The sequence below is a fragment of the Rhinolophus sinicus genome, linkage group LG06 (assembly GCF_036562045.2).
Source record: "Rhinolophus sinicus isolate RSC01 linkage group LG06, ASM3656204v1, whole genome shotgun sequence".
Classification (NCBI taxonomy): domain Eukaryota; kingdom Metazoa; phylum Chordata; class Mammalia; order Chiroptera; family Rhinolophidae; genus Rhinolophus; species Rhinolophus sinicus.
The window spans coordinates 57,622,826-57,694,914 of record NC_133756.1 but is presented as its reverse complement, the minus strand read 5'-3'; the positions used below and the strand labels follow the sequence as shown (position 1 = coordinate 57,694,914).

Sequence of the window (72,089 nt, the reverse complement as noted above, 5' to 3'; positions counted from 1 at the left end):
TTCTCACATTTTGAAACTATATCTACATCTATATCTATATATTCTAATTGTAGAAATAATACACTTTGTTCTAGAAATAATGGTTAATATAAGGAAGGGTAATAATTTCCTGGAATCTCATCACTGAGTGTTAACAATTGTTCATTTATTTTCAATTTTCTTTGAGTCTATCTATCTATGTATCTATGTATCTATCTATGTATCTATCTATCTATCTATATACCTATCTATAAACTGCCCATACTACATCATAATAATAGCAAAAATAATAGTAGTAATAATGAAAGCTAACATTTATTGATCATTGAGCATTTTTTTTCTGTCTGGCCTTCTTATCCCCATTTTTGTAGAAGAGAAAACTGAAGCAAAGAGAAGTTTCAAGGTCACATAACTAGCATATGGTAAATTTAGGAAAGGTGCATGCACACACACACACACACACACACACACACACACACACACACACATTGAAACCCACAGACCCAACATACATGTACCTCCACCTTACACGGGCACAATACGCACATACACTTTTTTTTTTTTTTTTTATCCAGGTTGTTAACAGCTAACATTTTATGGTGAAAGATTTTAAAATAATATAAGCCTATTATAAAAACTATGAAAAATGCACACTAATAAAAAAGAGAAAAGAACAGTCATCTAATCCCACCATTTAAAGTAACCACTGTAAACATGTAAACTATTTTCTTCTACTCAACTTGTTCTATTTTAAATTTTTTCAATAACTCTCTCTATATATGGCTTTACATGCTTTTTTAAAAAAAGAAACAGTACGAAAGCAAATGCATTATTATTTCATAATAGTGAAAGCTATGGGGTAAGGTATCATAAATATTTCTAATCCCCGGATAATTTTGTTGAGCAAATACGGTTCAAATGGACATAAAACAGGTGTTAATACAGTACTAAATAAGAAAATATGACTACTATTTGGAATTTCAGATAATCAATTAAAAGATAATTTCTGGAATTCAGTAATGTCTGAGTTTAATAGGGATGTTTCCATAATGAAGACAGATTTGGAACTATCCTTTAACTTCAGGAGGAACATGGTTTATCATGAGCACCTCATCAAATTATTTAGCCTGGCATAAGCAAATGCACTGACATAAAAGGAAGCCTGTGTAGGGGACATATAGGGCATATATAAACTGGGTGCTCAATCCTCATGGAGAATAAACTTCAAGGTTCATATGGGAAGGAAGCAGAACATAAATTGGGATAGGACAGAGGCAGATTTGGAAACTCCTGAAATCCAAAAAGACTTGCTTCTATCTATAGAACAGAAATATAGCTGAATAATGTATATTGTTAAGTAAAGAACTGGTAGTTTTAGAGATAATTTAAATTGATTTATGTGTGCTTAGATGGTAAGAGATCTCACCATAAAATCCTTTGTTCTTTGAAGTGGGAGGAACAGACTATTATGTGAGTATATCCAAGAATGTTTGTATCTTAAAAATAGAAACTTGTATTTTTAGCCAATCAGCTAATCTGTGTCTTTTAATTGCAATGTCTAGCCCATTTTCATTTAATATAATTTACTAATATGATTTGGAGTAAATACATCCCTCATTAATATAGATACAAAAATCGTAAACAAAACATTAATAGATCAAATCCAGAGATATATAAAAAGGGTAATGCATCATAGCCTAGTAAAATTTATTCTAGGCAAATTAAGATGAAAAAAATCCATTGATATAATTGACCATATTAACAGAATTAAGTGAAAAATATGATCATCTCAATAGGCTTGTGTGTGGAATGAGCACTGGATCAAGCTCAATACTCATTCATAGTCAGAAGACTTCTGTAAGCCAGGAATTGAAGGGAACGTCATCAATTTGATAAAAGATCTATAAAACATCTTCAGTTAATATATTTAATGGTGAATATTGTAGCCTTTTCTCAAAGGTGGGAGAGTTGCCACCATTTTTTTAAATATTATATTTCTAGGCAGTGCAATAAGAAAGTCATATACAAACAAACCATTAGAACTAGTAAGTGTAGTATTATTCCATTGTGTATGAACACTAACTAAATCAATTTTCTAGAACGGGTTGGTAAACTTTTTCTATAAAGAGCCAGATATCTTAGGCTTTTTAGGGCATGTAGTATCTGTTGTAACTACTTAACCTCTGATGTTGTAGCATTAAAACAGTCAAAGGCAGTATGTAAACAGGGAAGCACCTCTATGTTGCAATAAAGCTTTATTTATGGACACTGAAATTTGAGTTTTATATAATTTTGTGTGTCATCAAAGTATTTTTCTTTTGATTTTTTTTTTAACTGTTAAATATATAAAAAACATTGGCAGGAAATGGTCCATATAAGAACAGCTGAAGGGTTGGTTTGGGCCCATTGGTTATAGTCAGCTTAACTCTGTTCTAGAAGAATACATAATAGAATACATTTATGATTTTGGAGTAGCAAAGACTTCTTAAAGATATATGCATTACTAATCAAATAAAAAAATTCTATAAATTGTACTTCAGAAAGTTAAAATCTTTGCATGTATAAATTTAAAATATTATGCATTCACAAGCAAGCTACTAGTTGAGAGAAGATATTGTAGCACATATCCTGAGAAAAGACTCATATACTGAATATATAAAGTATGCCTTCAAATCAATTAAAAGCAAAAAAGATAGAGATACCAATCTTTTAATAAAAGGCTCTTTACAAAATGGATTACCCAAATGGCTATTAAGAACATGAATATCATTAGTGAGCAGGGATACACCCAAACACAATGAGATATCACTACACCACCACAATAGCTAAATTTTAATAGCAGAGATTAAAATAAATGGCAACCTAGTGAGAACATGGAACAACTGCAACCCTCATTCATTGCTGATGTGAATGTAAAATTATACAACCACGTGGAGAGCTTTTCAGTAAATTCTACAAGTCTGAAAATAAGCATACCTCATGATCCAGTAATTTCATACCTAAGAAATATAACTAAATCCAGTTTTTATCATACTCACCTAATATTTTGGGATCCATTTGCCAGATTCCTAAGATTATCTCTAAATTGCCTTTGAATTCAGATTTTGGAAAGAAAGGTGAAATTTTTTTAGGCTCTCTTTTTTTAAAAATTAAATTTATTGGGGTGACGTTGGTTAGTAAAATTATATAGGTTTCAAGTGTACAATTCTATAATACATCATCTATATGTTGCATTGTGTGTACACCATCCAGATTCAGTTCTCCTTCCATCACCATATATTTGACCCCTTTACCCTCTTCTACCACCTCACCCCCCCATACTAAACTGTTGTCCATATCTATGAGTTTTTTATTGTTTGTCTTGTTCATTTGTTGTTTTCATTTTTATATCTCACATATGAGTGAAATCATATGGTTCTCACCTTTTTCTGTCTGACTTATTTTGCCTAGCACAATAATCTCAAGATCCATCCATGTTTCACAAATGGCAGTATTTCATCTTTTATTATGAATGAGTAATATTCCATTATGTATATAACTGCATCTTCTTTATCCAATCATCTATCAAAGGACACTTTGGTTGTTTCCATGTCTTGGCCATCATAAATGATGCTGCAATGAACATAGGAGCACATATATGTTTACAGATAAATGTTTTCAGATTATTTGGGTAGATACCCAGAAGAGGGATTGCTGGGTCTTATGGCACTTCTATTCTTAATTTTTTGAGGAACCTTCATACTGTTTTCCATAGTTGCTCTACCACTTTATATTCCAACCAGCAGTATATGAGGGTTTCTTTTTCTCCACCACCTCTCCAAAAATTGTTACTACTTGTCTTACTGACTTTAGCCATTCTAATGGGTGTAAAGTGGTAATCTCATTGTGGTTTTGATTTGCATTTCTCTAATACCTAGTGAAGTTGAGTATTTTTTCATGTATATGTTGGTCATTTGTATGTCTTCTTGGGAGAAGTGTATGTTCAGGTCCTCTGCCCATTTTTTAATAGGACTTTGTTGTTGTTGTTGAGTTGTATGTGTTTTTATATATTTTGGATATTAGCCATTTATAAGAGGGGTTGTTTGCAAATATCTTCTCCCATTCGATTGGTTGCCTCTTTGTTTTGTTGGTTTATTTTGTTTTGCATAACCTTTTTAGTTCTATATAATCCAATTCATTTATTTTTGCTTTTACTTTCCTTGCCTTTGAGGTCAAATTCATAAAATCCTCTCTAAACCCAGGGTCTATGAGTTTAGTATTTATGCTTTCTTCTGTACAATTTATTGTTTCAGATCTTATGTACTTTGATCCATTTTCAGTTAATTTTGATATATGGTGACAGATAGCAGTCTAATTTCATTCTTTTACACTTGGCTTTCCAATTTTCCAGCACCATTTATTAAATAGGTTTTCTTTTCTCCATTGTATATTTTTGGCTCCTTTGTAAAAAAATTATCTGCCCATACATATGTGGGTTATTTCTGAGTTCTCAGTTCTGTTTCATTGATCTGTGTGTCTGTTGTTCTATAAATACCATGCTATTTTGATTATTGTCACTTTGTAGGGTAAATTGAAGTCAGGGTGTATGATATCTCCAGCCTTGTTCTTTTTTCTCAGGATTGCCTTGGCTATTTGAGGTCTTTTGTGGTTCCACACAAATCTGTTTATTTTTGTTGTTGTTGTTGTTGTTATATTTCTTTTAAAAATGCCATTGACCCCTAGCTAGACTCACTAAGGACAAAAGCGAAAAGACACAAATAAACAAAATCAGAAGTGAAAGAGGAGAACATATAATAGATACCGGTACCACAGAAATACAAAGGATCATACAAGAATACTGTCAAGGATTATATGCCACCAAATTCAATAACCTAGAAGAAATGGACAAGTTCTTAGAATCACGAAGAACTGGAATATCTAAATAGACACTTCAGCACCAAGGAAGTTGAAACAATCATCTTAAACCTCCCCAAAAGCAAAAGTCTAGAATCAGATGACTTCACTAGTGAATTCTACCAAACATTCAAAGATGATTTAATACCTATTCTTCTCAAATTCTTCCAAAAAGTGGAAGAGGCAATACTTTCTAACTCTTTTTATGAGGCCAACATTACCCTGATATCAAAACCTGGTAAGGATAAGACAAAAAAAAAGAAAACTACAGACCAATATCTCTAATTAATGTAGATGCAAAAATCCTAAACAAAATACTAGCAAATCAAATATAACAACACATTAAAAAGATTATACGTGTATATCATGATCAAGTGGGGTTCATTCCAGAGGCACAAGGATAGTTCAACATATGCAAATTGATCAATGTGATACACCACATAAACAAAATAAAGGATACGAATCATATGATCATATCAATAGATGCAGAAAAAGCATTTGATGAGACAAAACACCCACTTTGATTAAAACATTAATAAAATGAGTAGAGAAGGAAAGAACATCAACATAATAAAGGCCATATATAACAAACCCTCATGGCTAATGTCGTACTTATAAATATGACAGGAACAAGACATAGATACCCCCTCTCACCACTATTATTCAACATAGTATTGGAAGTTCTAGCCAGAGCAATCAGGCAAGACAAAGAAATAAAAGGCATTCAAATTCAGAATGAAGAAATCAAATTGTCACTTTTTGCAGATGACACAATTCTTTATATAGAAAAACATAATCTACAAAACAACTATTAGAAACAATAAACAAATACAGTAAAGTTGCAGGATACAAAATCAATGTATGAAAATCCATTGCGTTCCTACATACTAACAATGAAATTTCAGAAAAAGAAAAAAAAAGTTATTTTTACAATTGCAACAAAAATAATAAAACACCTAGGAATAAAAAGGATGTGAAGGACATATACACTGAAAACTATAAGATATTGTTAAAATAAATTGAAGAAGACACAAAGAAATGGAAGATACTCTGTGTTCATAGATAAGAAGAATCAACACAATTACAATGATCATATTACCCAAAACAATATACAGATTTAATGCAATTCCCATCAAAATCCCAATAGAGTCTCATCAATGCCAACACAGAGATTAAAAAAAAAAAATCTCATCTTAAACATTCATGTTCTTCTCAAATCCTAACTAGCCAGGCTGCCATTTGAGTTGCTGTCATTTAGTCAAGTGGTTCTCAACTGGGACAAAATTGCCATCTCAGTGGACATTTGTCAAATTCTGGAGATATTTTTGGTTGCCAAGTGTGTGTGTGTGTGTGTGTGTGTGTGTGTGTGTGTGTGTGTGTTACTGGTATCTAATGTGTAGAGACCAGGGCACTGCTAAATACTTTACAATGCACAGGGAATCCCCAACCCCAACAAAATTATCCAATTCAAAACACTGAGTTCTGAGATTGAAAAACTCTGTTCTTGTCTCTTTTTCCATGTCATAACCAGATTCCTGGTTTCTTACTTTCCTGTTCTGGATTTCCCACAGGAACTATCCATTCTCCCCTTCCTATTATGCAGAACAGTCTAGCCCATGTTCTAACATCTTGGTGTGAGACAACTCCTATGCTCTAGAGAAGGAGGAGGGAAGTACTCCTAAGTTACACCGAGCATTTAAAAATACTAAAATATTTATTTCAAAAATTGAATATTATATTAAATTGAATATTCTGATTAAACCAAACATTAAATTAAATTTAAAGTATTTTCTCAAACAAAGGCAGTATTCTCCCTAAGAGGAATTGTGACGCATAGAAATCTTCCTATTTAATTATTCTTAATATGGAAAAAAAAATGTGCTTCTTCACTAAGATTAATTGTGATAATTTAATTACTCAACAAGTAGTAAGTGGTCAACAATTCATTACAGAACACAGTTCTAGATCAATTCCAGTTAAAACAAACATGGACAACATACCTGTAATACTTGCTTTAAATACCATACTTCATAATTCTACAAATATTACTTAAAAAGTTAACATGTTCTAAAATTACTGTAAAGAGAAATGCTCAAAAAGAAAAATGAAAACAATTTTAAAAGTGGCATTGATCATAGTAATCCTCTCTTCCCTTTGCAAATTGTCAGGACATTACTTTTGCAAAGCAAAAACTTTATGTTTTCAAGTAAGAATGAGTTAGTGGTGAGAGGGTGTCTTGGTAGTGGCTGTATTGACACGTGTAATGGCTACAAAAAATCTGCTGATGGCGTGAGAAATTTTTTACCTCAAAATAATTGAATTTTGACTGTGACCTAAAACACTGCAACATTTCTGATGAGCCAAATCGTCCTCAGGTCGCATTTGGGACACGATTCCTAAGAAAACCTCTGCACTTAAAGGTTTTTCCTCAGACCCTAGGAAGCAGATGAAACTTGGCATTACTAATCTGAATCCCTCAGCTACTGTCTGGGAATTCAAATGGCCTCAAAGGCACTCTCTGACCCCGATGGCAGGTGTCTGAGTCATAACCACCATGTGGATTTAAATAGCAAATTAACTTCATATGTTTGTTTTCTTGCATGTTTGTTTTTTAGTTCCCTTGGTGTAGCAGGTCTGTACTGTCACAGCTACATGATAAATATGTCTTTTGCCCAGCACAATAATCTTTATCAACCACAAAGACGGTAAGTTATTTCACACTTCATTACAGCTATCATTTAGTGAATTATTTCCAATGTTCGACTTAAAGCATCAGTAGATATTTATAAACATATGCAGGGTGTAGGAATACCATATATAGTTTTTCTCAGCGGACTATCTGACATTTCTTAGCTAATGAGAGATTAAATGAGAAATCTGATCATTGCATGGATCATCTCTGTCTGTAAAGTATTGTTGATAGTCTTGATTCCAACATGATTTAAAACAACACTAAAGTTCCAGGAGGGACATGGCATAAATTTAGAAACTTTCCATGTTGCATTTTGAATCTTACATACATAGGCTTAGTTACACAGTTTTCTAAAAATCTGTTTTGATTATGTTGTTCCTTCCCTCAGACGTCTGCAATGGTTCCCACTGTTTGAACTGAGACGATGATCATAACTTACTTTGAACAGAACTAAAACTTAGTTTCTGAATCAATCACGGGCCATTTGCTACATATTGAAACTATTATCTTTAATTGTAATTAATTTTATATATATCTTGTTTCTTCAATTACATTATAAACTCATTGAAGCCAGGCACTCTACTCTTTATATGCTTCTAGGAGTAATTGGGAAACTCTTTGTGATTATTGGCTACTATTAAAGAATATTTGGCAAGATATTACAGGGGAAAAAAGATCACAAGAAAAATTACCATTTTGTAAGCAGAAATAAAAGGGAATAAAGAAAGCCTAGAACTTTGAGACCTTGAAGAATTTAAAAATCGTCCTGCTCCCAGACACAAGCAATAAGGGAATAAAACACCTCAAGGAGACAAGAGCTCCTTGAGTTCCAGTCTTGTGGCCAATGCCAAACTGAAGTCGTGTGTTCTTATAAGTCTGCAGTTTCAAGGTGGTTACCACTAAGTAGAGTGAGATGTGTGCTAGGGTTGAAGGATGTAATAGACTAGAGCAGATATGAGAATCACTTCTAGGAGAAACTCTGTGTGTGAATATTGGTACATGGAACTAACTAGAAGAAAAGATCAGAGTTAAAGTTTTGCAGGAAATGTATAACCTAAAACACCAAAAGCTGATACTAAAAATTTATTGGTTCAAAGTTAAAATACACTAAAGTTCCCACCATCCTATAAGCAGGAGCGTGTTCCAAAAAAATGCCCACTTCAGATGTAGCCATGGAAGATAGTGAACAAAGACCCCTTACCCACTGAAGTCAGAACCCAGAGCTATAGCGATTGATGGAAAATGGAGTCTAACTAAGGAATTTCCCCACTGCCAGTTCAGGAAACTTTATAATTCCTAAGCCATAATAATATTGCAAACCGGCAACTATTGAAAGTCCTTCCTCTTCAATAGTTTTATGTGGCTACTGTCCCAACTCCACCATTGAATATGGGGTGTATATATGGTAAGAAGTGGCAAATAAACTTTTCCTCTCTAGTACATGTTTTACTCTATGGTACATATGTGTGATTTTCCACAGAACCCTCAAAATGTTGCTCTACTTTATAATTCTAATATGATTTAATTTAATAATATTCGATGATATTGATAATATTTTACCACTGATTCTTAGTTTTTAAAATTTCTCAAAGATTTCTTTTTTTAACAAGTCTTTCAAGATCCACAGGTACACATATGCATACGTTCACTTGGATGATGCCAAGGTCATCCCATATTAGAAATGAACTCCAGGACCAGGGACATAATAACAAACTCTACAGAACCCATCAAGTTCACTCAGTCCAAACCAACCACTCAAGTGAAAGGCAAGTTGTTGGAGGCCCTCATTTAGACACCATAATACTGTGTTCTCAGTGTCATGCAATTTCACATTTACTTATTAATTTATAATTTAAATGTTACCTATTAAGCACTTACTATGTGGCAGGTATTATGCTAAGCACTAAGGACACACTGATGAATAAAACAGATACCATCCTTTCTAGGAGTGTTTCTAACTGTTGTTGGAAACACAACGCTGGATAGTAAACACACATTTGGATAGTAAGTACTCTGCTGGCAGTTTGAAGATTTTAGTGGTAAACACATTAAAATGTTTTGTAGTCCTTTTGCAAATATAAAATGTAAATGATTTTTAAAAATTTAATTAAGTTTATTGAGGTGACACTGGTTAATAACATTATATAGATTTCAGGTGTACAGCATTACAATATCACATCTGTATACTCTATTGTGTGTTCACCACCCAAAGTCTAGTGTCCTTCGTAGGATTTCACTGATACGTGGCATATAAAACAAAAAGCAACAAATGAACAAACAAAACAAACAACCAAAAAAATTCATAGATACAGACAACAGAATGGTGGTTATCAGAGGGAAAGTGGGATGGCAAGGGAGGAAGGGAGTAATGGGAGTCAAATATATAACAGAAATAAATTAATTTTGATTTTCACAGATATACTCTGATGTTATATTTTTAAAGGTTTAGCATAAGTTGTAAGAACTGACCTGATCAGTTTATCTTGACTAATATACAGTTAGGGTAGAGTTTGTCTTAATTAATTGTTAAAAACTCAGTGCTACATTTTTTATTTGCCAAATTTGTTTTATTTTTACTATTGTATTAGATTGTATCATAATGTCATAAAAATAAACTCTCAAAAGTTATTCACAAAAATATAAAAGGAATCAATGAAAATACTTGAAAATAAGGTTTTACTGGAGACTCAATCTATTTTCCCAAAGTCCTCTGAGTATTGTTGATTACGAAGCTTTGTCAATTAATGGCATAAATTCATCAAAGATTTCTTGTAATTTTTAATGTACAGTAACTTTTTCCATATTACAAATAACATTTCCAGAATAGGGTAAAATAATGCTTTCGGTGTGTGAAGGCTTCATTCAAAGGTACAAAAAAAGATACAAGTCATAATATTGCTAAGAAGCTGTGAAACCTGCATGCTTCATGAAAACTATTTCAGAGAGCATAGAATGATCAATTGGCAGTATCCTTTAATCGGAAGGCATACTTGGATGTTGTATCCAAGTATAAATGACATAAAATATGGAGGTTTAATGTGTTAGCAGAATTTTTATACTACAGTTGGATAAAACAATTGGCTTTTCATTTAAATAATGATTATTTTAAGAAACACAATATAAACTGGAAATAGCATTTGGTTTATAATTGACATAGTTTCAGCTATCTGATCAACAAGGAGAGGCATTGTCACATGGACAAAAGAGGTTGCACAAAGAAAACAATCCACACTCCACATTAATTAAAGAAAACAGTTGGAAGTCAATAATATGTCTCCTAATCTTGATTCAGTGATGAAGAAAATAATTAAAATTGAGAATACAATCAAATTTTTTCTCTGAAGACTTTTTCATGATGGCATACAAACCCTTGCTATAATATGCTGACTATCTAAGACAGGTACTCACATATGTATCTGATAGGAGGAAAGGGAAGATTTATTTAAAAAATAATTTCTTCAGGACTAATAATGCTAAAGGGATATTCCAGATTCAGTGTAACATAACCTAATGCTTTAGAATCAAACTATCATGGTTTTAAGTGCACTACTGTAAGGATTTCTAAAAAGAACTGAACTGTCTACCAAATTACTTCATCGTCAAGAGATTGACTTTTTACTACACTCTTTGGAAGAAACATTCAATCATGTGTTACTGGACATATTTATGAATATCATTAAATTTCCTCAACTAGAACATAAATGTCTACCAGCACTCAGTGCACTGAAAGATTGATTAAAAAGCAGTTATTATTACCACCCAAGTTAAAACTCTCTAACCACTAGCTTCTGAATGTGATGTAGTCAACATTTGGTATCAGACAGAATGCTAAGTGGTCTTCAGTGGGAAAGAACGAGGACTTCTAGGTTCAATCCAAATAGCCAGAACTATCTGACAGATGTATCAAACACTTACTGCCTTTCTCAGAGGTTTTTGATTGCAAATTCATTTTCTAATTTAGGGGAAATAGAGAAGCAATAGAAACTATTCTGGTTCAAACCATCCATTATCGAATCGAATAAGGAACAAACACTTAACAATGACTAATTTTAAAATAAGATGCTTTATTCTATTATTTTAAATGATGAGAGACCTATTAAAATATCCAAAATTAATGGTTAATTTTTGTCAAGCTTTAGTTAAGGAGTCTTTAGGTAGACTTCCCCTGACTGCTTCCATCCCACACTCTAAAGACCTCTGCCATCCAGTTGCAACCCCATTACTAACCCAGGACTCTATTTCTAATTAGTTCCTTAATGCCAATGTATGGCATATATCTACTTTTGAATAAACTGTTCTCTGGCAAAGTTGACTTTCAAAAGGAAGGGTGAAAATGATTAATTTGCAGAAGGAGACTTCCAGCCCTCGGATTGATTGCCTATTAATTACAGTATTTGTTTTTCCTCAAGCTTATAAGTAGTGGTAGTTTACCAATCAGAGGATGCAAGTCTCATTAAAAATATACAATACACACTGGAACATTTTTACCTTTCAGATACTATAATTAAGAAGCTAAATCACTACTTATTTAATAGTGCTCACCAAATTCTCCACATAAATAGTCCTGACTCTCAAAGTATTATCAATCCCATTGTAAAGATGAGACAACTGAGAATCAGACAGCTTCTGTAACTAGCCCAAGGCTGCACAATTAGTGAAGGGCTCACTGTTTATAAATAACCATTCTGGGCTTTGCATGTTATTATCATACAGATTTTGGGGTGAATGATTACAGACTCTTTGGGGGACCCTTTCCAACAGAACTAGGCCAAAGGCTATCTGTGTGGATAATGGAAATACTCTACTATAAGAAGGAGGGTTTGTCTTCAGGAAAGGAATGCTCATTCACATGTTCAATATAATACTTAATGAGGTCTTCCTGGCTACCCTACTGTAAATTGTACAGCCACCCCCATCCAACTTTCCAGACAGTCTTCCTATTCGCACTTTTATTATTGTTTTGTCCCCTCACTAAATTGGAAGCTCTATGAAGGCACAGGTTTTTGTCTGAATTATTCACTGCCATGTCCCCAGTACTTACAATAGTGCCTGATGTATAGTAAATGATCAATAAATACTTGTAGAATAAATATATATCAATTTATTCTACCCAGATCCGTGTCCTTCAGAATCCCAGAAAGTTTTTCTCTAGCTGTTATATTTTAAGGCTAATTATGATTTTTTTGGTATTTATATTCATTAAGAAGCAAGCTGAAGTCTATGAAATCAACTTCACGACCAATAATAAAACTATCAGAGGTATTCATTTTGAAAAGCCCTCCACTTATGCATTCATGATAAAGTTTTTAAAATTATCATTATTATGGCTATTAAAAAGGTATTTTCCATTAGTTCCTTAGAGAATTTTATTTATGAAATCATTGGCCTATACCTATGTAATTTGAGATGAGGGGAGAAATACAAATGTGTGTATCTGAGTGTGTTTCTATCTCTGTATGTATATATCTGTGCTTGTGTATAGATAAATTAGATATAGACACAGACATATAAATACTATATATTTCATAGCTGGTATGCACAACATTCCAGTCTTGGAATGACACATACCCAAGGACCTAATCTCTGTACTCTGTAATCCTGCCTATGAATCCAAACATCTTCAGTACGTCCTTTCCTCTGTCTTTGGTGGAGCATCACCACACTCACCACTCCCATGTGGCCGGCCCCTGTAATCTGTCACATCCCACAACTGTGATGAATGTTGGACACTAGGGATTTTTTTTCTGAAATTCCTGTTGACTAGTCTTATTCTCATTGTGATATTGGAAATCACATTTTATTATCTTTTCTTTCCCCAAGACCTGTGTTTTTCTGGCATTTTCTTCATGGGACCACGCTCTATGTAGCTGTCCAAGTCCATTTACCATTGAGAAATATATTGGTTGGAGTATATTTTCACAAATGAGAATTTAAACAGTAGAGGTCTCTGATGACACTCTGTTGGTGGCACAATTGAGTAGAATTGTGGGTTTGTATTTACGTGAATACACAGATGCACAAAGCATGGGCTGTGTGCAGAAATACGTAACTAAGTAACTGTTTAATTTTACTTTTGAAGGTCCAAAAACTTATTTGAAGTTAACCACAAATGAGAAGATTTCTTTATAACTTATAAAAGCCTTTTTAAAATCCTAATTATGCACACTTTTTAAGAAATGCCAAAGGGTGATTATTTGGAGAGAGCTAGGAAGGAACCAAAACTCGTAAAAGGGCATGATCATCCTTAAGTCAAAACTGACTGCACATGCACATATTTAGTTTTAATTACAAAAATAATCTCTTTTTCTTATTCATGAAATATAAGGCATTCTGATTTTTTTCCCCTTTTTTTTTTGACCCTGAGAACAAAAAACTAACTTTGACTTAAGAAAGTCACAGATAGATAGCAGCCTTAACTCTGCTGCTAATTAATGCTATCAAAAGACCTAGCAGGATTATTCTGCAGCCCTTTTATCTTGGCGTGATGAGTAGCTTCAAATAGCCTCCCGTCTCCCACTACCAGTTGGATGTAATCTAAAAACTGAGTAATTGCAGCAACCATTCCCAGTAAAAATAATGCAGCCTCTTCCTCCAGAATATGAAGTAAAAGAAGATAAGCAGCCACATAATTATCTAGTGACCAATTTTTTCCTAAGGTGGTTGTAAGTTCAAGATTAGCTGGGAAAGGAGTGCCATAATATTTTTTTCTTCTTTGGCAGTAAGCAAAAACCTCTTTACTTGAAATTCTTTCATATAATTATTTCCATATTCTTTTTTCTATATATACATACACACACAATTCTTGCACACCATTTTAATTTTAGAAAGACATGTTCTCTACATTCATCAGCCATGCATATTAGCATTATCTGAAATGTTTCAAGGTGAATTGATTTTCAGATTGTATTGCAGCGTACTGGAGGAAAAAATAGTAAGGTTTTGGAATATAACCTCCAGAATCTTTATAGACTTTACATACTCTATATGACAGTTCATGCTGAATATTATCAGAGTACATATTTAACTTTGTGGAAATATAAAAATGACTCATCTTTTCCAAATGTACATATAAAATCATGTCTTCTGAATGTAATTCTCATGATTTCCAAAGCATATTTTATTTTTCTGTATTGCTATTAAAATCAATTTATGCTATAAATGCCATCATTTCTTGTTTTCATGGATTTATGGGAAAACCTTTTTATATTAAGAATTAAAGAATGAATTTCATGGTTTGGTTCCATTATTACAAAATATAAAGAAAACACTCTAAACAAAGTACATGCAGGAATATTTCCAAATGGCTTGTGAGCCAAAATATTTTCTAGAAATGAAAATAAAAACATGCAAAATTCCACATCTTCCATAATATTCCACAATAAGAACTAAAGTGAAAAATTTCTGACCAACTCTAGCAATTAAAGAATATTCATTCCACTGAAATTTGTAGTAGGATTAGGGGGAAAAATCATTGGTGTAGGATTTCATTTGTACCACAAATAAAAAATAAAAAAATCTCACCCATAGTTTGAAAGAACTATTTTTTTTAAAAAGCCATATTTTAATGTCTTATAATAGCTATTAAATAAATAATCAGTACTTAGGAAAATATTTTAACCAACCTTTTTTCCCTGTTCTCTCACAAGCTAAATTGTTTGCTATTTCTGAGAGTAATACCATTGTACTTGTTAGATAATTTACAGTAAACACACATCCTCTTAATCACATCACAGAAGCTTAAATAGATTTGTAAAACCATTTAAAAATCAATACTTAGCTTTTAGGTGATGAATTCATTAATGGAGTGTGAATGCTTGAAGTCTGCATTACCCAGCATGCACTATGGCTTTTCATAACATCACTGTCAATGGGAACAGTATACAAAGTAACATGATGTAACTATTTGGGGAAGTGCTGATAAAAATATATCAATCCTTGTTTCTCAATACCAACATTCTGGTAAAAACTGCTTTTTGGTAAGAAATACAATTCAGTATGTTTCTGCTACATACGGTGATGGAAGAAAGAAGTGTTGTTGATAAAATAATCAGAGAAAAAAATAATCAGGGAAGTTCCAACTTTTTTGAATTAATCAGGCAAAAGGTGATAGTACGTACAATGGCATGATATGAAATTGGGAAGGGCTCTAAGGGTTGAGGAATCTGATTTTATTGTTTCCTCCATAAAATTTAAAAAGAAAATATATTTTTCTGAAAATCTATTTTCATCTGGGTTTATTTCATCCTTCCTCCTTCCAGTGCTTCTTTCCACTTCTTTTAAAGTTTCTTCCTTAAATATACAAACTAGGATTTCTATAGGAAAGTATAATCAGACACTGGTCCCTGATTTCAAGAACAAACACTCTAGTTGGATAAGAGTATAATAAAGTAGACCACTATTAATAAAAAAGGAGTCATTGAAACTGGAAAGGTCTGTATTTTAAGGGGCAAACCTGTGATTTTGGTGATGATCTTTAAGAACATCAATTTAAGAATATAAAATTAAATATGAAGGCTTCTACTCTGGGTTATGATTTCAGTCAGACCCAGGCTATCACTGAGAACACCAGTACAGCTGGGAAAATTTTCTAAGAACTAATCTGTTTAAAGGAGCTGGGGAACTACTGTGGTAACCAATACTTTTGGAAAACAATCTCCGAAGGTGGTTGGAGAACCATGCAGAAAAGAAAAAGTCCACTTTTAATATCAGGACATTTGCTGATTCTGGATATGGGACAAAAAGCCTAGGATCCAAAATCTTGGACACAGGATCTCCACTAAGAGGAAGAATAATCAGTAGAGGTTTTAGCAATCTTGCCAGAACAGAGACCAAAATTACAGTCTTGAGGATCCCAGCCCCTAATTATGCTTAAAATCATTAACAAAAGATAACTAAAAACGACTCAAATTCTAGTAAATTGTTTTATACTTCTAAATCTGTGGGTCAAATAAGAAATCAAAGGGAAATGAAAATTATTATAGACTGTGATAATGAAAATAAGATAAAAAATATTTGAGATGCAGCTAAAGGTGAATTAAGTAAAAAAATGTGCAGTCTTGCCTTCATATGTTAGAAAATTTGAACAGCAGGAAATTGATGACATTACTAGCTAGTTCAAGAAATTAGAAAAAGAACAATACATTAATGTCAAAGAAACAAAAGGAATAAAAATATGTAATAGCAGAAATGAATGAAATAGAACAATCGACTAAGTCAAAATATGACTCTTTGAAAAGTGATAAAATTAATAGACCTAATGAAAGACTAACCAGAATCTGGGGGCTAGAATCAGGCAGATTTGTCCATTCAGCACCCTGCAGCTTGGCTCTGCAGATGGGCAGAGCAGCTCGCTGAGATTTCTACTCAAATGCCTCTGTGAGGAGGAAGTTGGTCTGCCAAGGTCTGGGAACTGGTTGTTGTAAGCCCTGCCCCTCTTCTCCATCCTAATCCAATCTCTATTGGTAAAGTCCCACAAATTCCCCTCACAGTATCTGTCAGGTGAGATCCAAGTCAGCCTCCCAGGACGCTTCACACAACTTTGGGGAAGCTGGATATCAGTCTACCTTGGTGTCTTGTTTTCACACTGGAGAGACCTGGGCCCAGGGTAACTCTCTTAGTGTGGTGCTGTGCTGGCCTGGGGGAAGGGTGATGCGATCAGTATCGCTGTTCCCCTGACCCTTCTAATATGGTTCTTCTCTATCTCTGTGGTCCAGTGGGGGTGATTCTGCCTCACCCCTGTGTTCTGAGATTTTCACAATGTTGTCTTATCTATGCATCGATTCTAGTCTTAACTTCTTGTGAGAGAGATTGAAGTCAGAAATGAATTCTGTCTCCATCTTGATGATGTCACTTCATCAGCATAACCTTCATACCAAAGCTGAACTGAATATCATTAGGAAAGGAAATTTTCAGGCCCATCTCTTTCATGTACATAGATGCAGAGATCTTAAGCAAAATGATACCCAAAGTGAGGAAAAAAGCATTTGATAAAATTGAACTCTTTTTATCATAAAAATTCTTAACAAACATAACACATGTAATTGAGGTTGTATCTAGAAATTAAAAAATGATCTATAACCATTAGAAATAATATGTAAGATTAAAAGGTTGTTTGATATGCTTTATTATAAATATAAAAAATTATTACTCAGCAGTAAGATATCATAGAGAATAAAATTTAAAGAGCAATTACATTTAAAATTATATCAAAAATATTAAATGCCTAGAAATTAATGTATTAAAAGTTGCAGTTTAGTCTATTATAAAAATTATAATTATTAAGAGAAATTAAGAATATCTTAAAAAATGGAGGGAACTAACATTTTTGTGAATTTGTGAATTGTAAGACTCAATATTTTAAAAATGTTACCTCTTCATTAACTGATATATAGATCTGAGCCTAGCTCGATCTAAAATTCATATAAATGGTATCAATAATCAAACATGTACTGTTTTGCCTGACTTCTTTCACTTAGTTAATGTATTTGTTACTCATCCATGTTGTTGTGTGTATTGGTAGAGTTCTTTTTGTTGTTGTTGTTATTGTTGCTGAGCAGTATACCATTGAATATACTACAGTTTATATATTCACCTATTGATAAACCCTTGGATTGTTGCCAGCTTGGCGCGATACAAATAAAGGTGCTATGAACATTCCTGTATTTCTTTTCTCTCACAGAAATATCTAGGGTGGGAATAGCTGGAATACATGAAAAGCATATATTTAAAGTCTAAATAAACCACCAAACACTTTTCCAAGTGGTAGTACTATTTCCTGTTGACATCAGCGGTGCAGGAGAATTCCAGTTACTCGATCGCTGTCAACACTTGGTATGGTCCGTGTTTCTAACTTTAGTCTTTATAATAGGTGTGCAGTGCTATCTCATTCCAGTTTTAATTTTCTTTTACCTAATGACTAATGATTTGAACATTTTTTACGAGGTTTTTTTCCCATCTGTGTATATTCTTCGTTAGGATGTCTGTTCAAATCTTTTGCCCACTCTTTCAATGGATTGTTGGTTTTTGTTTTCTTTTCAATTATGAGTTGTAGGCATCCTTTATATATTCTTGGCATGAGCCCTTTATCAGATGTATGATTCACAGTACTTTCTCTTAGTCTGGTTTGTCTTTTTACTCTTAACAGCATCTTTTACAGAACAGACATTGTTAATTTTGAGAAAATCCAATTCATATGTTTTTCTTTTATAGGTTGTACTTTTGGTGTCATAGCTATGAAATTTTCGCCTAAGTCAAGATTAAAAAGACTTTTCTCTTGTTTTCTTATGGAAATGTTATAGTTTTACATTGAACACTTAGGTCTATTGTCCACGTTGAGTCAAATTTTTGTATATGTTGCCTGGAATAAATAGAAAGAATTTCTCTTCCTTCCTTCCTCCGTCTTTGTCTTTATTTCTCTTTTTCCCTTTTCCTTTCTCTTTCTTTCTTTCATTTGCAAATAGATTATCTAGCTATGCTAGCGTAATTTGTTGAAATGAGTGTTTTTTTCTCCACTGATTTACCTTTCTACATTAGTCAAAAATCAATTGTCTCTACTATCTTTTATCACAATAAAAAATCTATTTTCTCTATATGTGTGGGCCTATTTCTGGACTCCCTGTTCTGTTGATTTACTTGTCTATGTGGACTTCGATAGCTAACAATACAATAGTACTGATATTGTAGTTAAATTATATCTTGCACACAGACAATAGTTTAGTGGTTACCAGAGGGTAAGGAGGGAGGGTGGTAGATGAGTGTAAAGGGGATCAAATATATGGTGATGGAAGGAAAACTGACTCTGGGTGGTGAACACACAATGAGATTTATAGATGATGTAACACAGAATTGTACACCTGAAATATATGTAACTTTACTAACAATTGTCACCCCAATAAACTTTAATTAAAAAAAATTATATCTTGTAATCAGGTAGTGTTAGTTATCCCTTTTTGTTTTTCAGAGTTGTTTCATTTATTCTAGGTCCTTTGCATTTCCATAAGAATTTTAGAATCACCTGATCATTTTCCATAAAGCCTTAGGAATTTTGATTGGGATTGTGTTAAATCTGTAAATCAGTATATGGAGAATTGACATCTTAATGGTATTGAGTTCCACACCACGGAGACAGTATATCTTTCTATGTAATTATGTCTTGTTTAATCTCTCTTGGAAATATTTTGTAGTTTTCAGTGAACAGGTCTTTTACATATTTTGTCAGACATATTTCTAAATATTTTCTGTTTGGGCATTTAAACTTTTAAAAATTTCAATTTATAATTGTTCTGTTCTAGTATACAGAAATGCAATTGGTTTTTGTTCATTGATATTTTATTCCATAACCTTAGAAGGCTCACATTACTTATAGTTACCTTTTAGTTGACTTCATTGGATTTTCTGCATAAAGAATCATATAGTATGTGAATAAAGTTTTTCTTTTCTATTCTGGATGCCTTTTATTCCTTTTTTCTTGCCTTATGGATTGACTAAAACCTCCAGTACAATGTTAAATAGAAATGATGAGAGCAAACATTCTTGTTTTGTTCTTGATGGTAGGGAGAAAGCATTTGGTGTTTCGCCATTAAGTATGATGTTAACTGTAAGTTTTTATATTTGCCTTTTATCATGAAGAGGATGATGTTGTCTGTGGCGCTGAAAAATTTGATGATGCTGTGCCTTACTTTACTGTTTTTGTTTCCTGTGCTAGGGTTTTGTTCAATTTAGTTCTGTGTGTTTATAGTTTTTTTGTAAAATGAGCATTTTTAAAACCATTATTTCTTCCTATTTGTTTTTTCCTATTCATCCTTCCCTCCTTTGGGGACTCCAATAACATATATATTAAGCTGCTTGAAATGGTCCAATTCACTGATTCTCTATTTTTAACTTTTCTGTGTTTAATTTTGGATAATTTCCATTGCTAATCTTTCCTTTTGCAATCTGCCATTATTTCCATCCTGCACGTTTTCATCTCAGACACTGCTGTTTTCATCTCTAGAAGTTCAATTACGATGTTTTTAAAAAAATATCTTCCATGTTTCTGCTTAACTTTTTGAACATACGCTTTAATGTCATTGTCTAAGTCTAACATCTATATTAGTTTTTTGTTGGTTTCAATTGGGAGATTTTTCTAAACATCACGGTCGTATTTTCCTATTTCTTTGCATGCCTGCTAAAAATTTTTTTTTTTTTTAATTGCATGCTGGGCACAATGCATTTGTATTGTTTTGGGTGCTAAGTGTTTTTTAAAATATTTATACATATTTTTGAGCTTCATTTTGGGATACAATTAAGTTATTTTAAATCATTTTGGTCTATTTGGATCTTGCTTTAAAAGGTGTTGAGCCAGGCCACAGCAGTGCTCAGTAAAGGGCAAATTGTCCCCCACTCCACCCTTATGAAGGCTCTACGAATGCCTATGAAACATGAGGCTTTCCAGTAATACTGGTTGAAACAGGCACTATTCCTAGCCTCATGTAAATGCCAATCATTGTTCCATCTATTTCTTTCAGGTGGTTATTTTCCTGTTTCCACACATTATGCATTAATTAGTAATCAAGGGGAATCTGCTGCAGTTTTCTGGAGTTTGCTTTCTAGGTAGCTCTCTTCTCTATTATTCTGTCCTGAGAATTCTGGCTGGCTTGGACTCCCAGACTCCCATCTCCTCAATTCAGGGAATCTGTCAGGTTTCACTTATGTCCCCCTCCCTGTGCCACATTCTGAAAACGTTCTCATGGTACTAACCTGTAGTTTCATAAGGCTCATCTGGTATTTTTTTGTCTCAGAGATCATTGTACTTCATTGCCTGAGTTGCAGTGTTTTGGAAACTTTTGTTTTATATATATATATATATATATATATATATATATATATATATATATATATATTTTTTTTTTTTTTGCGTGTGTGTGTGTGTGTGTGTGTGTGTTATTGTTATTTTGGGTAGGAGGGTTTATCTGGTGCTATTCTATCTTGAATAGGAGTGGAAGTTCTTCTCTCTCTCTGTGTGTGTGTGTGTGTGTGTGTGTGTGTGTGTGTGTGTGTGTTTAGTTATAGATTCTATTTCAACTGTTTTAATGGTTACTCTAGACGTGAAGCTTTTAGGCTAAAATTGATAAAAATATTTACCATCCTGATGAAGAATAATAAAGCTAAGATACTTTAACTCTAATTACCATCTTCTGATTTATATGCTGTATTATTGTAAGTACAGTTAACCCTTGAAAAACATGGGTTTGAACTGTATGGGTCCACTTATATGCAGAATGTTTTCAATAAATACTGTACATATATTTTCATTTCCCTATGGTTTTCTTGATATTTTATTTTCTCTAGCTTACTTGATTTTATAAATACAGTATATAATACATATAATGTACAAAATATGTGTTAATTAACTATTTATGTTATTGGTAAAGCCTCTGGTCAACAGTAGGCTATTAGTAGTTAAGTTTTTGGTGGGTCAAAAGTTATATGCAAATTTTCGACTGTGCAGGGTGGGTAGGTGTGTGTGTTGGTACCCCTAATTCCCATATTATTCAAGGGTCAACTGTACTCAATTCAATCTTGTTTTTATTACCCTCACAAAGTAGTTGTTATTATGGCTTTATACAATCAATGTTTGTTTATATTTACACACATGTTCAATATTTTCTTTCTTCACCTTTTTTTCTAGTACAATTTTTCCTCTTCTTAATTTGGCCTTTAGGAAGGAACATTTGTGAGAGATATTTTTTGGTATAAAATTCTCTGAATGTCTTTACTTTGCCATACTTTGAAAGTTAGTTTAACTAGGTATATAATTCTAGGTTGTTATTTCCTCCTGGCAGCTTTAATATATTATTTCATTGCCTTCTGGCTTTCCTTGTTGATATTTCAGTCATTTCTGATTTTTCTTTCTGGTGTTCATTTTTTCCCCCCCTACTATGTTAGGTTGGAAGTGTCAATTTCATTGTAACTATTCTCTCCGGGCTTTCTGAACTGGGGCTTCCCAGATCTTCCTTTTCTAAAAAATAGTTATTGCTGAGGAAGTTATCCTTCATAAGTGTAAATTTTATGTAAAGTTGGAGGGTGGATTGTGGTGGAAAGATGAGAGGGGGAGGCCTTTCTCTGATCAGACATCCACTTTGATTGGTACCAAGTTTGTCTCCTAATTATGCTTCTGTCTGACACTATAATTCAGGATCAGGCTGCTCTCAGGGAAAGCACTACTTCCAGAGTTCTTTTTTTACCAACAATCTTGATTCATATTTTTATTTTATTTATTTATTTTTTTGGTCTTGAAGATTTCCTTTGCTTTTCTGTGAGATAAACAAGGCATTTAAAGAGATGTTTACACAAAATAGTTTGGATCAATTTCAGTTATTTTGTTGTAGGTTTTTGTTTTGTTTTGTTTTGTTTTGTTAGGACAAAGTTTCTGGAAATCTAGTTCACCTGATTATCAGAAAAGGTAGTATGACAAAGATTTGTGTATTCTCTTTGTGTACAGGTTTGTATTACTCTAGTACTACTAGTCTAGTATTCCTTACTAGAATGTGGACTCCATCCAATTTGAAACTGTATTTTAGTTATTTTTGACCCCTAGACCCAGCATATTACCTGATATAAAATATACATCCATAAATACTTGAGTTTTTGAAGAAGTGTGGCAAGGGGGACCAGGTTGGTGTCATTTTTGAGTAAGAGTGAGTGGTCAACATTTCAAGTTCATAGGAAATGTAAATGCACAATCAGGAAGAAGACAGGACACTGGACACAAATTAGAAGGTAATTTTGAAGGAACAGTTTGTAAGATGGTATAGAGAAAGAGTACAGAGACATGAATAGAGGAGTGAGAGTTAAATTGTGCAGTGGCTTCTCAAAGTAGTGTGTACATGATGTGTAAAAGATGGAAAGGGTGATCTTGATGGGAAGGGAAGACTGAGAAAATAACATTTTTAATATGAAAAGTCTTTAATCAGAAATTAGAGTGGGAAGATCAAATGATGATTGAAAACTTTAAGTAGAGGAAGAGTGAGTAATTAGAACAAGTTCACTAAGAAGGTAGGAAAAGTATAGGATCAAGAATATAGTTAGAATGGTTACCTTCAAAACAGAATAGAGAAAGAAACAATGAGTGGAAATATAATTCAGTTAAAAATAACAGTCAAGAAAAGTTGATGGAGATTTTACCTGCTGGAAACTATTTTATCATTGAATTAGAAAGAATTTCCCACCTATTACATAAAAAGGAGAAGCAGTAGCTGGTTGGAATGTTGGTAAAAGGACAAGAAACTAAATCCCGAATAACTTAATTGGAAGAGCTGCAAGAAAATTTATAGTGATAGCTAACACTGAATTTCTTATGAAAAAAATAACAAAGAGTAAGATTTGGAGAATAAGCCAAGAGTATTCAAAAGAAAATATCACCTATCTTCTCATTCATTTTCATTTACCCCTCCCATTTGAGAGGTGAAGAACATGAATCTTTTACTATGTAGCAATTATCACAATTTTGTTGTAGGTTTGTTCAGAGCTTTAACTTGGGATGAAAGGGTCAAAGTTGTGAGTCTTTCCTGAGGCCAGAGAAGAAGCATTCCTGTACCCCCAGTTAGATGAAGACATGAGTCAGGACTGAGTCTGGACTGATTTCCCCTCTGTTTTCAGCTTTGAAGAGCTAAGGATTCAATATTGAGTTTTAGTCTATATGGAAACCTCAATATATGGTGCCATATCTGCTGTAAAAGTGCTAAATTGTGTCATGAAAAATGTAAGATGTATTTCCATATGAAGCAGACCCAGAGGACATCTTTATAATTTGCTACGGACTTCATTAGTATTCCAGGTATAATTACGTTAGAAAAATGTTTTCCCAATACTTAAAAAAATATATAATATTCAAGTAAATAATGTCCAAGCTGGTAGGCATTCTTTGACTCATTGACAAGAAAGTATATATTTTACTGAGGCCCTCGCCTACCCTTAGATTTTACAATTGATGCTTTAGATAGAAAAGAAATCCATAGCCCTGAATATCCACATTCTGAGTCACTGAAAGGCAATGGCCCAATCCAAATATTATAATGAAAGAAGAAACTAAGAAGGACCAAATAAGAAGCAAAGATCAAATGGAAAATGCTCTTTCCAAAATGAAACACTTAGTCTAGGAAAGCCTCAGGTGTCAAACCTTGAACCTGAGAAGAGCTTGGCTCTGAAATCTTGGCCTCCGGCATGAGTGTGTCTGTTACTCTTTGTGTGGCTCTATGTGACATATATGAGTACTTCTCAAGTGTGAAGGAAAAAAAAGAATCCCAGCCCAGAGTCTAGGGCTGTCTGAAAACAACATCTTATCCATCAGTCGCCCTCACATTGCTGCTATCCAACTTCCTCTTTCCAACCCCAGGTCCAGAGGTCATACTGCTCTCTGTGGGCCCACAAATGGGCTCTCTGCAGTGTCCCATATGAGATACATGTCCCTTTACCACACTATCAATCACAATGCAAGTCTTGTTCCGAGTTTGCTCAAACTACCAACTAGTAACTAATGACTCCTGTTAGTAAATGCCAGTGTAACTAACATAATTAACTTGTGTTAAATGCTACTATGGGAGTCTTTTAGATTAAAAACAAACAAACAAACAAACAAAAAACGCTTTCATAGAAAGAATGGCTGAAATGAAGGTAATGTCAGGAGCTGGGATTAACCACATTGTAGGAAAGAAAACACTGGTTGAAGCTGGTCTTGTATATATTCTTGTCCCAGACTTTTAGGTGAAAAGGAAGAATTTCTAACGTTTAAGAATACTGAGCAGGTACTTTGTGCCAGACATTGTATTTGTCGCTTTCACATGCATTCTCTCTTTTAAACCTTCCAAAGAAAAGTATAGAAACAAGCCAGAGGGATTTAGCAACTTTTCCCAGAAGATTGAAACCCATGTATAAATGAAACTTAAGTCAAATCATGTTTATTCCCTGTTAATGATACTCAGATAGTTTCTAATTATACTTAGAATAAAATCCAAAGTCTTTATCATGTTCTACAAGGTCTTACATTTCTGACCTCCGTTTATATCTCTGCCTTTATCTCCTGTAGTTACCTCCCACCCTATCTGTAGTAACATGGCCTCCTTGCTATTCTTCTAACATGGAAAGTTTACTAACACACAGGGTCTTTGCATATCCTCAACCCACTGCCTAGAAAGCTCTTCCCTCAGATATCTGGATGGTCTACTCCAGTCTCCTCTCCAATGTTTCCTCCTCAGAGAAGCTTTCTGTGCTACCCTATATAAAAGAACATATGCCATTCCAAATTATTCTGCATTCCTCTATCCTACTTTATTTTTCTTTGAGGCTTTTTTCACTATATATTACCAATATTGAATTATATTTTTATATCATATTTTTATTGTTTCCCTCTGAAGTGTAAGTAAACTCTGTGGGCAGGGCATTTTACAATTATATCAGTGCGTAGAACATCTGGCACTTAGGAGGTGCTCAATCAATGTCAAATATATGAATAAATTATTTGATTAGTTTTCTCTCCACAGTCTTACACACCATTTTGATGCAACACTAATGTTGGTGTCTTAGAGTTGTTGCTAATGTTTACTGGGTGCTCACTGCATTTGAAGCATTAGTTAAATGCCTTACAAATTTTATTATATTTAAGTTTTACAAACACTTAAAGGCATATGAGCAAGAACCCTTATTATTACCCCAATTTTATAGATGAAGACATGTTATGCTTAGAAAAATTAAGTAATGAGTCACAAAACTAATAGGCACAGCAGTTAGGATTTGAAGCCAGGTATGTCTGACTCTTGAATCCATGCTCGTAATCACTATTGACACACATGCCCACGCTGTCTAATCAGTGATATTTCTATGTTCATCCTCTACTACAATCAGTGATTTCAATCTTGCCCCTTCTTGTGTAGAAGAGTAAAGTTGAGGCCAAGAGTAATTTAGAGAATAAGAAATACCCCAAAATCCAGAACCCGTATGTTCTTACACTTTCCCGCACAAATGATAGCAGCCTGTGACTAATAAAGAATCTGTTGAAGAATCTTAGCTACCCATCAAGAAGGAAAAATGTTTAGGTACTTCCTGACAACACTAATCAAAATAATACATTGAGTGGCAAATTCAGAAGGAAAGTGTGAGAAATTTACATTTGGAAGGATGAACAATATTTGGATAAAATAAAAACCTTTTGAATGTAAACTTGAAATTAACCCACAGTATTTGTGAGACTTTATCACATTCATGTTTGACAAAGGCAGACTCTCAATTCAAAAGTAGACTTCTGACACAGCTTGTAACCATTTTTAAGATATTTAAATGATCATAACCTGGATAACTAAGAAATTCATTCCAGCACTAACTTCTTCATAAACATTGTACATATTTGACGATGATTGTTCTCAGATGTTGGAGCAAATTTCAGTGTATCTTACAGAGATTGACAATAGCATTGATATTCTATTATATTGAAGGAGAAAACTCATCAAAAACCATATTATACCTACTAAACTCATAAAAAAAATATAGAATATGGATGGATAGATAGACACCTAGACAAAGATCAGTACTCATACATGTCTATCTCAACTTTATTGTTTTAAAATATAAGAGTATTTCCATTTAGAAGGCTCCATGTAGCATTTTTACTCATTATTTTCCACCATCGCAGAAGTTAAATCTAACATTTATCTCTGTTATCTCCTGAAACGACATAAAAAGGATAAAGGATACACAACTTCCTAAGGAGAGAACTGGAGAGGAGACATCATCAAAAAAGAAAGTATTTTAGAAACTTGGAAAGAACAGATATGTAGCAGCTTATTTACAGAACAGAGAATCTAGCTGAGCCCATAGAAGGGAAGAAGGAGTGGTGGGGAAAGGAAACCAGAGGAATGATTTCACACTGTGGCACAATCCTGGACATGCCCAGGAATCAGAGGCAGCTCTTACTGCTAAAGGTGGGAATCACTTGGGGCTGTAACCAGAAGGAAAGATAAAAGGTTTAAATACAAGAGCATTTGAACCTCCAAATCATCTTCCCAGGCCAGTGACACTCTTCCTCTACTCCAGCAGAGGACTGGACATGTGCCAGGTGTACAAGTTGACCCAGGCAGACCCTGGGGTTGGGGACATCAGACCCAAGCAAAGGCAGGAGTAAGAATGTGTCATCTTTTTGAAAGAAGACTAAAGTGCTCGCTTTGGCAGCACATATACTAAAATTGAAAGAAGACTAAATAAATATCTACAAACTGACCTACAGTTCCTTTGTTGGGCTTTGTGTCTCCACGAAGCTCAGTCAGATCAGTCTAATTAGACCCTTTTCCAAGTCCCATCACCTCACTGTTTGCCTTCCTCGTGGGAAATTTCCTTTCTTGAAACATGACCAGTCAAGAGCAGAGACCAACAGAAAATGCCATTTGGGCATTCCCGAATAAAATGTCCCCATCATGTGGATTGCCCAGCAATGAAGACTGCCACAGAACAAGACTCATTCCCACTTGGAGACCTTCCAAGCAGCATTTTAGTGCCTCATTCTGAAACAAGAATGGACAGATATCACTACTAGGCACATAAAGGAAAGACTCCGACATACTGAAAGACAGAGGCTAAAATAAACAGAAACAGAAATATGCTTGAAATCAACACAATGCAGAGAAAATAAAATTTCAAAAGAACTATTATTTCCAGAGAAGAAAGAGAATACTATATCACATACATTAAAAAAAAAAAAAGAACCAAACTCTATACAAAAGAAAGTCAGAATGGGAGAGAATTCTCATAAATTAAAAACAGTGCAGGAAAAAAGTCCAAAACCTGGTCTGAAAGATAAAGTTAGGGGTAATCAACCCAGAAAATAGAACAAGGATGGGCTCTTTCCTACTTGCTCTTCCTTGTTATGCAAGGGCTGGAAACCTAGGGCCTAGTTTGCAGCCAAGATTCAACAATGAGAGACCAGCACATGATATGGAGGAGGTACTTGGGTTTGGGAAACAGATTTCACGGTGGCCTCTGGACATCGTGCTGGCAACCACACACCTCAATGCAGAGGGAGCTACAGTTCCTCAGGCTCCTAGATTCCCTGAAATCTAGTAGGGCTTTCACTTGTCCTCATTCCTCTAGCCCGTCCTATGATTTGTGAAGACTTATTCCTGTTTTATGTTGCTCTCTGCTTATAGTACCGTGAGTAGTTTCTGCCCCCCAGAACACCCAGACCCACACTCTAATGGAAGTCCTAATTCATGTTTACCTGCTATGTGTACCTTAGCATGTCCTCACATAGCAGGTAAACATGAATTAGGACTTCCATTAGAGCGTGGGCACGGGTGTTTGTGTGTGTCAGGGGTGGGTAGTGGGGAATTGGAGGTAATGCAGGTCACTAGTTTGTCACTAGAGGAATTAATAAGTAAATGGCTATAGTTAGTGATGCATGGGCCTGTATACATATACACTGTGATGTGTATGCATATGAGAGAAGTGGATGGGAGACAGGATCAAGTGTGGATGAAGAGTAATAAAACTACTCTTGGCCAACCTGACAATGATGATGCTATTCACTGAGGAGTAAGATTACTTCAATTCTCTGCACCTGCAGTCTCTCTCTCTCTCTCTCTCTCTCTCTCTCTCTCTCTCTCTCTCTCTCTGTCTCTCTCTCTCACACACACACACACCCTTGGAACTACTGTCTACTGACGGTTGCCCGGGAGTAATCTGTGACAATGGCAATAACCATGGCAGTGACAATTAAGAGGGAAGGTTAGACAAGAACATTTTTAGGTGTAAGGTCATTGAAGACAGGGATTTAGTTTAGATTATCATTCCATTCCCAGTGACTGTAAATGCTCAATAAATTTTTGTGCAAAGTTCCCTCAACTGAAGTAAATCATAAAAATTCTCAGGTATCTCTTTTTTGTGCTCTTGCATCAATAGTGCAGTTCCCTTAATTTTGACTATATTAGTGTTGTGTACAGGGACATAAAGTTAGCTTTCTACTTCCTGACCTGCAGCTTCTATACCAGCTCTCTGGAGAAAGGGTTAGTGGGTGAATTCGGGTGGGTTAGGTAAGAACTCGGTCTCTGAGTAATATTTGAGATCTTAAACAGCCACATCTGGAATGAGAGGACTCAGCCAATGATTATTCAAGAAACAGAATTATTTTTCATGTGTTTTAAAGAATTTTAGTTTTAGACTTAAGATGACTGAGAACTTTAAATAATTAGGGAATCCCTCTCATAATATAGGAAGATCAATTCACTGCACAAAAGAGATCACTATAAAATTAGTATTCAGTAACACAAGTTGACAATTATAATACAAGTTAAGAAATACAGAGTGTGTATTGATGTATTTACATTTATAGTATATATGTACATATTTACATTTATATTTATGCACATATATACCTATGTACATATGCCATACATATATATACACCCATACATATATACATATGCACATATACCTATACACACATGTGTATACATATATACATATACATATACATATACATATACATATACATATACATATACATATACATATACATATACATATACATATACATATACATAAAATTTATGGACTTGACCCAGAAAACATTTGCTCTTATAAACATCTTTATTGCTTAATAGGGAATTAGGTCCTGCTTGCCTGTGTGTGGCATTAAGTTAAGTTGGTCAAAAATAGCACCAGGTGCATTCAATTAAAAAAGCTTTAAAGAGAGGTATCACATTTTACCACTTGGTTGTATTTTGAAAATATATTTAACAGGTTTATTCCAATGTCAGGATTGCAATAAATGAAAGTCAAGCTGACTTAAAACAGACATGTCTTGTGGGTTAATCTTCCTGTCTCCTGATTTCCATCACCTACTTTGAAACTATTTAGTCATCTACTTACAGACCTTGCCAAAGCCTGTGGCTAAAACCTGCAGTTGCTCTTCTCTGTGCAATAGAAGAGCTACACATTTTTCTTCACTTGGAATGCTATTAGTCTATCCTAACCATCAGAACTAACAAGGCACAGGGCCAATTATATCCATTTATTTCTGTAAAAATGGCTGGATGGACTTATGTGCAGTGTGAATACGAGAGACTTAAACAGAGGCATAAAATAAGCTTAGCCTATTTGTGAATGTCTTGCCTCTTATTACTATCCACTTAGTGGCTTTGGCATGTGCGATGAACCCCTAGGAAGGACACTGAATAGCAGGCATCGGAGGTATATTAGAGCTTTATGCAGTGAAATTATTTTTAGACTTTCCTGAGGATATAAAAAGTTTATGAAGAAGTTTAATATTGGAAACTCAGGCACAGAGGGAAATAAGATACACTTAGCTTTAGATACTGAATTTCTGTGGGAAATGAGTCAATACTGATCCAATTAGTTGTTACTAATACTTTCCTGGAAGAATATTCCTTTAAATGCAATCACACAGTAGTTGCAGTCTTACTATTTCTTAAAAGACAAGACAGACACATGCACACATTTTCACTTCTTGTATCAGTTCCTTCAAAACTGAATGATTCTTAGAACAAGTTTTTACATTAAACAGCTAGGACACCTATAAAGCTGTTCTCTTTCAGTATTAGCACTTGTTTGTGCACCAAGGCTCTACAATTTAACACACTGTCTTTGTAACCCTAAAAATCACAAATGAAAGGTAGATAAACTACATCTTCAAGGCATATAATAAAGTAAATCTGTACAAAAGTTAAAATTCACATATTCCTTGTCCATTCAAAGCTTACTCATTCCTTAATAAAAATCTTAACTACTGCCACATCCAAAAAAGTCTTCCCTGATTATTTTTGTATAATCAGGTACAAGTTTTTGTTTTTATTACAATCTGTTTTGTATTCTCTAAATATTTCATGCATAGAATCTTTTCTCCTTAATTTACTTGCAAACTGCTCAGGGGAAGGGTATGCATGACATTTTAAAACTTCCTGATACCTAATTAAGATGTTATAAATTCATGCTTTGAAATCCTTCCTCTTTGATCCAACATATGGCAAATAGCAGATAAAATATAAAAGATACTATTAAATAACTTCAAAGTACTAAATGTATTGATAGACCAGAAATGGAATGAAATGCAAAATGTTAAGAGAAACTAATATTACACGTCTGTTAGAATCTGAGACTGTAAGCATGAAAATTTAAAGCAAAAGCTTTCAATAGGGCAATTATTTCATTCTAATAAAATGAAGATTCTAATAGAAGCAAAACAATATAAAGAATGTGTATTACTTAATGGAGCCTTGAAATACACAAAGCAGAAACAAGCCAAATTTAAAGAAAACTGACAAATCTGGAAATACCATGGACAATCTTAACATTTTTATCATAAAAATATAAATAAAACAGATAAAATATTAGCAAGTGTATGGAGATATTTAACAAAACAATAAGCTTGCTCATGTATGTTGATAATGTATATATAAAAATAATATATATCATAAACCAGATCACACAGCAGATCACAAATAGTATTTCAAAATATATCAAAGAATTGATGTAACACAGACCGCCTAGTGTGACCATTGGTTAAATATTGTATACTGAAGTTAACTCCCACAGCACTAGCTCTCTACTAGACACATAGTAAGAACTCACACATTGGATAACCTGAACTGGTGTCCTAAAAAATACATTACATTCTAGATTTCAATTTTTGCTCTTTTCTGTATATGTAGCTTAAAAACTCTGTCAACTCTTAAGAGTGTTAACAAAGCAAGTAGAAGAAAAAAAAATTGAGAAAACTAAACAAAACTAAATTAGTTTTTCACAATATAAAAAAGCTATATGCTTTCATTTTTATGTTTTTCAATTGTACTGAAAGTTTGTGAAGCGGCTACAATTCAAAGTAACTCAACTATTTCAAAGTTATAACTGACTAAGGTGTTCTTAATTATTAATATTAATTTGTTCAATATAATATTTATGTATTTTTGTATTCATCTGTTCAATAAAAAATTTATCGATTTTGTTATATTATTAAAAGAAAATAAAACTTGGTTAGCCATCATGAAACAAGATGATAGCTGGTAAATGTTTCAGAATATATGCCGTTTGGACACTTAAAAAAATTAGCTTACATGGTTAAAGTTTACAAGTATAAATATTCTAGGAGAAAAAGAAAAGTTAGCTTTTTTAAAAGAAGGAAATATTTTATCTGTAATATTTACATTGGAGAGATATCGTGTCTATACCAACATTATTTGATGTGTGGTTAACATCATTTTACCTTTATAAATATCTGCCAATGACAGATCATCAACATAATTATTGTCCTACTTTGGTACTTTTTATTGTAAGAAACAGAGGCTCACTCAGACACCACAAGAATAAATCTGCACCTTCATTTCTTCCTTCCTAAACTCCATTATCAAAGGCAGATACACATTTGACTCACTATTTTTAATGTAATGTTTTTAATGTAAGGATGCATGTCAACTGAACTCAAATTATAACTGGAAAAACCTTGGAACTAAAACTGCTCTAGGGAATGACAGTTTTTTCTATCCGACTTTTGTGATCCTCCTAGTAACTTACTGTTCATGATATTTCTGCTTTCTTAGTACCTGCTTGATTCTTCTGTCTTTATTTTCTCTTAACCAACTTCTCTGGTTGGTTATCGGTAGTATTTCCTCAATGACTGCACTCACAGTGAATAGTTGGGAAGAGAGAGAGGGGGGGGAGAGAGAGAGAGAGAGAGAGAGAGAGAGAGAGAGAGAGAGAGAGAGAGAAATAAGAAAGGGAAAGAAAGAAAGGCAGGCAGTATAGCAAAGCGTTTTAAGAATTAATTGAGAAAATAAAGTGGTTATATCTGTGTGTCATATATATGCTAAATAAATGGTAGTTAAAACTAGCAGCTCTATTATAATTTTACTTTCTATGGAAATATTCTCATGATAGTTACACTTTGGCAAACAGAATATGGGCTTTCGTTATGTCTGATTTTGAGAAGCAAAGACAATAAGACTATATTCTAATTATTTTATTAAGTGTTTCAATTTTACAAGTATACTACATTTTGTCTAAGAAAAAAAAATTCACCATGAAGAATGACCAAAGAGAAAAGTGATAATATTTGTTCAAAGTGTTACCATTTATATATATATATATAGGGCATTTACTGAGGCATTTAAAAATGTGTTTTTGTCACCCATTCCATTTAAAAAATGAACAAACCCAAAAAAGTCTTGTTGAAGATTTCAAATGCTAGTTTACGAAAGTTTTGCTGAATTTCTACTGCACTGATTTTCTTTTACTTGATCGCTCTATGAGTGCTTGGATTTATACAAAGCACTAAACTCCCTAGAATACTTATTTCAACATATAATATGCATGTTCCCTAGTATAAAAAACCTAATCTGTTCTGCAGGCCAAATATTTATTTCACAATATTTAAAAAGAGAAAGCCATTCACCCCTAAGAATCCTTTGATGAGAAAGGTAACTACCAACTCAATATAGATATTCCTAAACCAAAATTAAATAAAAATTAAAGGCATTTTGTAAAAATGAAATAGGAAAAACTTTATTAAACAACATCACCGTCCATCTTCAAATACCGTTTTCATTAATTCAAAATTTATACATCTTGGTTTAAAAATTCCCTCCTTTACATTTCCATGCACAATTTTTGGTGATTTCTTTAAATGGAAATGTTATAAATTACTTATTCCCAAAATGAATATTTTGCTAGTTAATCTGAAAGCTAGAAAGCTATTGGAAGGAAAAGTCAGAGACAACTGAGATTAAGACAGTTTACATCATCAAAAACTTTAGCATGGCTTTCTAAAATTTTGGTTATTTTAATCATTTATATGACACCTTAATGTAATGGCAAGAAGTATAAAATTGAAACTACAAAACTGAGTTCCAAATTTGCTTAGAGACATGCCATTGTTGACTATGGCTCTTTCAAAAATGTGTTTTTGTTGCATGAAGAACACATCCCTTAAAAAAAAAATAAGTAAAAAAATACGATTATAATAAAATTAAAGGAACATTGTCAAGACGTCAAACTAAATTTAGAACCAGAAATAACTGAGGGAGGGGGGATAAAACCAATAATAATAAGAAAAAGTATGTATCACATAATGCAATTTTAAAAAATTGCACTTTAACAAACTAAAGCTAGTATTATCTATTTTAATAGTAATGGACCGCTTAATAAATACCAGGTAACATACTTGACACATATTGCTCTGTTTATTTCAAATAGTTGTTGTCTCAAATGGGTATGAAAATTATCCACATTTTAGATTTTAAAAACTAGGTTTCACGTGGGCTAATAAATTAACTATATTATATATTTTATCCTGTCTTTTTACTCAACTTCATATTGTAAGCATTTCCCAAGTCACTAAACTGTACTTTAAAATGGTTAAAGACACAGAATATGCCATCTAATTAGGTAATGATTATGTAAACAGATCATGTTATAGTCATCTAATCCCCAGTTATTTAATACTCACCAGTATTGATAACTTAATTGTTTAAACATTGATAATTATATAGATATCATGCAAAATTCAAATTAGAAAAATAATCATATTATTGAAACACATTTTATTTTTAAAATTTATTTCCCATTAATTATTTTTAAATTAAAGTTTATTGGGGTGACGATTGTTAGTAAAGTTACATAGGTTTTAGGTGTACAATTCTGTAAGACATCATCTATATATCACATTGTGTGTTCACCACTCAGAGTCAGTTCTCTTTCCATCACCATATATTTGATCCCTTTTACCCTCGACTGCCACCCCCTCCCCATTCCCCTCTGATAACCACTAAACTATTGTTGTTTCTATGAGTTTTTGTTTCTTTGTTTGTCTTGTTCTTTTGTGGTTTTAAGTTTTATATACCACGTATCAGTGTAATCATCTACCCAAAGAATCTGAAATCATTTATCCGTAAAGATATGTGTACTCCAATGTTCACTGCAGCTTTATTAATGGTGGCCAAGATATATGGAAAACAACCAAAGTGTCTTTCAACAGATGACTGGATTAAAAAGACGTGGTATATATACACAATGGATTACTATTCTGCCATAAGAAAAGATGAAATAGTGCCATTTGCAACAACGTGGATGGATAGATATTGAGATTATTATGCTAAGCAAAATAAGTCAGAGAGAAAAAGTCGAGAACCAAAAAGTAATTTTTTAAATCTTTAAGTCCCCAACAAATCAGTATTATGAAACACAATTATTCTTAATCAGCTACTTTTATTGCTTTTAGAATGATTTCCTTTCCATGGTCACTAAAACAATAGTTTTGTAAACAACTATGATCTTTCCATTTGCCCACTCCTACACACCACTCCAGAACATTTACAATTGGCCAATGAGGTCCAAATTTCCGGCACACATACATCTTGGAAAATCTGCACCCTGATCTCTCCCACCCCAAATCTCATCATCAAAGGCAGATACAAATTTGATTCATTGTTGAAATTGATAATGACACAGCTCCTTGGGAACATCCCTCAAATGATCCTTTAACTGCGGGACATCCCCAATGATACCCAGTTGATCCTCACCCCCAGCAGATCCCTTGGATTTCAGAAATCCCGAGGCTTTAAAGGTTAGGCTAAGTGGACACTGATAAAATGAAGAGGTGAGAAAATAGTGAGGTACCACATCTTTGACTTTTTCAAAAGGACAGTGGGGGATTTTCTACCCATCTTAGAATTGACAGGATTTATTTTCTGTGTATTTATGTCTGCTAGAACATTCTAAAAAGAAAAGCCTTGACCCCAAATACCAACCACGTACAAACACTTCTGTTGTATAAACCCAGAGGCAGCTAATATTTTTTAATGATGACAAAAGTATGTAGAAACAATTACATTTATTTTCAATCACAGTTTACACCAAACTAATTGAAAGTAAAACTAATTAAACAAGAAAACATCAATTAGATATCCATTCTCTCTCGTACAATTATATTGTTTTATTGCCCATGTTTCATAATTGTTGCCAAGCAGCTTTTAAATCCTATCATTAGTTATCCAGAGAAAGAAACTGAAAAGCATTTTGTTTTGGACTCCATGGTGTTTTGCTAGGTATGCTGCTGCTGAAATTAGGTCCTTTTTACATATAGGTGTTGTTGATACTTTTTATTTTTAAAACATCCTGACCTTTTAGAAACATTTGAGCTCATGGAGATTTAGTTCCTGAAATTAATAATTGTGAGTATTCGGTTTATACAATAGCCAAATCTAAACCTGTTACCATAAACAGTACTTCCCTATTCTCCTCAAACAAGTGAGACAAGTTTAAAAACAAATTGGTTTCAATGGTAGAAGCAGCCAAGATCATGCCATTTAATGGCATTATTGAGAACACAGGTATAAAAGGAACAAGGTGTCTGTGAAAGTGGCCTCTAGCTCTTTAAATACATTCAACTTTTTCCTCAACCTTCCTCCCATCCCCCACTTTCTGGCACTAGCTAGCTATCATTAGGTGATAAATTTAATTGATGAACACTCTTTTTAAAAATAATATTTCCAAGTAACAAGAACTTATATGTTGTTTCATACAGAAGTTGTACTGGATGTGTAATTCCATATGCGATATGGAATTTGTCTGGTGGAGGACTTTTTCTCATTCTTCAGAGCCCTACTCCTTTTGATATATCTTTTCCCTTATTTAGCGTAATAATAATAATAATCTAATCCCATCCATAATGAAATTCTACTTCACTTTTGTTAGTACATCATACACCTTCATACCCATTGTCTGGACTTTCATAGCCACAAACTCATTAGTATTTATAATGGTCCTGAGAGAAATTCTCAGAATTACTTCAAACATCGTAAGATCATGAAAGGCTCAGGAAGCTTATACCTGCTCCCAGCCTTACAAGACTGGAAAACGCATGAGAGATGCCAAAATCCTTTCTATCACATTTCCTTTCTATTACGTCTCCCATAAACCTGTCCTAACAACCATATTCCCAATGATTCCTCCTGGAATTTCTCCATATTTATGTGAAGGACACATGATTTAGCTTTTGAAGACTAGATTGCATTGCTCTGTAAAGAGTCTCTGGTGCTTTACCTCATAAACTAGATTTTAAACTCTTCAAAGACAAACATCATCTGTGCCAGCCCTTTAACACTATATTGTGTATGAGTGAACAGGGGTGGAGGTGTGAGAATGACATTCCTTTCTTTGCCTAACAGAATCTCTATTACTCTTTGCAGATCTAGATCTTCAACTAGATCTTTTTTCCCCCGCTTTCTTCTGCCTCCGCCGCCCACTCGGGTTCAAGTCGTTGTTTCTCACTCTAGTTGTGTAGGACACAGCTCCCTGTCCCATGCTGGTATTATTATGAGCCTTGCGCTACCCCCCACCACGACTGAGGCAGTAGGTCACCAGTCGTTGGTCAGCCACTCATAGCAGCTCACGGCAGCCCAGGTCCAGGTAGAGCTGTTAAACTAAATCTTGCCTCTGCTTCCTACTATATTTTTGGTTTCAGTTTTTGATAGGTTTTTGGTTATTCGCTCTGACTCTGAGATCCAGAGTCCAATCTCATACCTGTTCACCTGCTATGGTTCAACTACCCAGCAATAAGCTTTGATGTCTTGTCCATTTGCCTGTGATGACACTTACTTAGAGTCTTAGGCTTTTAGGTTTGGTCACAACTTCAGATTGAGGTCACACCTTGAGACTGAGCTGATGGCATAACTATGTACCCTTTTTGGACATGCTTTCTAGAAAGATTTTTTCCTCCTTTACCAACTTTGGTACATGATCTGTGCATTAGTGCAGCAAGCTTAGGGCTGAGAAAACAGACATGTAGTAAGGCCGCTACTTACAGAAACTCCATATTCCTTCCTACTATGGGCTCCATAGCTGCCCATGATGTCCTGTTTTCTTCTACAGCCATTAAACATTCCTAGTTTTCTTGTACTTCCCCTAAGAAATTGAAAGGAGGAAATGTGTCAGATGTATCTTTGTAGCAGAATGTTGATTTGCGAATTAATTGTTGGTACATTGTTGGTATTACTTAATTTGTAAAACTAGGTATTTGTGGGGCAGATAAGTGTTCTAAGAAAACATTTGACAAAAAAATTAAAAGAACTTGTTTAGAACAATCAAAGTGCATCATATTTGTTTTGCCTGTTGGGAGAAGATTAACTTCTTTTGCCCAGAACAGGTCTCTACCACCCAGAGGTAAAATGGCTGGTCCGACACAGCAAACCAGAAACAAATTTGAGTTGTACTGAAAAGGGTTAATTGTTCAACTTCTCCATTGGTCATTGTTAGCTACACTAAGAAGGACTATCTATGAGTTTTAGACACAGACAATAGCTTAGTGGTTACCAGAGGGTAAGGGGTGGGTGGGGGGTGGGAGATGAGGGTAAAAGGGATCAAATATATGGTGATGGAAGGAGAACTGACTCTGGGTGGTGAACACACAATAGGATTTATAGATGATGTAATACAGAATTGTACACCTGAAAAAAAAAAAAAGAATTGTACAAAGTCAAGATTCCAAACCAGATATGCTTAACCGTACAGGTATTGCTTAATGTTAAAAAAAAAAAAAAAAAAGAAAGAAAGAAAGACTATCTATCTAGTTAAATGCATGATTGATATTGAAAAGTCTTTGTCATAATAGCCAAGAGTACTGTTACGATAAATTCGACTAGGTTTCAGAGTGCAAGTTCACACCTAGCCAGCAAGATTCAAAAAAGACTAGAAAGTTGTATAAAAATTGCAGTTACATTGAAACTCTCATAAATACCAGTTTACAATAGATTTATCTGGCAGAAAGTCTCTTCTTAAAATAGTATTTCAGCTGAGATGATGCGTTTTTAGTCTATAGCCCCCAGTAAGTTCTTTCGAGTTACCAAAAAGATATTTGAGCACAAGCAGACCTCTACCTAATTCTTAAGGACAATGAGTCCAATTTTCTTCTCTTGTAGGAGCATACTGAGAGCATTTGACATACTCTCTCCATGTTATAACCACATAGTCTTATATTTCACAATATGAAAAATCACTGAAAGGGTAAAATCCTTGTGCAGCACTGGATGTAAACTTCCCATGTAAAATAGGAAATTTTGTTATGGCTGGTTTGTCATACTCATGATGTTGCTATATACGTTCTGTGACACCCCCCGCCCTCACCCCCCAAAAAAAGTACTACACGTTTTGAATACTGATTACCAAGAGATGTGCACTCTAGACGTCCCAAAAATACCCCCGACTCTATCCCTTTGCCAGAGCACCATTCTTGAGCCCCACTGCAGGCTCCAGTGTTAGCCCCCAAGGAAATAAAAAAATGATGGAAACCACTGACCCAGCTACCTCTCATCCACCGCTCCTGAAGCAAGAGTGGAGTTTTCTGTAGTGCGCAGACCCATGGCCTCGAGACCGATGAGCGCGGGGCCACGGCCAGCACAACCGCCGGGACACCCAAGCAATGCACGCCATCATTCTAGTGACCACGAGGCAGAGGCGGGGCCAGCGGGCTCGGTCTCGGAGCGAACGCCCTCCTGCTCAAAGCCCCGCAGGGCCTGGAGCGTTGCGGTGCGCGGGGCACTGGAGCCGGCGCGCAGCCTGGGCTCAGCGGCTGCCCCGCGCGCTCGCGTCTCTGGCGCCTCCTTCCGGCCGCCACCACCGAGGCCGGTCGGGTGTGCACCGCCATGTCGCAGTCGTGCGGGCCCAAGTACCAGAGCGGAGACCTCGTGTTCGCCAAGCTAAAGGGCTATGCCCACTGGCCGGCCAGGATCGAGCACATGGCCCGGCCCAACCGGTATCAAGTGTTCTTCTTTGGGACCCACGAGACTGCCCTCCTGGGTCCCAAACACCTCTTCCCGTATGAGGCGTCCAAGGAGAAGTTCGGCAAACCCAACAAACGGAGGGGCTTCAGTGAGGGGCTGTGGGAAATCGAGAACAACCCCGGGGTTCAGGCCTGTGACTATGGAGTTGCCCAAGAGAAGAGCAGCGCCGAGGGGCCCATGCCGAAGCCACAGCCCGAGGCCTCCGCTGCCACCCAGGCCCAGAAGGGCAGCCCCCATGGCGGAGAGGAGCCCGGGGAGCCGGGGGTCGACGAGCCGGCACCTGAGCGGGATGAGAAGGGAGCGCTGAAGAGGAGCGTGGAGGAGCTGCTGGAGGATCTGCTGGAGGACGTCCCCAAACGCCGCAAGGAGGCCGACCCGGAAGGCGAGGAGGAGGTGGCGGCTGCCTGCGAGGCTGAGAGGCTGCTCCTGGTGGAGGCGACGGAGTCGGGTCCTGCCTGGGAGGTGCCTCGGGAGGAGCTGGAGCCCCAGGAAGAGGCTGCCGAGGAGAAGGAGGCTGAGGTCCTGGGAGTCGGAGACAGCGAGAGCCCGTAGTCGCCAAAGTGTCAAGAAGAGCCCCGCCCGTTCCCCATGCGGCCTGACTGTTAAGGAGAAACTGGCCGTGGCCTGTGAACTGGGACCACCTCCCTGCCCCCACCAGCTACCCGCTACCCACCCTCTCCCCTGCTTTGCACCAGGCCATGAGGTACCTGGATGGGCAGGCCACCTGCCCCTCACCTCTGCCCCATGCACTGGGACCCCAACCAGGGCCTCTGCTCCCTGGGATGAGATGAGGCCACCGTGTCCCTCCTTGCCTGGAACTGTTGCTCAAGTCTTCTGTTGGGGCCTAGACTGGCGGTTCCCACCTCCCAACACCCCTCTCTCCCTCCCCCAGGTATTCTGGACCTCTGCCTTGGAAGCAGGGGCAGGAGTGGAAGGGGTGAGGATGCCAGGAGCAGGGGACACTTCCAGAAGACAGAGGACTGGAAGGAGTAATCCTCATACTGTGGTGGGGGAGGATGGCAGGAGAGTGACATCTTCCTGTGCTCCTGTCCACTCCTGTACTTATTATACCAGCTGCCTAGAGGGGGAAAGTGGGGCAGCTTGTGGGGGAGGGTCTCCCTTCCAAAAATCCTTTTGCCAAGACCCAGGGAGTTTTTTGAGAGTTGTACTTTTTCATCAAATGATTTGGCGGATTCCAAGTTGTTTGTGAGATCAGAAGGCTTAGCTTTGCCCAGTTTCTTGGATGGAAAATGGTGAGGAGAATCTGTCCCCATTTAGATCTCTGGGGCCAGATGGGATGTTCTGGAATGACCCCTGGCCTCCCCTTTTCCTCTCCCCACAGCCTCAGGGCCACCCTACAGTCATGTACATCACCCAGACAAAAGACAAGGAGCATAGCTTAAGAAACCTTTTTAATAAAAGGAATATTTTTGAAAATTAAGAACTACCCCTGGGTATACCTCTACTGGACTCCTAGCTCTCCCATTGTTAACCGCTTTTCCTAGATGAACTAGGAGGTTTCCTTACTGTTTATGGTTTCATGCCTTTCTTTTTGTAGTTAAGGCTTTGGTGGTCCTTTGCAGTGTCATTTCCGATCCGCATCCCCAACCTGGTCCCCTCAATATTGTCAGCAGACCTGATACCTAACCTACTGAGAAGATGGATATAGGTGGCCCCTCCTAATCTCTTCCTAGTGGTCTCTCTTCATCTTTTGCCTCTTTTATCCCTGACCTTCTCCCTTGGGCTCTGATGAAAAAATTGTTGACAAGCTAGCTTTGGCAATTTAGATCTGAATTATTTCAGTTCTAGAAAATAAAACCCGTTGATTAAACAAATCTCAGGTCTGTTCCTTTGTTTTCTGAATAAGTGACCATTAAATGAAATGCTCCTGTGGTTTTCTATCCATCCTGTGTTAAAAACAATAATTTGTAATGTACAGGGTTATTTTAAAATCACCCTTGATAAACCTTTGTTATCTTAAGGTCTCAACACTGCACTCCACGTATAGTAGCCACTGCCACTGATTAGAATAAATGGAAATAAGTCAACTTAAAATATTTGAATGATGACAAACTGAGACAACTGAGTTTCTAATAATTTACATGTTTTGCCAAACAATGCATCTAGGGGAAAAATAAGGTCCTTTTTGTTGTTGCTTTTCCAGAGTTCATCACTTCTCTCTTTCCTCCAACACTTTTTACATTAAAAAAAGTCAGTTGCTTTATATTTCTAGTTCTTAAAATGTGTAGTATTTGCAGGACATTTTGTGTCTTTTCAGTGGCTTAGTGTGAATATCTGGGCATATTTAAATATACTTAACAATAATCATATGCTGGGTTCCTGGTTCTGTATTCATCACTGGTGCATGCATGCAGAGGCTTAGTAAGTACTGGAGTCCTTCTCATAGAACATGCCAGGTGGGGTTGGCAACTGAAGACAATCCTATTTCTCCGTTTCTGTGTAAGATAGTATTATACTCCAAGGCATATAAATCACATGATTCCTTGTTTTTCAACTACTGCTACTGCAATAATATTAATACTAGGAGTTGCTGTTCAACGAATGTGTACCACATACGGAGAAGAATGGCTTCATTCGATCTTTGTAATAATCTGGCAAAGTAGTCATTAGTATTCAAATTTCCCATTAGAAACAGCTCTGGTTCAGAGAAGTTAAGTGGCTTTTCTTGCACTTCACAGAACACTCAGGATTCAAATACAGATTTTACTGGTCCAAGCCTAAGCTTTGTCCCCTGAATTGGATTCAAAACAGCACTAACCATGAAATCAGAAGTTAACAAAATTGCTGTTTCAGTATTAATAACAAGTGATTGTGAGAGTAGCTTACATTGAACCTGTAAAGTGAGCCAGGCAATAGACTATGTTCTACATATAATGTCTTTATTAATACAACTACCCAATTAGGTACCTACTATTATCTCTATTTTAAAGCTGAGGAAGCTGAGGTTCAGAGATCATAAATAATTTTCCCACGGTTAGACAACAGTAAATGAAGCAAGAGTCAAAGGCAGGTCTTTCTCATTCTAAATCATAGGTGCTTTGTCTTATTATTGTATTACTTTCTACTGAATAAAATGGGAGTACTTGTTCTCCTCTATTATTTTGAAGTGAACATTTAGAAATTTGTATAGCGAAGAATATATTAACAGACATTGCTAGTAGGCATGTGAAAAAAATCATTTGGGGGTAACTGGCAATTGTCATTAAATGACTTCGTGAAATGATGAGGACAATTGCACATTCAGTATTTTTTCAATAAGTATGTGAATACAGGAAGTTTGACTATGGATTGGTATATTTTCCATATGCAAACATGTGATTTTGATAAGGTTTTTATGGAGGCACATCTTCTAAAATGACTCAATAAGCTGAAAGATAGAAAATGAAATTACAGCCATTTGAGTCTGTCTCTTCATATTATTTTTTTCTTTCCTTTTCGTTTCTATTGTTCGGGATAGAAAAAGTTGATGATTATTAGGGAGCATCACATACATTTGCTTCCTTGGTGACTATAATATGGTAGTCAAAATGGTAATCGGACTAGTAGTAAATATAAAGAATGATACTCAGTAAACAATTAAAATCTGACAAAGAAAATAAAACATGGAAAAATTTGTATTCTCAGCCCTCTTATCCTAGAGAGCTGCTTTGGTGGCCAAGAGATATTTTTGTATGCTTTGGTGGCCAAGAGATATATTTGTGTAGACTGAAAAGGATTCTGTTTTTAATATTTCTTTGGTTGTCTAAAATAACCCATAGTTCCAGTGCTGTCTTTGGTTTTCTTCTGAACAACATGTGCCTCAGTAGCAAAATAACTGATCAATAATTAGTTACCTTACTGACCAAAGGTCACTGTTCGGCCTTTTGCTGATGCTGTGTTGTTCAAATATGTTCATGAGTGTTCTAAAGATCGTATTTAAGCACTCCATGTAAATGTGCGCTCATCACATTGTCAATGATATGCAGACACATTTAACATCTGGTTTCTGTAAGGCTTTCGAAATATTTGTATTTCACACAAACATCACTGATTAGATCACTTTGGCAAGGGACTCAGATGCCACTGAGGGTTGTAAATTTTGTTTCTTTATTTGAGCTCTCACCTGTTCTGTGAATTCTCATCAGTGATGCAGATTCATCTTCGTGGCTCATACCTCCATTTTATGAGCACATGTTTCCTGAAACTATAGTAGATATTCAGATCACACGAGGTATCTTCTATTCAGTTCATTGTCAATGCTCTTGTCAAAAAAACTTCTGCTACACATGCTATGAACACATGCTGCTCCTTGTATTTAGAAAGAACTGCCTGTCTTCTGGGCCTACCAAACTACTCAAGATAAGCGTCAACCCTGTGTGATCCTGTAGCATTCTATTCTCACACTGATCATATTCTAAATTCCTGTAAATTATTCGTTCTTCCACTAGGCTGGAGTAGAAAGGAACTATGTTTCATTAATATTTTATCCCCATTCCCAAAACATGCCATAATCACACAATAGCTATTTTCCAAATGCTTGAAAGTCTGTTAGAAAATACTGTTTATAATAGTGATGGAATAAAAGTTGTATGTGATGTTGAACACATTCTGATTAAAAACAGGGAGCCAGTGTAAACTGGCCCTTGGACTAATGACATATGCAGGTTAGGGTGATTTTGTGTCCATGTAAGTAGCTTCCTAAATTAGGTGACTTGAAAAGCATTGATAGTTCTCACAGACGCAGAGAAATTGCTCTCTAATGCCAAGGCAATGCTATTTATTTTATCCAGGTTTTCTCATTACTTGAGTCACTTGTCTTAGTTAATCCCACATATGGGGCATCACTTTCATAATGCCTCGGTCCCCAGGTAAGCAAGATAATATTTTGGTTGCTGTCTTCTTTATACAGGAGCTGTATATTAACCATCCAAAAATTTACAGTAATAAAGTGTTATTTTGCCAAGGAGAACTTGCATCTGACATTCCTTCAGCTTGTTATGGTGAAGACACCTCTCTTGGTGTAGATATTTCTCAGAATTTAATGTATTTAAAGAATGGGTCTGTTCACCACACAATATAGTCCCAATCTCACAAACCAACTATCTGGCTTATATGTAAACGCTTATCTTTCCCATTGCTGGTAGAAAAATTCTGACATTGGGCGATTTTCTCTTTGCAGTCTGATTTTACATGTAATCTTCAACTTTACTTCAATGGTCTTAGACTGCCAGAGGATACATAGAAAAATATCATGGCAAAGGCCCTGGATGGCCGGAGGTAGCTTGCGGCATATGTTTATCAAGGGCAGTCCTAGTCATAGCATGGCCGTGAACTCGGCGTGGGCAGCAGTGACAAAAGTTCACCTCCTGCTGGTCCTGGTGTGTAGTCAGTGCGCGAGGACTATGGGTCTTTTGGTGAATGCCGTTTTCTCTCTTGTTATCACTTAGGTACAAGCTCTTCTTTGTGCCCAGAAAACTAACAATTCTATTCCAAGTTCCCCTGATGAAGCTTCCTCAAAATTGCTACATCAGAATTAGGTATCACGCCATTTTCCAGTAATACCCTTGTTTTCCCTTAATAGCGTTTACTCCACTCTTAGTAAACTAGTAAACCAGTAAAATCCCTTTACTGGTTTGTATCAACAAATAGGTTGATGGACCAATTTGCATTTTATGTAGACAGGAAGTATGATTATTTAGCTTATTCTAAGGATCTAGCAAAGTACCTGATTCATATTAAGCGTTTTAATAAATGGTGATTAATAAAGAAATGAATGAATGAATGAATGAATGAATGAATCCTGCTACTCCCCCTTGCACCCCAGCCATCAGAGGAAATGTTGAGGAATTTTGTCATGCCTAGTAAAATATAGTAAGGGGAACCTAAGAATTTTTTTTTTAATGAGTGTGTACCATTTATTAAATAAGATTTTTAAAATATATATATATACAGATAAGTATTGGTCTCATAAAATAACAAACTTTAGCAAGAAAGAAGCCCAAGGAGAATAAATCAAATTATCCAAGGTCCCTATCTGAATGAATCTGAGTGTGAATAAACATATTAACACAGTATCAGGCTACTTAAATTATATTTCTCTTTAATAATTTCATACTTCATTATCAACTTTCTTTAATGCAGGAGGCAGCTTGGTGACATCTGGCTTTGGAGCCCCCCAAACTCAGATTTAATTCCTGGCACTACTATTTAAGAGCACTGCTTTCTCAGTTTACCTCAGCTGAAAACTGTGATAATGACTTACATGTGATGGATTTGTTGTGAGAAGCAAATGAGCTCATATACGTTAAAATGTCAAACATAGTACCTAGGACAAAATAGGCAGTTTTTACATGTAAATTCACTTCCTTTCAATGTAGTCCAGAGAACTAACCATAGTATTTGAAATAATTAGAGCCCAACTATCACTTTCATTTAGGAAAACACTGAGGGCCTCTGCCAGATTCTAAGCAGCTCCCTGGTTGTGATGTACATGACAATTCTATATTTAGTCTGCCCATACACAGAGAAAAACTGAAATCTTATTCTCCCATTTCCTCATATTATTCTTCAAATAGCTTCTTTAAATTCCCTCACTGTTAGCTCAGTTATTTTATATGAACATATTCAATTTAAAAGATTCCTGTTTTTGGTATGACTCATCCCTCCGGTGGCCAGTTTTGTTGCTCCTGTTATTTCCCTGGGATCCACTCACTGTTTTTCAAAGACTATTTCTTAAATGCATCTCCTTGAATACCTCGTATTCCTGATATTCTTCAAGTGTAGAAATAGCAATTGTGTTGCTCTAGTTATTTCTTAGCTCCCTTGCCTTTTTGCCAAGGTACCTATCTGTTCACACATAATTTTAATGAGCTGCCCAATTCGATTACTAAAAGCCATTGGAGTGTTACAAGGGATTGACCATTCTTTACAGAAGCTCTCTCAGGTTTTCTGTCCTCCTGTGATTTACCAAGTGTCACTTAATTTTGCTTTTTTTTTTTTTCTTTCACACCCTGGCCAACTCTTCATCACAGTCATTATCCACCTCTCTTTGTGATCTACTTAACACTTCATTAAAAAATATGTTCACTTCTGCTCCTTTCTCACTGCTCTTCACTTGTCAACAAGACTTGCTTTTTCCCTTTCCTTTTGATTCTTCTGATGCTCAGAATTTGTCAATCATTAGTTCTCTCCTTGGTGCAAGTTTCTTCACATGCTTCTGCTCAGCAGCATCTGTATTTCAGCCTGTGCTTTATTACCATCAATTTCTATCCTTTGTTTTGGGTCCTTGTATGTACCCTTAGATGCTGAGACATAAGCAGTAATTTTAGTCAAGGAATACTTTGAGACACTATCTCAAATATTCTTTTAAAACAAAAACAAAAAAAAGAAGAGGACAAGAGTAACTGTTCCATTGTATGTGAGTCACCCTTTTTTCTGTTAAAAATTAAAATCTGCTGAATTGTTAGAAACCTAATAACAACTTAGCTTTTGCAGTTTTGGATTTAGAGGTGGGTGCTGGAGGAAAAAGCATTCTTGCTACAAATAAGTGGGTGTGCCTCTATTGCCCGAGGGCCTGTTGAGAGCCCTGGGGACAGAGCAGTGAATCTCTCAACCCTCATGAAGCTTGTTATCTATGGAAAAACAGGCAATCAGACAATGAATAAATACAGTGATACATTTAGAATTCAGTAATATCAGAGTGTGATAGCGAATGGCTAAGTGAGGCACATAGCTCTCAGGTACTCTGTGGATCATTTCAAATTAAACTGTTTTAACAGAACAAATACTTCTGTCATTTGACTTAGCACTATTACCTATGCTAAAGGTTCTGTCTGTTTAATCCATAGAAAAAGACCCCAGAGACATTCATGCCAGTAAATATTTCTATATGTGTGCAGAAAAACAAACAGTGGCACCCTTTTATTATTGAGTGTTTACGAGGTGCTAGACTCTATTCCAGGGGCTTACGACACATCAGTAAACAATATAAAGAAAGCACTTGGATTCTTGATATTCCATTTTGGCAAGTAGAGAAAGGCAATTAAGAACAAATGTAATAAATAAGAAAATCATTCTGTATGTTAGAAGGTTATAAATGCCATTGGAAAAAACAAAGCAAGCTAAGGAGGGCTGTAGAGAGGCAGGTGGGGTTTGTGCAGTGTTGAATAGGACAGGGTGGGTGGTGACCAAGTTCATGTGCACACCTGGGACTCCCGCTTTTCCTGCCCTACAAGTCATCCCGTCAGAATATATGCAGATAGCGAGGCATCCATATAAAGATGACCTAGAATCAATGTAATTGTGAAAACATAATTAATACACAGACTCAAATACTTATTATTGATAATATATTATTCATAGTACACCTCATAGCAAAGAAGACATACAAATCCTATGGTATTTGAAATGAAAATCGTTGCTTAATACCACAGATTTGCCAATTTATCATACATATCCACGTGGCCTTTCCCCCTCTGTGGTATAGACCAAGATTTTATCTTTATGCTATTTAACATTTCATGTGCTTTTTTTCTCCCCAAATAGAAAATATTCATCCATAAGGGCCATTAAATTTTCTACATCTTCTGCAATACCTAGCAGAGCACTTTACAAACAATCATCCATTTTTACAATTAAATTGAAATCACAATGTAGATAGATGTCAGCAGCACACCTCAATATCCTGAGAGTATGTGCCCGTGTGAGATGTTTCATGTAAGATATGAGTTATGGTAGAGGTCGGATACCAATGCAACTTGATGGAGTATTCATGAGGAATGTTGTTGCATGCCTATAGTTTAAGTTTTGCAGAGTAGGTATATTGGCCCAAACAGATCCCCACCCCAGTCTTTATTAGATAATATCCCTGAATGTAAACTGAGAACTTCACACTGGAATGTGCTTAGGGAGGGCAATATACTCGTGCAGGTGGGAAATATTCTAAGGACAAATTTTTATTGTAATTATCAAGGTTATAAGGACACTTCTGGGTTGAATTTTTTGTTAGTGTTTAGTCATTTTCATCTTTGAAAGCCTTCTCCATTTTTTTTTCTTCTGGTCCCAAATCTGAATTGTTTCATGGTAGGAGTAGAGATAGGAGTTGATATAATAGATATAAATAAAATGTGTGTCCAGGGTCCTGTATTCTATACAGTTTTCCAAGGAGAGGCCTTGTGATATTCTGGGCTTTTGTAAAACAGAACTTGAAATACCCATCTTTCCGATGGACAATATAAGCCTGGGTTGGATGATCATACAGAATGTGTGAAAAGATGAGTTTAAGATAGGTTAAGAGCCTCCTTTCACACTAGAGAGATAACCAATAGTTTTGCTATTTCCAATTGATTGGCATTCCTAACAACTGCTCACCCATTAGCAGGCATTACCATTAGGTCTGAATGTCACAGCCTTGGAAAAAATCCATTGTTAATGTACCTCAGTGAGTCAGGAAAGGGCTGTTTGGGCCACATCAGTTAATGAGGTAGCTGAGTTTCTGCCTTCTCGTATTTCTTATGACTATCATGAGCAATGGACACCCCAAGTATTTTTAATCATGTTGATATAAATGCTTGAATGCTAAGCAGATGTAATTCAGTGCAGCTATTCTGCAATATTTCTGATTCTGTGGGTTAAAAAGAGAGAAAGAGAATGATGAAAATGATATTTTACATCACAAGTATTCAGTATAAATGACAACAACAGAAAAACAAAACACAATCTACTTTCTCTTCCTCCAGAAAGTATCACCTTATCAGCTCCCAGAAATAAATATTACACCATTCAGGAGAACAGTCCTCGGTCCTTTTATGCCCACCACATGAACTGGTTAAAGAGGTTCCCTTAAAGCTGAATGTAAATAATAATGAACAGGTTAAAAATGGTGGACAACACTGGTCCCTAAAACTTTACACCAAGAGCATAGCTTGGTGTGCGTGTTACCACGGAAAGTCAAAGAGAACCTTTCTTGCCAAATGTTTTAGATTTAATTTTTTTTCTGGTCTTGTGGGATTAGGATAAATACTACATATTTATAAATTTTGAAAAACAAACAAACAAAGCCAGTGCCACAGATTGTTAACAATAAGGTGCCTCATGGTATACTTGAAGGGCTGTTTTGGCTGTTCAAATAAATGGATGCCCCCAAGGAGTACATCACGAAAATAATTAGCATAGCATATAGCTTCAGGGCTGCTCTTTCCACACTTTTCCTCCCTGGCTCAGGAGGACAGACAGTGGTATATTGCTACTATTGCCACCATGTCCCTCTAATCATGGTTATTCATATCAGGGAACTTGGGGTCACTCGAGTGGGCTTTGCACATAGGACCCTACTATTCATCCTGTATTGTCCTCTATATTGTAAGCTATGGTAAATGGATTAGAAAGCCAGTTTATTCTTTGTATATGAGATGTAGATTTGACCTTGTGTTGTCCTTCTGCATATTCTATGATCTTACAAACTCTAGAAACAAGAGTTTCAAGCAGCTTTGTAAAAAATCTCCAACTGTGCTTTGGTCTTGAGTTTAAATCATACTATTCCAATCATTTGTTGGGTTGGCTATAAAAATGCCGGGGGCATCCAGCTGCAACTGAGAGGGCAGACATGTCATTGTTAGTATCTAGAAAGAGCCTGGTAGTGATTCAAGGTAACTCAGAATTCATACTTAAAAAACAAACAAACAAAAAACACAAGTGTTAGTGAGATGTAGTTTGCTGAATTCTTTGTAGCTGTGAGGTTTTCTTTTTAGCCTTCCTGTCCCATTCATTATATATGCAGTCAGTCACCAAATATGCTGGTTCCATGCTGTGCTCCAAAAGCCTGACAAAATGCATCAAATATTAGATGAATCATCTAGCCTTCCTTTCTGTAGGTCACTAGCCCTGAGATTTTAACTACATTGCTATAGCTATAAATTGAAGTAAATTCCTAACACTTAATATATGTGCTAGGACTTAGTAGACACAAAATAAATATCTAATGAATTAATAAAGAAAGAAATGACTAAATGAAAGGATATTGCTTATGGTATTTCAAATATACCAACTTTATTTTACTAAATAAATTGAATAAAAAAGACTTGGTTAATATTGCACACCCAAGAAAAACTTCTCATGGAGGCAAAATTCTATGGCTTCTCAATGTTGGCTTATTAATAGTTTCTGAGAAGTGGCACCTAGATACGTAAAATAGTTTCACCTTACCTAAGGTGCCATTTCGGGGGTTATTTTATTGTCTCCAAAGAAAGTATTAATACTCATTAGCAACTGATCTCTTTGTTTTGAAAGCTGGCTTTCTGAAAATAGAAAGGGATTTCTATTTCAGGGGAAAAAAATCATTTTCACAGTGTAGCTGGAAACATTGGCGGCATATCAACCAACCAAAAGGTGTCTCCCATTGAATAGTATGATAAGGTAACTTGTGATCATCTCAATTAGTAGCTTCATTCCATAAATTCCAGAGTTTAACATTAAGGTAGATGAGGTGGAATCATTGAAACAGTTATGAATTGTTTACATTTTCATTTGGATAACACCTATATATCTTATGAGTTGTATTAAACATAAAACTTTGTTTTTTCCTAGTATTATCAACCTTCTGAAGTCTCCTTTAGTTGATGAAGAGTTATAATCATAAACAAAAGTTGAGGCTAAAGATAAAAACAATGAAAGTAGACTTGTCATAACGAAAAATGAAAAAGGGGATCTTGGGAGGTTTTTGGAACCAAAAAAAAAAAAAAAAAAAATCAGATCAGACTGTACGATAATTCAAAAGTGATTCTGATACCTGGCCAGGCACACTTCTCACTGCTGTCTCCTGGTGAGCATCTCAGCTCTGATTTTGTCCTGTCCCATGCTTTTTCAAGTTAGTGATTCTACCAGCATTTTCAGGTAAAGTTGCCAGAAACACTCATTGAGAAATTTTGGGAAATCAGTCACAGAAGTATTTTTTTGTAAAATTATGCTCTGTTATGCAAGAACAAATTTCTCTTACACATGTATAGCGTGTTTAGATAAATTTCCCCCCAAAATCATTTTTAAGAGCTCTAGCTTTCCTTATGATAAAAATACTTCCACATTCCTAAAATGATAATAAAATGGTGTTTTTTTTTGTGGTAGCAAATTATAAATTTACTTTGGGAGTTTATAAAAGATAATTTCTGAAAGCTGTAGATTAGCATTTATAATTGCACAGAAAAAATTTTAAAAGCTCAACATTTGAATATTTTTGCATTAATGAGGAAGAGAATTATTTAGGGAGATCTAAGAGTGGATTATGAATGTTGATCTAATGTCCTTCAAAAAATAAAGAAAATGTAATGATTAAAATCAAATTCTAAAGCCCTTATCCAGAGTCTATCTCTTAATTACCTCCTGGTCAATATTATTTACAATGTATAATTAAAGAGGTGTTACATTCCTTTAAACATGTATGAATGATACGATTTATGAAGGTGGTAGGTGTGAGTGACATTTAAAATCCTTCCTATTCAAACAGGTCAGTAAGAGTTCTCATTGTTGTGATGGAATAAAACACACATCTTTAACCTAAATCCCCTAATGTTCTCTCTGTACTCTACGTATTTAATGTTTACTGTTAACTGTTTCTTTTCTGGCAAACAGAAATTCATTTAGTGACTAGGAAAACTCATTACCCAAATCCCAGAAATATAGTTTTCCATGACAGTCAGCATTTCTGGTTTCTTATTGCGAACTCTGAATAGTGACAAGATTCTCATAAGCTTAATGTGAATGAGAAGAAAACCATCCACCATCAGGGTCATGTGACTATGCTTTCCTTACAGATTTGGGCAAGTCACGCTGAGAAACAATAGAATATGTACAACATTTAAAAAGTGATATTTCATCCTGCTGCAAATGATGTCAGAACTTAGTTCCTAAGTTTGAGAATTGGAACCATTTACTACCACTTACCATCACAAATTTCAATCAAGGGAACAGGAAATGTGAGAATAGTGAAAAAAATATATGTTTGACGGCTCTTGACAGCATTATCATAGAGGGTCAAATTGACTAATGTCTTTTGTGCCATGTGACAATGAAAGCACACTAGAAACCTTGTAAGTTCAGCCCCAAGAGTTTCTGACATCCAGACAAATGAGGCTGTGATGGCAGGTTCTGCACTTCAGCATAAATCAGGGCGCAGTTGGTGAGTGTTCACCAATTGGGGTACATGAATATGTGATATTGACCCAGAAACATGGGTGATTGTCTATTGCTTAGATGGATATATAATATTGACCCTATTTTACATTTGAGGTTTTGTTAAATACGTAATTATTTAGAGTAATATTGTGAACCCAAGAATATGTAAAAACAAACAAACAGACAAAGAAAAGAAAAACTTTTGGAGTAGCCAAAGTAGATGACATTAAAGCTCATGCTGGAGAGAATCTGATGTGTCCCTGGGAGTTTGGGCACGTCACGGAGAACTGTGAAGGCAGGTGGTCAGTCTGCTCTATGAAGACACCCCAACGCTAAGATGCTGTGAGTGTGTTGTGGCAGGCCAGAGCCAAGGGGGACAGCTGAGGAAAATTACACTGATGCACTTGGCATGCAGGGAACAGTGCCTCTGCAGGGCCTCTGGTGAGCCTGCAATTCTCCCCCTAATATAGTCACTATGGTTTTACTTGCCACACAAGTCTTTGGCAACAGCCTAAATATGACACATACCATAGCAGCACACTAAGGACTTTTTGCCCTTTTTATCCCATCCATACTCCTGGACAACACAGAGGTACCAGAGCTCTGAAGAGAGAGGAAAGAAAGGAGAAAGAGCAATTAGTTGTGGTTGCCAGGGCTGATGGTAACGCTGGACTAGGGGAAGCAAAAAGCATGACATAGGCTGTAGACCGAAATTTTAAACTGGGTTAAATTAGTTAGGACTTTTAAGCAACTGATCATGGTTGAGAAATGGTGGCATCTGATTGAGATGACATTAAAGGACACAAAAGGGGAATTTTATAGCGGCATGTCTGAAAATAGTTATTAGTAAGAAAAATCACTTTTCCATTCTATTAAGTAAGCTTTTCAGTTTACCGTCGTATTCCGCGCCGATTTCTTTTCCTTAGTTGTGGTGTTGAATGAATGAATGGATGAATGACTGAATGGATTTAGACCTTATCACTAACTGCAGAGTTAAATGCATGTTTTTCTACATTTAAAATAAAATCAAAGCCTCAGTGAGCAGATGGCAGAAGCTTTTATTTTCCAGGAAACAAAGAACCTGCCCATGTCTTTTAACTCACAAGAGTGGGAGGCTGAAGTCTCCCCCATGGGTAAAATCAGTCTGAATAAATCGCAAATTATCAGGCAAGCCAATCTACAGCTTTCACATTTTTTATTTCACTTACATTGTCAAAAAATCTTGTTTTTCAGTGAGCTATATGATTTTTGAGAAAATTGATACTTTTATACTTACATTTTCACTTTTATTAAAATTAAGCACACACACATTCTAAAAAGAACAATTTCCCCAAAAGGGAAACCAGGATTTCCAAGAATAAAATTTTAAAATTCCAATACTTGGCATTAACATTGACAGAACCTAAATTCCAAAAGGTTTTAAACCTGACAATGTGAACTAAATATGTCTGCTCCCTCTATATTACAGTTTTTTAAAGTGTTATTCCAACAAAAGCAACTGAAACTGCGCATGTTGTTTGTTATTTCATGGCATAGGATATTTGGTCTTATCAGAGTCTCATTGTTTGAAAGAGACTCTTTTTTTTCTAGTGTGAATATGAAATATCTCCTTTGGGGTCAGAGGCATGCATAAAGATATATCATTTGCCTTTTAATGGGGGCTTTCTGGTGACTCCACAGTTTTAAATTGTTCTATATGCATCAAATATTCTTTACTGAATGTTCTTGCTATGTGCTCTACAAATATGGATGGAAATAATTATAGTGAGGATGGCTTCATATGATGATGTCACTCCAGAGAAAACCTGCACCACAGGGAGCATTTCCAGTAAAGTACAGCAGAAACTGCAGGGTAATCAAAGTGCAAATTCCAATTTATTTAACCAATATTGTTTTTGCTCCTCCATTTCACAAAGCTGTCCTTTCTCATTAAATTTTTGAAAGAGAAAGAATGAATTTTACCAGCATAAATCTGAATGCTAGTTGACCTTTCTGAAAACTCTGCATGGAACACTGTCATCAGCTGTCTTTTCACACACATGGTGACAAAAAGAAGAAATTGAGGCTTATAAGGAGTAAGCTGAATATATGCAAGACTTGATGCCATCCAGCTAGGCTTTTATTTGAAGAGAAGTTGATGTATATTGAAGGGAGTGCATTTGTTGATAACTCCATGGGGGTCTTGAATAAGATACGTGTCAAGGGATTTTTGTGTGTTCTGGATGGACATCCCAGGGACTGGCTTTGATTCGACCTTACCTTTTACTCTCTGTTAACAAACAAACAAACAAACAAGTGAATATAGAGTTGGTAACACCTATATATTGGTGACAGTTTGAAAGAGTTAAGTGCCTTCATTTATTTGTCTATTCTTTTATCAGGTGTTTATTAACCACCAATGATGTATCAGTTGACAATATACTTGGTAAAGGGATTACAAAAATCAAATAAGACACTTCTTGACTTTAACATGCTCATAATTAAGAGGGGGCTTTCCCATTTGTAGGCAGAAAATTGTAATACAGTGTGGTCAATTCCATGATGGAAGGAGGCCCAAGGTACTATAAGAGTACCTAAGAGGGACCCTAACCCAGATGGGTCTGAGAAGGAAGCTTCCCAGAAACAGTGACATCTGATGTCTGATCTGAGTCTTTAATGACCAGTCCACTAGGAAGAGATGAAGTGAAATAGTTTGAAAGCTAAGGGACGACAGTTTTGCAAAATACCCAACATAAAATAATAAATAAACAAACAAATAAAGTTAATGGGGAATAAAGTCACTTTTCTTTTGTTGGAGAGGAGAACATGTGAGAATGAGAAAAACATCTCGTGGAAAAGAGAAAACAGGAGTTTTCCATAAAGGGTTTTATCTCCTATATTGTGCAAAAATATGTGGATTTGATTGTAAAAGCTAGAATAGTTATTGACGTAATTGTTCTTAGTCTCAGGCTAGAGAGGTCTGTGCTCTGGAACTCATGAGTTAGAAGGCCTTCCCTTAACGATCACACACACAAAAAGAAAGCTACTGAAGAATAAAACCACCTCTGTACTCTGATTTTACGAAGCACTGGTGTCCCGTTCCACACATAATTGAAAACCTCAGCTTTTGTGAAGAATATTGAGGCCCCAGAGAACATCTCTTCACATCTCTGACCCCATGTCTACAGGTGATGGGGTCCTCACTCTGAAGATATGTGGCTCTGCCACTGTACATTGTAAATGGACATTGCTTCAAAAATGGGAAGAACTTGAGAGCGCAATAGTGGAAATAATTTTCTTTTATAAATTTATGCTAATTGATTAAACTTCTTAGATAACATGTATGCAATAGATTCTTGCCTAACAAAGGATAATTTTCAAATAAGACCAAAAGAGAATCCATTCCCTTGATTCTCTTTGTGTTCTAGTTTGCAGACAAAGAGGTACACAGTAATTAGAGTGGTAGTCCCAAAATTTACATATGAAGTCCAAGGAATATTTTGCAGTGTTAAATATTTATATTAATATTTATGTTACTTATTTTTTCCTCTCTCTCCCTTTCTTTTTATATATAGTATAAACACACATACTCACTAACACACAATATATACATACGTATATGTATATATATAAACACATAAAGCATGTAATTCTACATCGAATGCTATAACTTGAATGACTTTGTATGAAAATGTTAAATTTTTAAAAATTCCATGGACATGTCAGCTTTATTTAAAATATTTGATTTAACATTTTGATATTCTTTTATTATGATTTATCTTTTCTTTTAATTTTACAGATAATTCTGAATACTTTGAAAGAAAAGACTTTTTTGCAAACATAAAAATAATATTCATTATTATTTGTTTTTATATTTAACTTACATCTTTAATGAGTGAAAATATATTAAACTTTTTAAAGTTGGAATATTTTAAATCTTTAGATCATTACAATAATGATTATATGCAATACTGATTAAAATAACATAATTAGTAAGTTTGCTAAAATAAGTACTACAGAATATAATAATAATCTATATTTTTCTGTTTTTATTTCTCATTCTAACATCACCAGACTCTAAAGAGAACGCTTGCATGTACAATAATCCAATTTAATTGTTTTTACTATGCTCCTGACTCATTTATATAAAAAACATAGCTTTACATGTTGTGTTGATATTTTGTCAACAAAAAGGCATATTTCTCACAGAAGAGGAGCATATTCTATTTATCAGTTTGTTAAATTGATGCATAATTGCTCTGTATTTAGCTATATGTACATGGGATCCCACTTGTACTTGTGCTGCAAGCGCTGGAGCACAAGCACTTGCAGTAGCACGATCAACACAGCACTTGAGAAAGTGTCACTCCAGCAGAGACAGTAAGACCAGTTAGGCGGCTGGTCTCCCTTTTCATGGGTAACGTTTCCACCTCCAGCCTAAACTTCTGAATCAACCCTACTTCATCCTTTTCATTGCATGTCTTTGGAGAGGTTTAGAGCCCTGCCTCTATAGGTTTTCTGGCCAGCAAGTCATGGGCTACAGGCCTATCTATTTTCAGAGCAGGCATTTTTGACAGCACAGCTACAGGGATGGGTGCACTGAAAGTCTTCTGTCCTTAACGAAAAAGAAAGTTGAGAATCCGCAGGAGTCTGTCTTGGGTTTCGAAACCCAAGATACCTAATGCCAAGCATTAACCACAGGAACTGTTTAGGGAAATTACCAATACTTTGAGCCCATAGCAAACCCATTGGGTGGAAAGCACTCCATATATAAGTAGCAAAATAAATGAGACTCTTTAGAGTTCTAGAAATCTACAGCCTGACCACTGGCCCAGTGAGGCTGCAGGGTTTCCCTGGTTCTTCTTAGGTTGCAGCCTTCCAATCTGACCCATCACGGGCTCCTCAGCCATTCACAATCCGTTGTCTTCAGGGAGAAATAGAGAGGAGCCAGGTGGTTTTGAGATGCTATTTCAAATATTCCGCAAAGGTTCATTATATGGGCAGAAGAGAATTATGAAAACAGAAACCAGGGTTAATTTTTTTTTTCAAAGCACTTTTCATTCTAGCTTCAACCTGAGATTGAAGGCGAAGTCTCCTGCCTACTGTCAAGCCAAAATAAGATGTAGAATGCATACTAAGCAAGAACCAGGGATTCCTTAATTAGTTTTTCTTGGATTTACACATTTAGAAAGATTTCTTCTCCATTTTTATCTTTAAAAAAATACAGAAGTTAAATTTGATGGTGATGCCTTGGTGACATCAATTTTCTAAAAATGGGAAGCAGATTTTGTTTAGAAAATACACTCCGTAATCTTAGAATGGTTTCATGTTTTATCATCGATAGGAGAGTGTATGAGAATACCAAAGGTTAATAAGTACTAAATTATTAAGTAGGAGATGAAATTGAGTCATCCTGAGAAATTGAAGTTATACATATAAATATATGTATAATTTATGTATATATGCATACATTTACATATATTATAATATGTAGAGAATAGTATTTTAGTAAACAGTGTAATTTTTGTTTTCAATTTGTACAGAATTTATGAATTTCTCATCACATCTGTAGGACTTCTGAAATGAACTTACGTAATTAAAACAGGATTAAAAATGATTTTTAAATCTGTTACTGTGATTATTCTTATTAGCAGTTTAACATGGCCCTAATACATTTTACTCTATTTTATGTGTGACATCTCTCCATTTCTCACAGGATTGGGATGTGGCAATATTATCAGCTCCAAAGACAGCTTTATACAAGATTAGCATCTTCAACAAGAGTGTCAGGGGCATGTAGATGAGGAAAATGCAATCACAATGACTCACTATTAATTTCCTGGGACAAAATTACACTTAAACAGAAACAATGAAAGGTGAACTTGGTGAAAATGACTGATGGCCAGTTCTCCCTAGCTAAATTTCACTCAAAATAGCCCAGGTCATATCCAAGTATGTTCTCATCCAACAGTTGACTAATCTTCTGGTTTTGGTCTTGGATCAGCTACTTCCTACATGTGGGATCCTTAGTCAAGTTAACTTCCTCAGTGTATTCTGCTGCAAAATGGGGAGAAATGGCACTTGTTGGGGTGTAATGTAAGTGTAACTACTTATATGTCTTAAGGGTTAAATGACATGATACATGTGAAGCACTTAGAACAGAACCTGGCATATAGAAAGCTCAAAATATTTTATATTTGTATATTTTAACCATTATTATAGTACCTGACAACTATATTTTACTAAGACTTGAATAGCTGTGTGTTTCCTGTTACTTGTCAACAATAATTGATCATATTGGCTATTTGTTTTGAACCATAATGAGGACAGACTCAAAAGATAAACCAGTTAGTTCTCTTATTATTAATTGGAAAGAATCATATGTAATGAACTTCAATTATAAACTCTGAAGCAGGCTAATTCTTTATGAGTGTAAAAATAAAGAGCGTCAAGGCCACAAAGAATTACATCCCACTTAAACATTTGCTTCTAAGCCCAGGACAAAAGAAAATTGATTGGTCTCAAGTAACAATTCTCTCCTTTTGGCCTCCTGGATCATGTCTGGCCGAGACAGAAGAAAACTGTTCTTGTTTCACTAATGGAGTTTGTAAAGCATTGCTCATGATCTCTCTACGGGTCCGCTTAGACTCAGTAGAGACTTTAGCCTGAGATATAAGGAATCAGAAGTTGGACATCAGGAACGGGCCGCTGTCTTAGATGCCTGAAGAAAATAAAGACCTGCAGCCCTAAGACTCTGCCACAGTAAGCACACAGAGGCACAGACCACAGAAGTGAAAACTCCCAGGTTAGCACTTTGGAATATTTATTTTGTCTACTTCCAACATATTTAGTCTGGAACATTTAAACTGATACTTTATTGGTGTACACATTTGTCCAAATTTATAGCAGCCGGCACTGCATGAAGCTTTGGGGATGCAGGTTCAGGGCTAGCTGATTGTTTAGAAAGTCCATATGTGAAAAGCCAGATCTTTCTGTAAATGTAGATAAAAAGTGGGTCAAGCCAAGTGTATGGAGAATGAGATAATGGGAGATTCAAAGAGTTTTCCCACGGGGGCCAGTTTCTCTGATGTCCAACTGAACTACATATTAATGAAGGGTGAAAACCTCTCGCAGCTGATAAGCAAGCTGTCTCCTGGAAGTTATCATAGCTCCTGTTGCAAAATAGGTACTTTATTTGGACTTTATCCATTCCTTGACTTGATCTCTGTGAGGAAACACAGCCTCAAATAATTGCAGGTCTATTAGCACATCAATTACCTAAAGACCTTGATTTTTAGCAAGGAGTGGATTTTAATCAATCACTTCAAATGTTATCGAGAGATTAGTTGTCCCAGAGAATAAAATTAACTACAATTAGACTGTAATAACTTGCAAGTGCTTCTGTCATATATTTTCTAGTTCCTTTAGAATTAATGCATTTTGCTGCTACCTTATATAGAAAAACATGTTTAGACTTTGGCAGTAATAACTGGAATTAATGTTCCCTTTTAATTTCCTCCGTTGTAAGGCACTGAAAGGACGCAATTAAACAAATAAATATCTCACACTTTAATATATCAGAAACCTTACTAAATAAGACAATTTAAAATAAGAGAAACAAAAGCGTTTGTTAAAGAACTACCTCATTTCGATTCTGAAATTCAATAGTTTTAAAGTGTTAGTAGTTGGATAGAAGAAAAAATGAAGAGGGGTAATTAAAAAGAAAATGCAGAGAGGTTCAGTGATTGTCAATTGAGGTGACAACATGGGGGCTCTAGGGACATGGGTATTCTGTCAGGCATCCAGAATCCTTGGTGAGGGATTTTATTAACATATTGCACATGCTGTATTCAAGCTGAATGGGGGACTATTACAGTGTCTGTAATAATTTACTTTGAAACACTTTGGCAAACACTGTACAACATCATGTATGTGCCAGTTAGTTTAAACTTCAAGTTTAGGGCCATTCAGTTTCTTGAATCAACAATCCACCTCCCAGGATGGCGCCTAACATTATATGAAAAAGGCTAAACAAGGGCAACTAAAAGCCCATAAACTTTCTTGATCAATACCTGAGGATTTTTTCTAATCAGCATAATGAAGGTCAGACATGGGTTGGCTCCGTGAAATTAGTGACTTGTTATTCAGCATGATCACGGGTAGAACTGTACTCTGATTAGATACAATGAAAAGTGTTCTAGAGATCTGACTTGGCTGATACATTTTAGCAATGTTGTACATATTTGCAGGGACAGAATGTAGGAATTCAGGAAGGCCCAAAGCCTGTGTTCTTAGGGATATACCCTCATGCTGGATCCCTTATTGGCTCTGTGGCTGGTCCTTGATGGTCTGATGCTGACTATAAAAGTCACAGACTGGGTCATGCCTCCAGAATGGTGTAACATCTACCTGGAGGGAAAGTTTCATGCAGGGTGGTGGTCAGGGCATTTAAAAAGGCAGAAAGAGGAGATTTCATCAAGCTTACAGAAGAGGTAAGATGAACTATTAGGGGTTTGATTGCACATAAATGTTTAACATATTCTATATTTATAACAACAGAATTTGATCTAGCTTACTTTTATTATAACATGATAATAAGGTTTTATTGCTAACTTCCTCTCACCTCAAACTATTCAGTGATTGACTTTATTCACCAAAAATAATTTGAGTTGTTCTTATTTAAATTGGCTTAGGCCATTTTGAAACATTGCATCTGGTTACTCCTATATTGGAATTAACTGGAAATGTCAGAGATACCTAAGTTATAGTTAATTTATTCCTAGTGTTATAGGAGGAACTCAATACTCTGACTCAGAGGGATTCTTAACCTAAATTTAAGGGGTCCATAACCTGGATGGAGAAAAATTACATTTTCTGTGTCACTAGCTACCAACAGATTTAGTATTTCCTTCAATTTTGAATGCAGACAAACCACATTTTAGCAGCACCTGTGATTTTGTTTACTGAGAGGAATCACAGATATTTTTCATATCATTTTATGGTTGTTGCAGATACCTCTAAATGTTATTTAGGATTATTACCACTTAAAAATTATGGTCATTATTAGACCACTGCTAGACCTTTTATTTAATGTATCAGCAAAGAATTACATGAATGATTATGTCACAGACTTGTTTTCTTAATATTTTGAAACTTTTTTCAATATAATTGGCTTTCTTTTTAACTCGACGAATTTTATACTATGCATTTAAAAATAGGATTTGGGAAAAGCATTGACAGGAGTCACCAGACTGCAAAAGGGTTTCATGGCACTAACAGGTTACGAGTCCCTATCCTAGAGAGTTGCTTCGGTGCCAGGTCTAACTGCCTGAACTATTTCCTTGTTTATGTGACATCATAGAAATAAGTAAATGGTGTATAGAAGGGTTTGGATTGAGGCATCAAACAGAATTTAAAGAATAAGGGCAGCTAGGGGACCAGTTTCAGGAGAGGAAAGGAATAGAGTAGGAATGGAGCTGTGGGTATGCTTTCCTGAAACTCTCTTCTCCAATTTGTATGAGAGAGGAAGATAATTTGATGGGGAAACCAAGACTCTTACCCTAACCTTTCTCCTGCCTCGACATCTCCTTCTGTGAACAAAGAAGTCTGTGAACCAAAACAGGCACTTGGGGTGGGGAAGGTAGGTAGACAACTGTAGCCTGCAGAACTGTAATACTGGGCCACAGACTTGAAAGCTTTGGACTGGCCATCTGGCCAGAATTAAATGCTCTGGGTTTAATTTTAGTGGGGAGAAAAAGTCTCTGGTACCACCTTCATTGGGTTCAGTTTTCTTACCTCCAAAAATATGTTGCACCAATTAGGAAGGGGGTTCCAGACCCTTGACGAAATAGATGAGTCTGTGCTTGGCAGGTCTTCAAGGGGAATCTTTGCTCTGTTCATTTGTGAAACCTAAAGAGAAATGACGGGTGAGTGCCAATAAAGTCAATGGACAGGTCTTGACTGACCTCTCAGAGACTAGTCTTAAGGGTATCTGCCCCTGGAAACCTCAGGTGTGAAAAAGCAAAACCTATGCTCACCAGCTGGCCTGTGTCCCCTATTGTTAAATGAACTTGTACAAGTCATTGCCTCTTCTAGAGTCTCAGCTTCTACATTTATCAAATGGTGATAATAAATAAATAAATAAATAAATACGTACATACATAAATAACATATCCCTTTTGGGTTGCTGTGAGATTTAAGTCACATCCAAATACCTAGCATATATAGGTACTTATTGTATGTAAATTTTTCCATATCCTTCCTGGGGTCAAACAGTTTAGGATGCTCGATTGCCTCTGGATAGACAAATGTACTGTCTCTGAAAAGCCTGTTAAAATTTCTTTGTTTTTCATGTGTCTTTTCTTAAAAGTATAGGGAAGAGCTGCAGCTTGTTTTTATTGATATTCCAGCAAACAAAGACCAAACACTCCATGGTGGACATTATTGTTTTAGGGGAACACAGTAAAATTAAGAAGTAAAAAAAAAAAAGAAGCATAAAAAGTAGCTGCCTTGTTTTCCATGTAAGGACCTGTTTTCTCATTTTCTTTTATTTACGCACAAAGCACTTCTTTATTTCATACTGCCATATCGGAAACCATTGGGAAAAACAGGGGTAGGAAGAGTAAACCATTTGTTGCAGGAACTGTGGTGTTTCTCCTTAAGCAGTTAACGTTGCACTTGGAGAAACACCAAAACGTGATCAAGTATGAGCTTGTGAAGAGCTCAGATACCTGCTCTTCTACTTGTTGATGCATCTCAGTAATGGGTATACCCTCAACCACTGCTTTTCCAAACTAGGAGTTACCTTTGTTCCTCTCTTTCCTTAATTTCTCTACACTTAATTCATTAGCAAGTCCCTTCTTCTCCACTGTCAGAAAATAAACCAAATCCAATCACTTCTAGACCAAGCCATCATCAACTCTTGCCTAGATGACTAAAATAAGCTTCTAAAGCGTCTCCCTGCTTTCACTCTTCCCTTTCAAAATCAATTCTCAACACAACAGTCAGAATAATATTTTTTAAAAATATAAATTAGATCCAGTAACTCCCCTGCTTAAAATCATCTAACGATTTCCCTTCCCCTTTAGGCTAAAGTTCAAATGCATTATCCAGGCTTTTAGAGCCTAACGTGGGATCTTCGTGTGCACTCCCTCCCACCTCAGGGTCTTCCCGTTAGCCATTCCCTCTGCCTCTCCTTGCTCTTCTCCCTAATATTCATATTGGCGGCTTTTAAAAATTTTTAATGTCATTCATTTCTCAAAGATGCCTTTCATAGCCATTGGATCACTTGGTGGCACTTCATCCTGTTTTAATTCTCTGCTTTGCAATGATCGCTTGTTGCTGTTTGCTTGTTTATTCAGGAGTTAACATTGATATAGTGCTTCCCGTGTGATACGCATCATCTAAATCCTTTATGCATTTTAACCATATCTTCTTTTTGGATGATCCTTTGCACTCCTAGGTTTTCAATAACTATCAACATTCATGGTCTATAAGGTGGGCATGTCTCCTCTTATTCACGATTGTGTCTCTACATTTTGCACAAAGTGTAGCACAGATGAAGTACTCAGTTAATATATGTTAAATCAATAATTGGTGACTTGTAACTTTCCTCTGCATTTTATAGCCATTAATTAATTGCCACTAGACGGTTCAAAATTGAATATCTTATTTTTCCCCAAAACTGCTTTTTCCTTCTGTGCACCTATATATATCAACAGGTGTTAATAGCACTTATATTGTTGCCCAAGCTAGGAACATCACACTGGTGACTCTGAGCATATTGCTTCTCTTCCAATTTCTATTGAAATAGTTTAAACTCTTAAAATAGTCTAAACCCTCCAAGGTGCTAGCATGAGCTAGAGAGCTTACTTCACTAGTTTTGTTTCTCTCAACTATGTTCAAACTCCTGCATCCCTCCACCTTATATGCTATAATGTTACCATACTAAATGCTTGTTCACATTTAAGGTGTCATGCATTCTGCTATTCTGCTCCCTCAGATTGTAACACTCTTATCCCATTCTCGTTGTATTAAGTATGTTCCACCATCACTGCCCTTGACCTGCCTGCACAGCAACCTCACGTAAGCCTCTCCTTGATAATTTTCCATCCCTTTTTGAGACATTTCCCCTGGAAAATGAGGTGTGTGTGTGTGTGTGTGTGTGTGTGTGTGTGTGTATGAGTGTGTGCATGTGTGCACGTTTGCCTCTTTCTCTCTCTCACTCTCCTTCCCTGGCATGCTAAAACATGATTCTGATTCAAGACACCTGGAGCAGAGTACTGAAAATACGTATTTTAAAAAAGCCCCTCAGGTGATATTAATGCAGCACAATCATGAATCACCTTTTTGTAAATAGCTAACACACTGTGTTATAGTTGACCATTTATTTGTCAGTATTCTTCACTAACTGTGAGCTCTATGTGGCAGGGAACATACCTATCTTCTTCACTTTCTAGGAAACACAGAATCTAGCAATAGGAGACACAAATTTTTGTCAAATAAACGCATAATCTTTGTGATTTTATTTGACTATTTAGGGTTCGGGCCTATAATTTTAGGTTGGTGAGTAGGAGTATCAGGTAAGTGAAACGTCTCTAAGTCATTTTAGTAAATCATGTCTCTTACCTACTATCATAATTTATTTAAATGTTTTCCATAGTTTTGCTATCATTCTCAGGATTTTTAATGAGACATACATTAGAGCTTAAATCCTGAATGCTAATGATTCCTAATGTTTTATAAAGGAATGAAAAAATTTGCTAAAAATCAAAGGCAATGTTAGCTTCCTTGACAGAATCCTTAACCTTGACCAATATTTACTAAGAGTTTCTTTTGAGAATAACACTGTAGGATACGTGTTAAGAATAAATTGTCAAGTATAAATGCCATTACCAAAGTCCAGGTAAATGTCAAGGTAAATGTAAGTCATGGTGAATTAGATGGAAGTTTGCATACATATGTACACACACACACACACACACACACACACACACACACACACTTAAAGCTTGGGTAATATTGCCTGTGGAATGTTAACTAACATTTTTCCAAGTGTTACACTGAAGCTAATTTGAAGGTTTATCAGTTGAAATAGAAATGAAATGTTTTCCCCCTTAAGGACTATTCTTTCTTTATAGCCCCTGGCTTGCAAGTTTCCGCTAATCATCAAGGTGCAGCTTGTATTGTCATTCCCCTTCCTTCTTCACCCCTATACAAATAATGAAAAGTGTCTTAAACTATGTTTGGAAAATCAATCCTTGTATTTATGTTTCTAAAATGACATAATTAAATATGATTACCGTGGGGTGTTTATACTACTTAGAGAATGGAATAAGATAAAAGAATTGCTGAGATAATTTACATGACTTTCTACTTGGGGAGTGTCAGAATGAAATCGGTGAGTTGGTAACTGTCTTCAAATTATACAGGATAATCAATTTTTAAATTAAAACTAGACTTTTATCTGATTATTAATATAATAATCATTGTAGCACATCTTGATAGTTTAGTAAAGTACAAACAACAACATATAATGCCATATGCGGAGAGGATTGTGGTTAGTATCTGCTGTCTAAACTTGTTTTACAGGACTGAAAACAGTCTTCTCCACCTCTGATGTTCTCTCCCAACTGGTGGAAGCTCTTAGATTACTGTTTTGAGAAAGATAGGAGCTGCTTCTGAGATCACATGGAAAAATAACAGTGAATAATTAACAAATACTAACATGGGCATCGGGGGAAAAGTGTGGGAACCACGCCATGCATTTGATATCTTTGATTTTGAATAAGATACTTATGTGGATAAGAATATGTAAATTTTTTTTCTATTTTTAGTATGGATGAGGCTAATTTTGAGGAAATGAGATAGCGAAGGTGGGGTAAAAACTTTCAAACCCTCCTATTCAGTTGTGTACAACCTATAATGTCATTGCTTATATGTAGAGAATTAAGCTCATTTCATCGAATTTATAACATTAGTAATTATGCCTTTTATTCAGTATGCCTTCTGCCATGGGCACGGACCTTTCTATTAAGTGCCTTCTCGCTTTAAAAATATGCATTTCCAACTACAAGCTACCAAGCCTTTGAAGTTCACCTCTTAATTATTACCTTTTAAAATTTGTTTATTATTCTTTGCTTACCATTTTGCCCAGAAGAGAGCAAAAATGAATGGTGGAATGGAGGAAGGGAAAAGAAAAAGAAAGAATAAAGAAAGAGAGGAAAGATGTGTGACAGTAAAGGAAGACTAGAGAGTAGAAATAGGAATATTAAAATGGAGGGGAGAACACACAGATTTAGAGAGGTTAATTGCAACAACAAATCCCAAGAGAAAAAAGAAAATGAATCCTTAAAAGGAAAGTGGAACAGGCTAAACCTTCTCAGACAGTCTTCTCTGGGGATGCTGACTGGACACTCTGACCTCCTGCAATCAATACAGTCATTTGCAATTAAGCTAAGGGAAAGGTTAACGCAGAACAGGAAGGCCCTACCTCCACCCACTCCTATTAGTTTTGGGAGTAGCAAAGGAAGAAGTCTGCAGATGGATAAATGATGTCATGGAACTTTGGTGAGATGAGAACAGAGAGAGAATGGAAAGGCAACCTGCTCAAGTACCTTCTCCTGTTGTGGCTGCCGAGGTTAAATGAGCAGATCCAGAGGAAAGTCAGACACTGGAGGGAGGAAATGGCAGGGAGAGAAGAACTCTGGGAATCTGAACTGTGAAAGATTCTCAGTGTCCCACAACTACAGAGCAAAGGAAGAGTGATGCAGGTCAGGGGGTTGCTCACTAATATGTCAGGGGAGAGCTGAGAATCCTTCAGCTGGACTAACCACTTGTTAGTGGAAATAATTGAGAAAAAGGTAGAAAAGCATTTGTGCTTGAGCTAATATGTCAGAGGGGAAATTGTGTTCAAAACCCATGGCTTCCCTGAGATACCTGTACTTTGCATTCTACTTCTGAAAGGTAGAATACTAATTTTCACTGATATAGAAGAACCAGTGGCTTTAGCTTAAAGAGATAATGGTTCCTACCATGTTTCCCTGAAAATAAGACCTAGCCAGCTCTAATAAAATCAGTTGTAATGCGACTTTTGAAGCAAAAATTAATATAAGACCCAATCTTATTTTACTATAAGACCTGGTATAATATAATATAATATAATATAATATAATATAATATAATATAATATAATATAATATAATATAATACCGGGTCTTATATTAATTTTTGCTCCAAAAGATGCATTAGAGCTGATTGTCCAGCTAGGTCTTCGTGGGGACAGAGTCCCAGAGAGCAGTTTTCAGGCTCTCAACCTCACGTGGAAAGGTGCTGGCTCGGGTAATAGATGTACCAGCTATAACTAGTTGGCCATCAGCTGTAACCAGTTAGCCATTAGCCACTAATATAACCCCTGTGGCTAAGTGAGCAAGCGTGGATTGCAGCTAGCAAGTGGGGTTGGTTTGTTGGCAGAGAAGTGGACTGCAGAGTGCGGTTAGCAAGTGGGGTTAGCAAGCAGGGATGGCAGATTGTGGATCATGTGGATCCTAATTACTGTGTCTGGCACAACCGCCAGAGAGAGTGGGTGCAGGAAGACCCCTCATTGGGGTACTGATGGATGTTTGCTTTTGTGCCTCGACCAGCTGCCATCGAGAATATAGTGGTATGAACTCCCCTATCTATGGCTCCGTTGTTGTTCCTTTTTGGCCTCACCATATCCTGCCTTCCTGTGCAGGGAGTGGGATCTGTGTCCCTGCATTACAGCCTTACTTTTTGGGAAACACGGTAGTTAGGATGGATTGTGGAGAGAAGACCAATGATTTAGCCAGTGTAGCTGACCTTCTCTTCATCAACTTCATGGAAATGGTCAATCTCAGGCACTTGAGAAGGATTAGGCCAAGAAGATACTGATTCCCAAATTCAAGGGAGATGGTTGGGATTGAAAAGGGAGACATTTGTCTTAGTGTGTTCAGGTTGGTACAAGGGTGGACAATTAAGTTTGCAAACTCATCCTAGAAAAAGTGCTATATACCTCGGTGCTGAATATCACAATGGTCACCTTCAAAGTACTCCCCTTGGGAAGCTATGCACCGTCGCGAGTGCCCAGTCCCCCCTTCAAAGCAATTTTGGAACTCTTTTTCTGGAATGGCCGTCAGAGCTGTCATTGCATTATGCTTGATATCCTGAATGTCATCAAAATGTCTTCCTTTCAATATTTCCTTTATCTTCAGGAAAGTAATTGAGGGCCAGGGGCCAGATCAGGTGAGTAGGGAGGGTGTTCCAATACAGTTATTTGTTTACTGGTTAAAAACACCCTCACTGACAATGCTGTGTGAGCTGGTGCATTGTCATAACGAAAGTGCCATGAATTTTTGGCGAGAAGTTCAGGTCATCGAACTTTTTCATGCAGCCTTTTCAGCACTTCCAAATAGTAAAAATGGTTAACTATTTGTCCAATAGTACAGATTCATAATGAATAATCCATCTGATATCAAAAAAGGTCAGCAACAGTGTTGCAGCAAGTTCGGGAACTTAATTGTCAGACTTCATATAACAAAATACCATAGACTGGGTAGCTTACAAATAATAGAAATTTATTTCTCACAGTTTTGGAGGCTGCAAGTCTGAATTCAGAAATGTCAGCGTGGCCAGTGAGGGCCCTCTTCTGACTTGTAGACTTCTCCTTGTACCCTCACGTGGTGGAGGGAGACAGGGATCTCGTAGAGTGTCTCTTATAAGGCACTAATCCCAATTGTAAGGCTCCACCCTCATAATTTAAGCACCTTCCAAAGCTCCCACGTATTAATACCATCATTTCTGGGAAATGGGATTTCAACATATCAATGTTAGTGAGATGCAAACTTTCAAACCATAGCAGCCCCCAAAGTGAATGCTTAGAGGCAGCAATGATTACTGTGCTTGCTGAATTTTCACAAATTCCTCTTTATTCTAACTTCTCAGATCTTTGGATAGCAAATAATGAAAATAGAAAATGTGTATTAACCCCTAGAATGGCAGCAGCATGAATAAGGTAGAACTATCTCAGGGTGAGGTTAACTTTTGAATATTTGCTCTGATTTTTCCTAATTCTGATTCATATAGTTGTTATAATGATTAAAGAGTACAGTGTGTAAATTCTCTAGTACACAGAGGACTTACAATAAATGTTAGCTTTCATCTTCTCCTATTTACAGTGGTACCTCAGTTTTCGAATGTAATCCATTCCGGAAGACTGTTCAAGTTTTGAAACGTTCGAAAACAGCCGACAGCTAGGCCTCAGGATCTTGAACTCAGTGGAAGCTGTGTGACATTTTTGACTTCTGAAGCGTGTCCAAAAACAGAAGCATTTACTTCTGGGTTTACGGCGTTCGTAAAATGAAATGTTCTTCAACGGAGACGTTTGAAACCCGAGGTACTACTGTACTTAAAAAAGTTTAACCTTAGTTTATTGGCTAATACATCCTAAGGCAAATTGTCACCAGTTGACTGTTTTGAGAGTACATAAAACTGCTCTCTTTCGATTGATTCTAATGAAATTAATGAATACCTTAGATGACCAAACTGTACCTTTAATCTTCCATAGCAAAATAATATTAATAATGATAACATATACCAGAGGAAACTTAATCACCATATCATATTTTTTGATATCAAATTCTGTAAGTAAAGGCGAGTATAGCAAGAGAGGAAGAAGATGATACACTCAAGCAGGAAGAAATGAATGTAGGACTTTTCATGGAGATACGGTCAAGCTGGGAGAACCAGAGCATCACCAAGCTGTAGGACAGGGCAGCCAGATGGAGCTGTGGTATTCTGTGGAGAAAGGCAGCCGCTGTCAGCCAGTAGCCAAGTAGGGGGAGAACTTGGGGCATACACACTTTGACCTCACCCTGCTCTTGCCCTCTATTCTACCGTTAGGTAGGCTCCCATTAGCTGAAGCCGGAGTGAAGCCTGGGAAAGGAAACAAAGATTATCCAGCATAGTTGTGTGTGTGTGTGTGTGTACATACCATAAGTAAACTCAAAGCTAAAGGAGGCTCATTCCATTTCCTCCACCATGAGTCCCCCAACCCCTCCCAGCATAAGGTTAAATGCTATACCCTGATTATTTGGGTTTGGAAGATAATAACTTAGGAGTTATCTATATTAAGGCAGAAGGTCAGAGGAGTGATTCATCATATAATTTTCAAATTCTTGTTGTGCACTGATAGGATAGCTGGGAAATGACTGAACTAGCCTGAAATTTAGTCTCTGTTCTTTGAAGGGAAAGAAACAAGGCTCCAAACTGAGGTCAGATGTGAGTGGGTTATAAATTCCATCTGCTTCTTGAGAAGGGCTGAAATAATTCCTCCTGTGAACAGGTCATCTATTATTTACCTCACTTAACCCAGGACTCATGGCACTAGAAGTATCACCACGGGAACTCTAGCTTGGCCTTTGGACTAATAACTTTCTTGGGAGGGAGCAGTTTTGCTGTGAGAGGACTGGATGTTCTATTAGATGAAAGCTTTCAGATGTTAATGAAATTGGATTCATCCCTGACCCATTTCCTAGTCTTTGGTGTTTCACCTGAGCTTG

General features: G+C 35.9%; 1 protein-coding gene across 1 annotated transcript; it reads left to right on the top strand.

Annotated features, from left to right (window-relative positions):
- The first annotated feature begins 40,233 nt into the window (after positions 1-40,233).
- Positions 40,234-40,923, top strand: HDGFL1 (HDGF like 1). The gene has a single exon (XM_019734252.2). The coding sequence runs from the start codon at positions 40,234-40,236 to the stop codon at positions 40,921-40,923; it is 690 nt and encodes a 229-aa protein (XP_019589811.2).
- The last annotated feature ends 31,166 nt before the right edge of the window (positions 40,924-72,089 follow it).

What these genes read in the sequence shown, in the direction of transcription:
- HDGFL1 (XM_019734252.2), top strand. Translation starts at nt 40,234, where the DNA reads ATGTCGCAGTCGTGCGGGCCCAAGTACCAGAGCGGAGACCTCGTGTTC.